Source organism: Telmatherina bonti (genome assembly GCF_933228915.1).
Source record: "Telmatherina bonti genome assembly, chromosome: 5".
Classification (NCBI taxonomy): Eukaryota; Metazoa; Chordata; class Actinopteri; order Atheriniformes; family Telmatherinidae; genus Telmatherina; species Telmatherina bonti.
The window spans coordinates 30,302,727-30,374,815 of record NC_136623.1 but is presented as its reverse complement, the minus strand read 5'-3'; the positions used below and the strand labels follow the sequence as shown (position 1 = coordinate 30,374,815).

General features: G+C 40.1%; 1 protein-coding gene across 1 annotated transcript; it reads left to right on the top strand.

The window, feature by feature from the left end:
- Positions 1 to 33,089: 33,089 nt before the first annotated feature.
- LOC306756050 (zinc finger protein 516-like) lies at positions 33,090 to 50,771 on the top strand (the record flags this gene model as incomplete). The annotated part of the gene is made up of 5 exons (XM_079240688.1): positions 33,090 to 34,860; positions 39,443 to 40,774; positions 44,117 to 44,221; positions 47,032 to 47,102; positions 50,712 to 50,771. The coding sequence occupies 5 exons, from the start codon at positions 33,090 to 33,092 to the stop codon at positions 50,769 to 50,771; spliced, it is 3,339 nt and encodes a 1,112-aa protein (XP_079096814.1).
- Positions 50,772 to 72,089: the final 21,318 nt, after the last annotated feature.

Here is a 72,089-nt window from a genome sequence, read left to right as displayed (position 1 = left end):
TACTGCTGTATGTTTGTGAGGAAGTCCACATGCAAGCATATTGGTGTGGATGACTATTATATTTGCAAGAAGATCACATTTCAATAACTCTATTGTTCGAGCATGTATGTGCAAGTGTGTGCACTTGAGGGCTCTCAGCGTGTTCTTGAGTAGGTCAGATTTCATCAAGGATATAATGATTTGATTGGCTTGGTGAGTGAACTCTGCGTGTTTAGGTGTGCATGCATACGGATCAGTTTGGATTGTCAAGAAGCAACAATTCATTTCAGATCATGGGTCAATGTGTAGGGTGCGTGCAGCCCAATGTGTAGTTCAGGGCTCCACATACATAAAGAACTGAGTCTGCCGTTACAATTCAAGGGCTCCTCGCTGATAAGATGTCCGTGTGTCTTGAGTCACTGGTACAGCAGCAGTCAACAACATGGCTCCTTCTCACTCGCTGAGCAAACAACCCTGACCTCTGTGTAACACCCACAACAACACAGAGGAGTGACAGTTATTACACATGACTTCAGTGCACATAAAGCTGGAGCTCATTTTGTCAACATTACAAGTTGATCTGTGCAGCATTGCAGCCTTGAAGACTTAAGAATGTACACAATTTGGTGATAAGTGCTGAGTAACTAAGCATGTCATCAGGCTTTGATCGAAAACAATTCCGTGCACGATCATCTTTTTTTGTAAACAAAATGACCATACTTGCACACACATTTGTACAGTTGGTGGTTATCGCATTCATTTTGCATTCTTTTCCAGACTTTCCAGTCCTGCAAGTGGAGACAATGTTAGCCAATGTTTGACGTTTCCCTGGGTGTGTCAAAAATGACCAAATCAATCGAAATCATTTTTTGTAATTTGATTCTTATTTAGCATTAAGTTCGGCTGAAAGATATAAGTTCATCTAAGAGTCATTTAGTGTTTTGGAGAATCACAGTAGTTATGTAATATACATTGAAAGGTTGATTTGTTTCTTTTCTTACTTAATGTTTGTCATTTCAACTTCAATCCATTTGTAGAACGGGATTAAAAACCTGCTTGGCAGAAAAATGAATGGGGCTTAACCTGAGCTATTTGCTTTTAAAATGACGTGGACCTGAATTCTTGAATCATTCTTGCTATTTAAAAGGTTTAAACCCCTGAATTTTTCCCCAGGAAAAGGAAAACAAATGTGAGAGAACAAAAAATTCAGACTGACTCATTATGCCAGATACAATGCTGCTTTTCTTCATTTTTTTTTTGCCTATAGTTTTGTGCGAATGAGATGAATAATTTTCTGTTTCTTGTATGATTTAATTAAAATCTCCTCAGAGAAAGTAGGCTGGGTGTAACAACAGGGTGGATCAAGGACTCCAACTGTCAATATAAAGTTACACGACTGCCAAAGCGTGCTATTGTATTAGACACGATGATTTAGTATCCTTAATGCGCCATAACATCATTTATGATCTTAATACGTATATAAACAAGTCTGTACATTGAAATAGTCGCACTCTCGGTGCACTTTTTGAGTCCTTCCAGCGGTATCAACAACTTTTCGCTGATGAGACAATAGCAGATAGTTCCATTTAATGCGGGAGCGTCCACTGAGCCGATGAAAAGGGGTGTCAGGAAATATGTTGAACTCTTACTGCCTCTTCATGTCCGCTTGTTTTTCAACAGAAGCTAACAATATTTGACTCTCAAAGTAAGGATATGTATAACTAACAGAAAAAACGCAACATAAACGTGACACTGGAACGATAGCGGCGAGGGTTCCCCGGTCTGACCCCCACTGGATAAAATGGACTCGACCTACTCAATCATGCACTTCAGCATACACTGCAAAGAGCATGCTTTCACCTTTAGGATTGTCTGTGCTTCTTGAAGTCACCCTGGATTATTCTCGTGGCTAAAGCAGGTAGGCTGATCTACTCTTTCCGTCTTTCTTACACACACGTAAACACACAGTCGGGCTGTCCGCGTGTTTTCTGTGAGATGTAGGTGGAAGGCGACTGTCTGATCTTGATTTATAAATAGGTTACATGCAGACAGTGGTGTAGTGGTTGATTAAAAATGATATCATGCATGACCTGCTGTCGGTAATAATCTCACGGGAAACAGAATAGGGAGAATATGCAAATTAATTTAACACCCCCCCCCCCCCCCCCCCCCCCCCCCTACTTTTAATGAACCCGTAATGACTTATACCAGTTTTGATCTTGACTTAAAGATCAATATGTTTTCATAGTTACACACCAGTCCTTGAAAATCAGCCTGAACTCGGCTGTTCGAGCTCGAAATGTTGGAATAAAGGGAGCATCGGTGGAACAGTACGCTCCACTGACATCCTTGAGGTTAAAGCAAACTTTCCACCATACTCTCATCTCTTCTCTGAGTGATTTTATTTTAATCTTCTGATATCTCACCATATAGAAAGATGGGATAAAGATCTTGTAGTGATTAAATAAAGAACATCAAAAGAGGATGAACAATCTTTTTCTTTTTTCTTCCAAAAAAAGATTGTTTTATTCAGTCGGAGACAGGGACTCGGGGTGGAGGTGGACGTTAGGGAGGGGTAAAGGAGGAGGAGGAGGAGGAGGAGGGGGGGGTGGGGGGGTGGGGGGGTATATCCATATTAGGAAGTGGTGTCCTACATAATAGACACGGCACAACTGCCACTGAGCAAGGCACAGGTGCCACCAGTCGGTGTGCTGCTTGTTTTTAGTTGTCAGTATGAGGATCTGAAACCGCTGGAAGCTTTCTGGTGGCTCCCATTTCTTCTTCTTTCAATCTCTGCACTGAAGCTCGAACAATGTGCATGTCGTGCGCGTGTGTATGTGTGTGTGTGTGTGTGTGTGTGTGTGTGTGTGTGTGTGCGTGTGTTTATGCGCGCGTTGGAGGAGTGTGCGGAAACATGTGGCAGAGGAAGAGTGAGGGGAGGGGGTTTGTGTGTATAACCTATATGTGTATGTGTGATGTGGACTCTGCTAGGAACTTTTTCCCTGTTGATGATGATGATGATGATGATGATGATGATGATGCAGCTCTAGGTTAGGATGTGAACCCATTTTACTCCGAAAATACTCAAAGTAAGCAGCATAAAAAAACCCAGTTGAAGTTTTCTAACCAACTGGACACACAGGTGACTGACTTTGAGTTAATGTGTAAAAGCAGTGGAACCTGATTACAGATGGAGGTCTGATGCCAGAACCAGCACGTCAACCATTTGCGCATACTGGAGCCTGCTGGTGAGCTGGGCGACAACTGTTCAATCCCCCCTTTCTCTTGTCTGGACACTTTATAATTAAATGGACACGCACGTGCACGCGCCAGCTGATCCTCCTCCCGAGGAGGCGCTGGAGACATAAATGAAACAAAGACACAGTGGATCGTGCGTGTGCGTGCATGTCCGTGTGTGTGTGTGCGTGTGTGTGTCCTCTGCGCGGGGGGACTCAAAGTGTGGTGACAAGGACTAACACCGCGGGGATAAACTTTTTCTGCTTCTCCCCCACTTTTTTTTCTCGCCCTCGATCTTGTCCTCAGTGTTTCACACAAACACACACTTATACACATACACACTTCTCCACACACACACACACACACACACACACACACACACACACACACACACACACACACAATCACACACACAATCACACACACACACACACACACACACACACACACACACACACACACACACACACACAGGGCTTACACACACACACATACACAGGGCTTCTTTCCATTCATGAAGGGCGTTCAGGTGCTCCTAAAAACTCGGTAATTCCGAAGCCACAATATGTGACGAGAAAGTTATGTAAACAAAAAACAAAACAAAAACAAAAACATACAACATTTATTCATGTTTTGTTTTAATCTTCCAGTGAGCAGTCAAATATTTAGTTTGTGAAATTTACCACTAGTAAGTTGATTAATCCAAAATAATATATTATGGTTAAAAAGAATTCATAATTGCATTCTCAAACATGTGTGACCTTAGTTTGGACTTTTTGATACATGTTGCATATATATGTATATATATATATATATATATATATATATATATATATATATATATATATATATATATATATATATATATATAATATAGCATATAATTGCTTCTAGCTATATATAGCCTTTAATTGGCCCTTAAATCTGCCACCAGATCTGAACAATGCGGTATAGAGACGCCTAAAACACTTGTGTTGAACACATTTTAAAGACTTACTGTTTTGCACGTGTATATACAGGAAACATAGCCATATTAGACTAGGACAGGAAAAAAAAGAAAAAGCACATCCTCTTTCTGCTTCTTTACATCGCTCCTAATCAGTATATCTCTAACGCACGACATGTCCGACAACCCATGAAGGCAGCACGAGTGAAACGACGTGAGAAGAGAAACGGAGAGGAGGGAGGTGGGGGGGCTGTGAGACAGAGGAACCTGTACTGTTGTACAGCACAAGGAGACAGGAATTCGCAAGAGATAATAATTATTTCTCACGATTTCTGCAAAGTTTATTCACGGGTTGCTGCTGTCACGGCGCTGCTGTGGAAGAATAACCGTGGATCTCCTGTGGATCTCTGCGGCATCTACACTGAACATTTTAGCTATATTTCTTTTTTTTTATTTTTGGAAAGCTGCACCGGTTTCTGTCTCTCTCCTTTTTCTAGTGGAGTGTTTAAGACAAGCAGCGTTTTACTGGTAAGTTATTATTGTTTGTCACGTTGAGCTCGCGCTCGTCGCTTTTGCTGTTTCTATAATCCCGGACTATTACTGACTTTTTTTTTTTTTAGTTTGAACCTTGTCATTTCCTTAAAACAGCGAAGAGCGAGAGAGAGAGAGAGAGAGAGAAAAAGAAAACCAGATTGAGTAACGGGCTGCAAAAAGTACATGTGCTTCCATGGAGATAAGGGTCATTTGGTGGAATGTTTGCCTGATAAGAGGGTTGAACTTTAGTAATCCCGTGATACATTTAGGGTTCTTTACTATAAAAGGCAAGAGGAAACTCCTAGAGGAATTTCATACTTTGAGCTATATTAAAAGGAGATTAACAATGTCATAAAGTAGCACAGGAGCACTATAAACTTTCTACCCAACAGGGTTAGGTCCTAATTAAAAAATAATCATAGCTAGCATTGCTGATAAAGGATAAAAAGCCATTAAGCATCAACGATTCCCAATTTATTGTCCCATTGCAGGAAGCATTACAGAATAGCCACAATGACCCTCCTTCAGGACCAGGCTGGAGTGGCTATGACAAGAGATAGTCATGTAAAAGCATAGAGAAGTAGCGCGTGTGTGCCAACACATGCTGAATTTCATTTTCTTTTTGTAGTTTGGGGAAAGAATAGGGAGAACATGAGCTGGGCGTCTTATCTGTTGATGTTGGGAGTTTTGACTTCCAGTTGCTGATGCACTGACACTAACAAAATACTCACTTGTACGCGGTGCCTGACTAAGTTTTCCTCTTCATTGTCTTTCTCCTTCTTCTCTGCGTGTCACAGCCGTATAATAGTAGGCTTGTGTTGGGTATTCCTTAACTATTCCAGTAATTATCTGTCACAAATTGACAGGGTGTGTGGGGTCCTTGGCTGTGAGTTTTCTCTATTTGCTGGCATTTTTTTTTTTCCTGCACCCCACCATCCCTACCCCAACCCATCTTTGTTCCTTTGAGGTTTACTGTCTGTGGTGTACTGTTGTTGAAATACACAACATTTTCTTCATTGTGAGGTCACACAAAAACACACGCTTACAGAAAGAGAAAGAAATAGATAGCAGCGGGAGGGGAGAATAGGGGAGGGAGGGAGGTTGGAGAGAGAGAGAGAGAGAGAGAGAGAGAGAGAGGAAAGACAGAGTGTTGTTTTGCAGACAGGATTACATTGTCTCCTGAATGTCAGATTTCAGACATTATGTTTAAACATTTCTCCTGCAGACTGCTGTTCTCATGCCGTGGTTGCAGCAGTAAACAAAACAACACACTCAGACAAGAAACTGATTATTAGCTGCTTGATTCATTGATAATATTGAGTCAAAGGTTTAAGCTATAAGTGAATAATTGTTTCTCTGAATTAATGTTTTTAAAAAAGATTTCACCAGTGGATCAAACTTTAGTTTTTTTCTTTCAACATGTCTCTCCGAGAGGATGGGAATCCACAAACAGGATTAACTCTTCGGGAAGATGTCACTGTTAAGAGTTATGTCATAAGAGTATGAGATAACTTGTTGACCACAGTAAATTACGGGAAAAAAAAACACAAAAAAAACAGGTGCATGGCCTGTGATTGCATGTTCCTTTTTGTTGACAAACACAGTTAGGCTTCATGTTTATGCTTTTTGAGAAGTTACTATGTTAAAAAAAAAAAGAAATAAATGAGATTTCTTTCAGTCTGTCACAGATGCCTCGCTTTGACTATCGGATCCCCGGAGAGCTTCCACATGACTGGAGTGGACTTTTTACTTCTGTATTTGAAAACTTACCACCATTGTGTCTTTATACACACTGAATAACTGCTGCATACATTTGGCTTTTGTCAGAAGGACTGTTTGTCTTTTGTATGCAGCTTGTGTGCTCACTTCTCCACCCACGTGCCTGTCGTCATTAAACTTTCTCATTACTCTTTTTTTTTTTTTTTTTAAAGTTTTTGCAAATTTCAGCCACTTCCTTCTCCCGTCTTTTCATCCTTTATATGTAGTAAAATTAGCAAATACATTTTTTTTTTTTGTCTTGTCCCTTCAGAACGTGGAAGTGTTTTATTGGTGTGGTGAGAAACAATGAGGACAAGGCAGGGCTTTGTGGTGGCAGAAATGCATTTTTAACCCATGTGAATGAATAGCGCCTCACATTCCACAGCAGCAGGCCCTTCACTGAATGGCAGTACTAACGCGGCTGTTTTCATTACTCATTACTGCCTTGTGCCTTTTCACCATGGTCATAGTCATATACCTTCACTAACTTAGAGTAGGGGGCTGAACACTGTAATGTTTAGGTGCTTCACCTTTTTACTATTTTTTTTAAAAAACAATTTGACAGTTTTGCTCACTTGTTTTCTTGCTCTTATTGCACTTGATATTAAATACTTGTACTCCTCAAACCCCATCATGCTGGGTTTATTTCAGGGCTCTGAAAAAAAGCTTTTAAACTATCAAACCAGCTGCTGGGACTGAAGTCTTATAAAGAATAAAATGGCAGCCAGCCCATCACATTCGCACTCCCTCCCAGCTCATTAAATATACGGATGCTTGCTCAGAAGTCTGATGTGACGGTTTCGAATGTAGCGGTATCTCTGAAGCATCTCTTCTAGGCATGCAGGGTGCCGTGCCGGCCTCTCTGGGATGTTTCCTTAAATTAAGGAAAGATCTTGAAAGGTTTAACCTTAACCAGGTTATTTTAATGTGGATGGAAGAATTAGAGTGAAAGAAGTAAAAAAAAACCCAAAAAAAACCAGGAAGTGAAAATTGCCCAAATTTGACTTGAAACACGCCTCTAGCTCAGGTTTCAGATGTCATTCCTTTACAACCAGTGCAATTTGCTGCAAAGCCAACACAATGCCACCTTTCCTGTTGCTGCATCACTTATCATGTCAGACAGATAACAGCTAACGTTACTAGGGCTGTGACGATACGCTTTTGTCCCGATTCGACTCTGATTTTTTAGTGCCGATTCTATTTAAATTGCGATTCTGACAATTCGTTGATATTCCTGATTTTTGTAGGTTAAAAACAAAAATAATACATAAAACTTCTTTTATTTTGCGTGTAATATTTCTTGATTTCAATTCAGAAAAAACAACACAGTAGCCAGACCATCATTTTGCTGCTACAATGCCCAAAAAGACAAGTAAAAAGATCAATAAAAACAATAAATGTGACAAAAATTTTATACTGGATTATTTATATTTATTTGAGAAAAAAAAAGATTTTTTACCCAAAAATTTATTTTATAATTGTGAAGCAAAAAAATCCAGATTTTCAATATTTCGATTCGATTTTCCCACCCCTAAACAATACCCTGCGCGTCGGAAAGTAAGTGTAAAGGGTGCATCATTTTCTTTACCTGCTTCTTCTGTTGCAGGGTTGTAGCAGCTGCTTGGTGAGAGGCAGGGTACCTTCAGGACAGGTTGCCAGTCCGACTCTGGGCTGTAATGTGCATCCTGTCCATTGAAAATTAGTATCAAGGGTCCAAACCTTTGCCAAAAACTGCTGTAAATGTTGGACTTAGATGGACACACATTGATAGCGATGGCCTCCACACTGCTTGTCTTCAATAGAAGAAAAGAAAGCCCAACTATCCTCACAGAAACCCTTTTTTTCATCGGATACTTTTGAGCATTATCATGTACCGAGGTCTCTGTGGGTGGCATCCAGCACCTTGTAGAAATCACAGTGAGGTTCCACAGCTGGGTATTTTCTTTGTACATATGCGTACTTTAGTTGTAAATGGAATCCATTCAGTCTTTTCTTGACTTTAATTGCTGCCCTGTCTCAATTGTACTCCCTCATCTTTGTCACAAACGCTCATTTAAATCTGACACAGCTTTAAACTGCGAGTTAAGACATCAAGCCACAACACAGGTACGTTTTCCTACCGAGTCAGCACACCTGAAGTCCTTTGTGTTCATCCTTTTCGACTCTTCCCTGCCATGCTTGAGATTGTATCAATCCTTTCCTACATGAAAACAAATATGGATTTGCTTTTGGAGGCTTAAATAACTTTCTGTAGCATGTTGAGGTTGGATTAGGACAGAGGCACAGAAACTTTTTAACTGCAGTTCCTTTTTGTAATGAAACATTAATGAAAATAGAAAAACCAGAAGAAGAAGAGAACTTCTCTTTGCTGGTGGTCCAGACAGCTCCATCTATTTTAATAAAGGCTCTGGTGTCTATTCTGTGGCGATGGCATTGATTCCCTGCTGCATCGTGGGGGTTTCCACTCAGAAAGGGCAATCTCTCTGCGTTCGCCTGGAAACACCACGCTCTTGGATTAAATTATAAATGAGCCCTCCATGGGAAATGTATTACTTACTCCTTTGGATAATGAGATGGAATTTTCTTTTCTCAGGACTGTCATCCTCCAACAGATTCTACTCTTTATTATTTACGTCTTCCATACCCATTTTCGGAAAACTTTGGCAACAGGTGGGTGTTTAATCCCTGTATTTGGGTCACCCCTGCACCCACTACACCCATATGGATCAATGCAGTCCCTGCCAAGCCGAGCAGGACTTGTGCAGGTACTAAACTGGGAAGCCTGATAGCTGTCTAATTTAGAGCCGAAGAAAATGATTTGGTAATCAGAGGATTAGGATCGGAGAGGGGTCAGGGGGTTAGAGTTGGTGGGGGCAGGGGAGTTGCAGAGGATTTAGGCTGAGGGTCGTTTTAGCCTTCACCTATTCTGAGAGGAAGGTGGCCTGATATAAAGTTGTACATCTTGATTATGTTTCCTAAAATAGGCAAATACGTAATAAAAATAAGGAAACTTTAATGTTGCTCATGTGTGAGGACTTTTTTTTTCCTGTTTGTTTGACTTGCGTTTCTGCTGGGTTGGAAAACCCCCACTGACACTCAAAAATACCCGCTGAAACTGTAAAAAAGCCTTTTTCCCTTGTCGCTGTGTGCATGTTTATATAAGTGCTCCAACTGATTTTACTCATACTCTCTTCTTGTTTCTGCTTGATCTGTCTTTATCAGTTCCTGATTTAAAAAAAAAAAAGACAGTTGCTCACTTTATCCGAAAATGATTGAGCAGCTTAATCATCTGTAGTGACTCTGGAGTTCCCATTTTTTCTAATAAGGGCCACAAAAGTTGCCTGAAACGGCATGTATTGCTAAAAGAAATCTTTTGAAACAAGAAAACAAAGGGCACATCTGCTTCCCAAGTGCAGTAATAGATACTACACACAGCATATTTATATGAAATTGTATTTTTCAGTTTCTGAGCACATTTTTCAAAATTATTTGGAATTTCCTTTTCTTGAATGCAGATATATGAATATATCTGCATTTTTAAAAAAAAAAATCTGCAACGCATGTCTAAAGTGATACTAAATTGCAGGAATTTTGTGCCGTAGTGTTAATTTAGTGCCTTTTATGACACATGAAGGTGTGTGTGATATCTGCAGTTTGCACGTTTCCACTCTGTAGGTTGCTGGATAGACTACAGCTGTCAGTTATACATGCTAATGATAACTTCATCAGTCCTTTCAAGGCCAGAAGCATAATTTAAATCTGGGTAAGATCACACTGAGAAGCTGATAGCCAAGGTTGGAAATGGGGCACATTCATCAGTGCCACCCTGTATCGGCTGTGAGCGCGCCCAGCAGCGCTTTGACGGACTGAAGCGACGCAGGTAGTTTTCGTCAATGCAAGGATTCCATCAGCTGCTCTGAGCTGGATTTGTTGGGAGTTTTGCAGAAAACTGACTTTAGGTTCAGTTCGAACGGAAGCTCGTTGACTACATTACGAGTGACAAAATCCATCACCGTGGCTCGTGTTGATTTTCCGCCTTCCACGTTATTGATGATCCAATGAAATAACGGCCAGTGAGCTGGCAGCGCTGAGCTGAATGCGCCCGGATTCATTAGCAGCGCTTATCAGGCTGGAGCTGACGTAGTGATCATAGTTAATAGATTTGGGCCCGCTTCTATGAACCCACGCTCGGCATTGTTGCTGTGATTGCTGCAGGATTAAAGAAGAGGAATAAGCTTAGCTGGGAGAAATAGCCCGGAGAAGCACGTGGCTGTGATCAGGGATTGAGAGAGGGAGAGGGCTGCCGCGGGAAGGAGCAGCACTCTTTGTCCAGCCCAGATGTCAATGTAGTAGACTACCATTATCGATCTGCTGCTTTTCCACACGTGCATCCTGCACACAGCACACACACACACACACATGCACTCATGCTTTAATAAGCTGGCATTGCAAAGGGGATTTGAGAAAAGATGCTGTCACTTTGATGACATAAACACCTTGTTCTGCATTTTCATTCTGCACATTCTTTTGGTATCATCACTCATTATTGATTATTCTTTTAACCAAAATGGAAATTGCGATACTACACTCTGTAAAGCATTCACCAATGAGTTTGACAGGTCATGTAGATCCATTTAAGCATATTTGACATATTCTGCGCAGTGCATCATGTCTTGGAACTGCCTAATCATGTGTGAAACCAGCTTTTCTTCTATTCTTTCTCCCCTTGTTTGTCAACTATAGACAAGATGGACTTGATTCCCTTCTTTATAGTTGATAGGCAGATGACACACAAACTTCAGCCTGTAGGTGTCTGTGTGCATGTTTGTTGGCCCGGCAGGGAGGGGACACGGCACCCAAACTTAATCCAAACTCACAGCAGCCCAGAGGGCATTAAGGGTGAGTGGGGGTTGGGTGATCTGCTTCCTAAGCAGAGAGGCTCCTTTTTAGCATTCTGTTCCAGTCAATAAACACCCCCCAAACGGGGATAGAAATGTGAAACAAAAAAACCCGACTTTAATTGTGCAACTTATGCTTTTGTTTCCATTTTTCATTCTTTGCTTTTGTCTGGGGAAATATGAAGCACAAAGAAAAGGGATACCACTCACCGGAAGTTTCATTTAAAGGAAGAAGAATAGTGGATTTCAGGGAAGCGGAAGGAGCAGAAGTTTACAACAGTTGACATGAAGAACTTCGGCTGGAAAGTGAAAATAAAATGAAAACAAACAACAAAAGGAAGTTATAAAGTACACTTTAAAGAATTCTGACACTCCCACTTTAGTTTCCTTTTGATGCAAATGCACAACTGCCCCACGTCACCCCCCCTTCTCTCTCTCTCACACACACACACACACACACACACACACACACACACACACACACACGGACACACTAACAATATTAATCTCCCAATCTCCCTTAAGGAGCTACCGATGTTAAACAACAAACTTTTCTTCTTCCTCCGTCTCAGCTGCCCCACATTCACAGCACTCTTATCACCATCTATTACTGCCGAACTGTCCGTCCTCGTAAGTGTGCCAAAGCAGAGAGAGATTGGACGTAGTTAGCTCTGACTGAAGGCCAGTGATGTTGCATGTCTGACTAACTCAGGGAAACAAGCTGGAAATGTCTCCAGGCTACTGCAGCTAATCATTCAGCCCACAGAGGAACTGATCGTTAGCCAGGCCGCCGCTGTCAGCCCAACCTTGCTACTGTGTGTTTCAGTCCGATATGTGCACATGGAAGAAAGGGGCGGATAGTTATGGATGGAAATTTGGACTGCGTTGTTTAAAAACTGTTTCCTGATCATTATATGGGAGAAATGCACGATGTACTCCTTCAATTAAGGGGATATAACTTAGATCTACAAAAGCTATGGCAATGACTCACTGCTGAAGTATGGGATTGTATCGCTTTTTAAAAGAACAGCACTATTATTGATTTGTTATGTCCTTTTTTTTTTTGCTGTGGGGAAAAGAAAAACAGCTCCCCATTGCTATGGTAGACTCACTCATATGGAAATATGGAGGACAGTTTGACTTCTACTTCCCAGAAGCTCCTGGCAGTCGGAAAATTAAACAAAAAGATTAAACACTAGAAAGGTTAAACACTTAAAAAAAAAGGAAAAAAAAGGAAAATCTAAATTTAAATTAAGGCATCACAAAGATCTTTGTGGATTAAAGCTGCCATGAGCCAGATCTCCTTTGTTTTATTCTTGTACTGCTGGGAATGAACAAGAGTTGAAGAAGCAGCAACAGGAGGGACCCCGACGGGGTCATGCAGGCTGCAGGGTCACTGAGGACAGAGGTGAGGAGGAGGCGGGTCGCCCAGGGGCACCTCAGCTCACCTAAAATAAACATGTATATCAGGGACACAGTTCAACCACAAGCATGCATGTATAAGGTGCACTGAGGATGAAGGAGCAGATTATCATTCATTCTGCTGGATTTTACACGCAAAGTCATTTATTATTTTTTTTCTTTTTCACCGTTTCATGCATTTATATGTTCATTTAATATGTCTGCATGAGCACAGTCTACGGACAAAAGTAGTGATGGAAGGTAGGAAACCTTATCTAACATATTGTCACTCAGCATCTAAATGACTGTTTATTGCTAAACTCTAAAGAGAAAGCTCTCTTAAAAGTCTGTAGAGATTTTGGGGAGGAGTGAACATATTGCTGTGTTTGGATGTGCAGAGTAAAGCATGAGGTGTTATGAGATGGATTTGCTAATAATCTATAAGGGCAAGTCTGGCCAGTGAGCAGAAGCTACTGAATTCCAGCTTGTAGCTGGAAAAAGGCCAGCTTGGGTGGGACATCTTTCCCAGCTCAGCGTTTCTACCTCCTTTTGCACATTTGTGGTATTAAAAAAAAAAAAAAGAAAAAAAAAAGATGTATTGGATTCTTTTTGTTTAAAATCTCTCAATTAACCTCGGTTAACTAAACTTAATACGTTGTAGTCTAAACATGGAGGGAATTTCGAGTGAAATCTGGGATACGAACTGTGTTTTAGAAGCAGAAAAAGCGGTTTTATTATTTATCTGGATATTTTGCTCCCTCATTGTGTTTCCTGGGCTGCTGCCGGCTGCTCACCTCAGCTCCCAGCTGCCCATCAGTCTGTCTGTTGCTTGGGGGCCTTCGAGTCAACTACACAGAAAAGAACAGACCAAAGATAGGAGCTTTGTAGCCCCCCCCCAACCACCACTACCACATTTCCACCTTCCCACTTCCACAACACACTGAACCCTACCGCCCCAGCATCCACTACCTCTTGCAGCAGTAGCACTCTTGATGTTTTGTGAAGAATCCCCTGGCACACTAACGCTTTCCCTTCAGCTATCCTCTTGGCCTTGGTGCCTTGTCTCTACATTGCATCCAGATGTGAGGAGGATAGTTCAGGGGAGGAAGGTGGGGGCCCCTGGTGCTGCCCACCTCCAAACCTAATGAGACCAAATCAGCCAAACACACCTAAAAACGGAACTTTTCCGGTCTTCTGAACCCCTCACTATTAACAAATATGTCAGCTATCCCACTTCAAATCTAATCTCTGCTCTTAAAAATGCCATTTTATTACCTTATCATGTATCAAGCAACAAGCATCTTGGGTTACAGTGACTGCTTCCATGTTTTCCCCTAAAAACTAAAACCATATAGATGAAAATCTGTTGCTCTTAAGTGCGATTAGCTGCAATCCCTGGCTGCACAACTCTATTTAAAGAGCATAGATGCTAATCCCATCAGATTATACCTGACCACCTCCACAAAATTACCCAATAATTGGTCTTAAGAATTGCTACAAAAGCCTGTCTTTCTGGGGAAAAAAAACCCCCAAATTGTGTTGAAAACTCTGACCTATTTCTGGAGTCCTAATCTCACGCTTAATCTCACACAGGGAAGCAGACAGATCAATAGTTGTGCATTTGGAATGAGAGCAGGCAATCGGAGAAGAATCGTATTTGCATTTCTGTGCAGGAATATGTGTACTTTACACTAAATTACATCTGATTTTAAGCTAAAGTGTGCATGAGTTTGCTGTACATGTTCATTACTTTTTGTAGATGTATATTGATTTTGAAGATTCAGCTTGAGTCCCAGGAGCAGTTGGGATGCTTAGATTTAAGTACCTGGGCAGCAGGCTCTGCAGGCATCCTTGTGCCAGATAGATCTGTGTGATATCTTTGCATGATTTGGATTTGTAAAAGCTGGTACTGCCAGCAGCTAGCACTAGATCAGTCTGTGCCAAATATGAGTTTATTTCTTTTTGTTTATTTATTTATTTATTTATTTTTTTAGAAATGCCTGTTTCCATATTTTCTTTATCTTTTATGAAATTCCAAGCAGGCAGTGAGGAAAATCCTGCAATGCCAACTTTGGTATAAAGAAGTACTGCCTCTAAATTTGTGGAACCATTTGAGAATACCACATTAGCATCAGTTCAGTGCATAAAGTACTGATTAACACTTCAATGAACATGTAATCAATTTAGCTGTAGCATATTAACATATCACTTTCATGTTTGTGAATGTTTCCAGGCTGCTTGGTTAAGTTTCATTAAATTAATCTTTTGTTTACAGTATGACATCTTCATTTTATCATGTGCACTAAATACAAACTGCATTTAATAATTGCTGCAAAACTAATGTCTCTGTTTCAACTGGAGTCCAGTATTTGCCTTTGTTCAAACTCACAGCTCAGTATGATTTGCTTATCTAAGAGTCATACAAATACATGCAAGTTAACCAGCAGACATTGTCTCTCTCGTGTGTATATGTGTCATTGGAGTTGACTTCAGCTTTCGTGACCCATCTAGCACTCTGGTTACAGTGTGCTGTGTAAAGCTGTCCACTGGTGCGATATGGGTGGAATAACTGCACGTAAACCTGTCGCTGCTTTCTTGTGGAACAGGCCTGTTGATTTTGAGCTTTAGCATATGCAGGTAACTCCTACTGGAAGTTCTGACCTCTCCAGAGAGAGCTGCAAAAACATGACTGCTTGATGCAACCTTTGCCTTCCTCTATATTAGCCTCAGCTGCTTATTTGAGTGAGCAGCGAGTGGAGTGAACAGGCAAGCTCATGTTTCCAGCCAGTGGGTCTTTTCCTCACACTTTTGTTGTTGAAATGCTAAATCTTCTGATGAGTCCACTGAAGATTAAACTGGACAAATAGATCTCAACTACACAAATATGGCTGTCTTTGAAAAGTTTCTTTTGTGTTTCAAAGCTTAAACACTGATGATCAGTGAGTCATGACCAAGCTGCTTAACAAAATGTTTTTACAAAACAGACTTGTCTTCATTTCTTTCAATTATATAATGATAATTTATGATTATTTTTTTTGTGGGGGGTTCTTTCCCCTCTGTTATGGGTTTTAGTTGCCTATGTTTACTAGGGATGTGTATCTAACAACAACTCACGATTGAATTCGATTCCAATTTTTGGGGTGACGATTCGATTCCGAATCAATTCTTGATTCAAACAGATTTTCAATTCATAATCATAACACCTAAGTAAGAAAAGGTGCTAATTTCCCAAGTAATTTCATTCTTCTATAAGCTAGAAAGAACTTAGAAATTATTAGGTTTGATTCAAATTAAATTGTGACAAAACTTTTTTTACAGGTCAGCCCTACTACAGTGAGGATTTTACTCTACATAGGGCAACCACTCAACTACTTTGTGTCCCTGCAGAGATAAAAAATTAGTATGGCATGCAGCATAGGTTCCTTAGATCTGTACTTAAGCTGCCTAAGTAATGAAGTGCTCATGAGCTGTTAATGCTATGTATTATTTCAAAGTAGTACTGTCATGAGATGGTGAATGTTGCGTCAAGCAGTCCTGATAGAGCAACTCCTCAGTATCTTATAATTACTAAAGTACAATGCTAAATCACCATGTACATACTGTTGGAGCTAAAAGAAAAGGATAAAATTTACTCCAGGAAAATTTTGCCATACAAAGCCAGTGCTGTTTAAAACCAAAAGCTGACAGAAGCATCCATTACTGTATTAATGGTTACAAATAAAAAAGATTTTGGCAGTTTTATTCATAAGGCATCAGTTAAATTTGGCATTGTAGCATGCTAAAATTGCCCACTTAGCAACAAATTAGTGAAAATATCTCAAAATTATACAATAATTATCTGAGTTGTGGTTGAAATGTTTAATTTAGTGCACACATATTAGCCGTATTGTAGAGAGAAAAAAACACTTAGGCTATATTAACAACAGCAACACAATGTTAATACTAAAATGTTATTTACTTATACTTAAAGAGCAGAAAAGAAGTGCACTGAAGAAATATAGCAGCATTGATAGTCTTGATTAGTTATATAAATCAAAAAGTGCAGCTCACAAATGATAACAAATTGGAAAAAAAAATCTAGTGCCTGTAAACCTTTACCAAAGTTAGTGCATAGCAAAATAATAAAGACAGACACCATGTTTGCAAAATTACATATTCATTGATACAAACACTAATATTAACTCACACAAAGTATCAAAAAGTATAAAAAACTTTTGTAATTTAATGTTTTCAAGAAAAAAAAAACAGTTCACATATCAACAAAATGCTTCGCATAATTTTAGATTATTTCAGTTTTTGACTAATATTGTCCCTTTTAAAAGTCAATGGGGGAATACAGGCATAACGTTTAGCATCTTAGCATGCTAAAAGGCGCTAGTTGGCAAAAAGCCTCAAAGTCTTGAAGTACTGTAACTCTGTCAACTGATGTTGAATTATTTAGCCACAAGTATGCATGGTAAACATGCAAATGTAGAGCTATGAATGTTAGCTGAATGGCTTCACATGAGAAAAAGCTAATCTGTAAACAACAACAAAGCCATAGTGAGATAAAATATGCTAGCTTGTAAAGAACAACAAAAGTGTGATGAGAAAACATAGCAGTCATGCTAGTCCTGCACATGTTATAACAACTTCAAAGTGAATGGCTAAAAATCATACTTAATTTGTATAAATTTAACATAAAGTACCAAATCTGGCCATCCTTTCCCATTAGATTAAATGGAAAAGAGTGTCCAAACTTATCATTGATAGTATAAAGCATTACAGTTAATATAAAGACAGTCACCATGTTTGTAAGCTTACATATTAGCTTACACAGAACTTTTTGTGTAAGTTTGTGTACAACTTCAGTATAAAGATAGATTACGACTTGGAAATTGGACTCTTGAGAACACTTTAACATTGATTTCTCAGTGGTTTTACAGTATTCAGCCTAATGCCAGACCGGTTGTTAGCCTGACTGCTAACGATTGTGCTATATACCTGCTTCTCTTTAAACTCAGCTACTGCTGCAGATCAGTTTTTTTTTTTTTTTTTTTTTTGCATATGGCAGTTTGAGGAATGCTGGTTGTTCACCAACAGGATGCTGTGATCTGGTTTACTAAAGCCCACCTGCAGGTAGTGGAAGAGTGAATTAAAGCAGACGCTTCAGCAGCATATGTACACACTGAAAATTCACCTTTTTCATAATGCCTCTCTGGTGTACTTCACTTACAAAGTAGTCATTCCACTAATGTTTTTTCTCCTTTGAGCTGAATGCAAGTTATCTGTGTAGGAGTTGTTTTTCTTCAAGCTTTGTCATATTCTTCAAAGAAATGTTTCACCCCACAGCATGTGTCATTTTAGCTACATAGCTAGAGATTAACCCTTTATAGGGGACTTAATGAAATACCTTGAAATTAGAAATTTAACCTAAAACTGTCCTTCTGGTATTTACCAAGACCATCATTCTGTTGTTACATTAACAAAAAAAAAATAGTTTCATGCTGAATATGAAAGAAAACAAAGTGATCAAAAATAGTCACTTGCCCCATAAAGGGTTAAGATCTTTGTGTTTTCCATATGAAAACTTCTATCAAGACAGACAAGTCTCAAACTTCTTGTAAGCCTACCACAGCTCCTCCAAGAAAGACATCCGTGTTAAACCTGAATAAAACAAAAAACAAAACAAAAAACATGCATTTTGCAAACATGCACATTTCTACTTATACAGACTCAGGAATGGTGTGAACGTCAGAGTCCTACCTATCTAAACAGATCGTCTCTGCAGGAATATTGGATGAGTGAGGGTTGAAAGAGGTGATCACGGCCAGTTTCCTGTGCTGTGGTTACACTGCAAAAACAGCCCGTTATTATCTTCTGGTATCGATTGTTACAACCATGTTTTCTCAAAGATTATTGGAGTTGGAACACTTAAAAGAAAGCAGACACAGCTCTTCAGACCCACTTAATTTTTTTTTTTTTAGTTTTTTTTTTTTTTTATCAATCTTCTCATCAGACAGTATTGATCAAGTGATTGTCACATCAAATACCTTAAAAGTGAGAATACTTCTGTCAGGTGATACACAATCCAGACTGTAGTTTATGATTTGCATCTTTCTTTTTTCTTTTTACTTTATCTGCCTCATTCTCCCACATCACGCTGTCTTTGTCCCTCCCTGTCAGTACCTATTGTCCCCATCCATCTCCTGCCAACTTTACATCACTATTTACCACTTATCATCCCCCTGCTGCCCTCCCTCTCATTACTTGCACAGTCTTTTCTACTCTCCTTGACATGCATCTGTTCCCCTCGCTCTTCTGATGCGGCCTTGTTTCGCTCGGTATTAGTTTAAGGTTCTTCCACTGGGTGGGTTAACAAGCCGGCATGATTTCATCAATGTGAATCAGTCAGCCTGATAAGATGTGACCCAGATGGGATCCCCAGCTCTTTTTATCCATCCATCCATCACGACCACCTAGCTACATAAGCTGTCGCTTGCAGTATTGCCTGTCAGCCTTCACTTGAAAGAAATGTGTCATGTAGCTTCCGTGTACTGTCCCACATAAAGAGCTAATGGCGTTTGTTATTCTCGTGTAGCAGCCCTACTTTCTATATGGTGCTGAATTTGTATTATTTTTGGCTTTAAAAGTCTGGGCAGATGTTGCAGCAGAAGCATAAGCAGACATCTGCTTGCACACACAAACTCCTTAAATATTTCTTTAGGAACTAATGGGCAATAATAAGTTATCTTAACCTCGGTGAACTCTGTGGTATTTTGCATTTTCACAATTCTCGCTTCCATTTTCCCACAATGATAATTCTGTAGGGACTAAAACTATGTTTGTAGCACATGAAACGGATTTTCCAGGCACACTACTACATTGGATGCCAAACATGTTTTTGATGTATAACCGTATATGTTGTCTTTGTTGCCAAAATACACAAAGAATGCAAAAAAAACCAACACCCTGCTTTTAGAAATGGAGACAGAGACTGTGATGTAGAGATCTCACCATTATATTTTGTCTAATTTGGCTTCTTTAATATATTCTTTAAAATGTAAAGATGCTGTGAGTACCAAGGGAGATTGTTCTAACCTGCCTCAAAAATATAAACCTCAGTCCATTTATGCGCCGCATAATTCTGTTTTTTTTTTTTTTTTTTAAGTTATAAATCTTTCCTAACAATATAGTGTTAAAACACCTGCTGACTACAACACCATACAATAAACAGCTGAATGCATCTGAATGAAAATTTTGTTGTGTGCCAAAAAGAGGCTTTGCAGAGTTTTTCCAGAGTTTTTGGCATTCATACACTCCAAAACTGTCTCTGGGTTTCCTTGGATTTGTCATTTTTAAACGCAAACAAAGTGCATCCGCTCATTTAGAAGAACATGATTTATAGTGAGCAGGAATCTGACTGAAAGTTGTTCATCTGGTTCATTCCAGTGTCTGGATTGTGTTGTTTATCTTGTTTCTTAGCAGCACAATTCAATGTTTCTTGGTAAATTTACATTTTTTCCTCTCTGTTTACATCTATATTTATTCCCTTCTTAAGCAGATTAGACCAATATGACTTCTCTTTTTCTTTCTTTCTTTCTTTCTTATAGCAAAATGAAACCAAACAACAATGGCGGCGAACTCATAATGCCAGGCACATGATTTCTGTACATCTGATTTGTCCCCGCTGGCACTTCTATTTATACTACCTTTTGAGCTGTGTTACATCTTCCCCATTCATGGGCATATAATTGATCTACAGTAAATTTGTAAAGGTGTGGATAATGGCAGTTTTCTGTAGTCTCCTTGAAACAAGCATCCGTTTTGTTCTTGTGCTTCTCATCTTCTTTGTAGTCAGCAAGCTCAGAGGTTAGAGATATTTAGACTGCATGCAGCTGGTCACACTGGACCTTCACAGACTGCTGAGAGTGATGAAATGAACATCACAGAGACACTGTACATGAGAGGATGTGGAATTCATGAATTCACTGAACACGTAACCTCGCATGATATAACACCATGGTGTTGACACTAGGAATACAAACAGAAAAAGAACTACGTTTAACCTGCTGTATTCAGCAAATGCAATGTCAGTCGGTCATTTTCTTAACCACTTAGTCCAGTTAAGGGTCGCGGTGAAGCTGGAGCCTATCCCAGCATTCATTGGACGAGAGGCGGGGTACACCCTGGACAGGTCGCCAGTTCATGACAGGAAATGCAATGTTTAAAGGTATTTTATGCAAATTTGTCTTAGCTTTTCTAATTTTTTTCCCAAAAACAGTCAGAATGTAGTAGCTGCATGTTAACTAGCTCTGTCTCCAGTGATATTTTGTGTTTCTGGCCTCTGAGGCTTCCAGAGATTCAAAGATTGATAAAATTTCCTTTGTAGGGCTGAACTCTATATTATTATGACCAGTTCGAAACCAGTTCATAGTTGGTACTTCTAACATTTCCAAACATTTTTCTGTTTGTGTGTGTCTTTTTTAATTCACTCTACTTCTTTTTCTCTCTTTTTTCCGTTCCCATTTGTTTTGCACTTTAGATCACTGTGTGTGAGTACCTTGCAATAACTCAAAAAAACAGCCTGTTTGAGCCCACACAGTCTTTCTGTAGAACAAGCATTAGGAGAATTCAGTGGAAACCCTCCCATCCTGCCTGGCACTGTGGCTTTATGTGCATGTGAGTGTTTGTGTGTGTAAAAGACTCAGATTTGTTGCCCTGCCATGTTCTCGTATCTGATTTTGACAACTCTTACACTGTAAGTTCTTCAGATTTTGCCTCGAGTTAAAGTCAGGTTTGAAAACAACACACACAGCAAGTTTACCAAGTCGATGAGTAGGCAAAGAACATTTTAGCACATAGTCTTTTTTTTTTCTTCTCTTCTCCATGCAAAGAAATAAAAAGACAGTGGGGGTGTCAATGCAATGCTTTAGCATGGGTATTTTCCTTCAAGCATACATTGAAGGCCTGTTTAGCCATGAAGAAGCTAGTTAGATGGTAGTCAGCAAAATCTATTTTGGTTCTCCAGCAGAACATTTGACTTAAAACTTCATCTCAACACTTTTTGACTCAACAGTGTGGAACTTATATTTGAGATCGTTCTTGTAGTGAATGTGATATTTTTCCACTATTTCATGCTCTTTAACATTTTGCAATGGTGAAAACTCACTTCCTTTTATTATTCTTGTTGCCAAAGCGCTGGATGAGTTCTCATGTTGGTTTCTCTGTAAAATAACAAAGGAGAGAACACAGAAGATTTTAACAGCTGTAGTTTATTAGTGTTAACTCCAGGAATCAACCAAATTACATCAATTGATCTGCCTGTGAGGATGAGGAGCTTCGATGTGCAAACTCTTGTAACAGTTGGGGCATTTCGGCTTCGCGAGCAACAAAATAAAGCAGTTGCATCGGAGAGGGTGACAGTTTGAAAGACTGGTGGCCGGCGTTGAGGTCATTGGTCTAATTACACTTCAGAAAGACTGATCTAGGCTCAGCTGCAGAGGTTGTTCAGGGTTGTTCAGACCCATGAAGACGATGGAAAGCTCAGAGGAAGAGGAGGAAGGCTGTGAGAGTTGTGAGAAAGGGGGAGTTATGAGAAAATACATGAGCTTTAGTTTAGATTTAAATGGAACACTATTAGCAAGACTGGCTGCTCTGCTCTCTGCGTCATTACACTGCCATGTTGCCCTCGCTTAATTTTACTCGGATCCGTCCTGGCTTGGTTTGCAGTCATCTCTGTTGTGGGGGAAAAATAGAGGAAAACTCATCTTGTAGCCGTTTGATTGGATTTGAAGTTAAACTATGAACCCTTAAAACTCCAAGCCATTTTTAATGTAAAAAACATTTAAAACCTCAAATTTTTTAAGCATAGTCAGCATACAGACACATACACACTCTGCGTTAAACATGTCTTCTTCATGGTGCGCAGACAACTGCCTACAAGACAACTGCTTTTAACTTTGTTTGGAAAAAGAGACAAATGCTCAGAAATTGTTTATCAATTTTTCAGTTTTTTTAAAATCTGTAATGAACTGGTGACTTGTCCAGGGTGTACCCTGCTTCTCGCCCAATTGATTGCTGGGATAGGCTCCAGCTCCCCTGCGACCCTTAACTGGACTGAGTGGTTAAGAAAATAGATGGATGGACGGAATTTTTAAAAAGAAAAAGATAAATGATTAATGCTAACAAATTTAACTTTAAATTAAATGCTCTCAAATTTAATAGTTTTTATTTTTCTTTAAAAAAACATATTATCTGTCTATTTCAGTCTCTATTCAAGGTTTTGTTTGGAAGCTACCTCAAGATGGGCTAAATGTAAATGTGTGTGTGTGTGTGTGTGTGGCACATTGTTTAGATACGGGTTATTGAACCAGTAAGTGCTCTGGTGATGAACAAGTCTTCTTTTGTCGCTAGTAAAACAGGACAACCAGACAGCATTGTGGGGAAGTGGATGAGGATAAGTCCACCACAAAACACAGTTCAGTGTAACAATGATTTTTTTCTTAGTTTTACAGCAGATTTTTCTAGTTTTCCAGTTTATCCGACATCACCTTATAAAAGCAGCATGTATAAAGATCATTCAACTTTGTCTTTCCCGTGTGAAATAAAGTGTGAAGTTAGGTGTGATATAAGTACAAAAGAAATTTATCTTATATACACATATTTTTGCAATGCATTTTGTTTTGAAAGAATTTGTACATAATTTTCAGAATTATTTATAAACAATATGTAAACATATTTCATATTTTGTGCTTTTCAGACAGACATATTACATTATTGTCACATGTTGATGTTTGGCTGCTCCTGGTTGAACAGTACCACATTTTAAGCTTCTAAATTGGTTAAAAATTTGACAAAAACTAATTTACTAGGTCTCTTATGAAAACTGTATTGAAAAAAAAATCTTGTTTTAATAAAAAAATGTGATAAATAATTGTGTTTTCATGGATTAATCATTGATCGTTACCATATAGAATCTCTGAATAAAGACCACATTTTGCAGCTTGATTGTAAACCTGGTTGGGATATAAATACCTGGAAAACTTCAATCGATCATCTAATGGAAATGCTATTGCTGACAATCTAGCAGAGTTTTTAGAGTTAAACTTCTTCAATCAAATGAAGCTTTTTCTGTTTTTGTGCACTGAACACTTACATTCATCTGGTTTTAAAATGTCCATCCATGAAAAGAATAATAGTTATAAAAAAAAGACATAAGTCTTATTTTACATAAGACCATTTTGATCATCTTTACATCCAGTGTGTGGGATTAAGATGTGGATTTAGGAGCTTGGTTTTAGATTAACATTGAGATTACAGTAAGGTTAAAGGTTAGTTTTGGAGGTTTTGAACATGAGTAGTTCATGCTGTTAACTTATCTGCTGGATGTAAATGCTGAAACAATTTAGTTGCACAGTAGATCTTAGGGTGCGCTTATGTGTGTGAGGAATGCTGCTGTGTACTCAGGTTTGAGGTGGGTGTAGTGAGCTCTTTGGGCAGGAGCACCCAGGGGTTAATGAGCGGTGTGAGAAAAACAGGCAGGGTTTTGGGTAAGCGAGGGGGGAGGGAAGCACACACATACACAAACACAAAGTGGATCCCAGAGGAAGCTGAAGATGGTTTGGCTCCTTAGAGAGGGCAGTGCTTGTTGGCTTTAAACGCAGCTAAATTATACCAGCAGGTGTCACTCCACTCTGAGCAGATGATTAAGAAGAACAATGGAAAGATTAAATACTCGTGGTATTTCCGAGATTAATAATCACAAGATAATAAGATGTGGAAATTGTGGCAGAATGTGTGTGGCCTTCATTTGTGTTTTTTTAAGTGTAAATCAGATTTTTTTTTTTTTTCCAATTTATGTCCCTCATTTGTTGTGTTTTTTGTTTGTTTCTGTTGGTTGGTGGTACACTCAACTCACCCCCTGACTCACCCAGTAGTCCTATTAGTATTAATAGGACTAATTAGTAGTCCTATTAGTATTAATAGGACTACTACTGTTTGGGTCACTAGAAGCTAACTTGACAGCATTGACCCAAACACCTGTCATTTCCTTACCACATACACAGGCATGGTGGACATTTTTTCTACTCAAAAAGCCCTTCTTACGCAAATATGGTGGTGGGGGTCAGTGTGAGGAGAGACAGACTGCATGGACTCCCTCCATTGTTCTGCTGGATTTAAGTGATGGGCGAGGGGGGCGGCTGCAGGGATGGAACCTGGATAGGATGGGAAATGGAGACCTAAACAATGCCGTAAAACCTCCCCACTGCTCTTCCTGCTTATGAGAATGACCTGCTCTAACAGAGCCAACACTAAAGGAAAAACCAGATTACCACTCAGCTCAGGCTGAAGTTTTTTTTTTCCAAACTTTAAGTTCAGCCCCCATGTGATTCAGTGTTAAATATAAATATCATAGGGTTTAGAATTAAAAGTGAGATCAGGTTAAACATGGCTGGCTGATTGCTTTGTACGTTTTCATAAATAGCGCCATTATAATAATAATAATCAGGCTTCCATTTACGTCTGGTTAAATTTGAGGTGACCTTTTTAGACGGTGTGGTAGAAAAACAAACAAAAAAAAAAAAGAATTAGAAATGTTTTTGCATGACTTGTTTGAAGTGAGTAATCTAAATTGAGGTGGAATTATTGCTAAATTTAATCTCTGGAAATATCTGCACTGTCATATCATATCTGAGAAGACATCAGTCATTCATGCAAGGTTGTCATTTTACTTTAAATGGAAGCAGCTGTTGAATCATATCATTTATACTCTGACAATTTGAAACGTAAAAGTTGTTTCCATGTGCATCAAAAAACCTTTGGCTTCGAAGGTTTTGCAGATTTTTTCATTCACCTTTTTATATTCCCATCTTTTAAATTCTAAGGAGAAGCAGTTAAAACAAGCTAATAATTTGGTAACGGCCAGAATAACAACAAAAGTCAGAATCTGTACCAAAATCCTTTGTGACAATGATTATCACCCCTAAACACGAATCTTTAATTGAATACAACTTGACAGAAGTTTTTGCAATCAAACTAGGATCAAGTTACAGTCAAATTAGGTTAAACTTCCTGATTGACTTCATAGTGCTGTTTGGAAAAACATGTGCACTCTGATATAAAGTGTCCTTTTGTGTTAGTTTGTCCACTTTTTCCGCTAAAGCAGAGTCTATCGCTAATGTTCATCAATGTAGCTAGCATAACATAAAAAAAGCTATACATTAGCCAAACTTAGTTAAAGTCACTTCCAGCTTCTGCACAGGCTGAACAACTAAAGTAAACATTTTCAGAGTTTAATTCTTCAAAGCCTCTAAAATGAGGGACCCTTTAAAGACAAAATTATGCTAAAAATGACTTAAACATGCAGCTGCACTAACATCCATGTGAATTCAGTCTCTCAGGGATTGTAGCTCAAACACATAAGAAGTTGCATATCCAGATGTGGTTATGTGTAAGTATGTGGGAATTTTGGCACAGAGCATGTACGGTGTACTTTATCATGGTTTATAATGTTTTAAATCCATTGTTCCTTATAGTATAAACTAGACACATGACTGACACAGTTGTAGAGAAAATGAACTGAGTGAAGCAAAACCTTATCTGGCAGCCAAAACATTTCCAAAAAGCTTCCTCTTTTTGTGTTGATTCATAGTTAGCATATTTTTCATCCTATTCAGCATGTGTGTGTGTGTGTGTGTGTGTGTGTGTTTGCGAACAGCATGTAGGTGTGTGTGCGTGTGTTTGCGTGTGTGGTGTCACTCCAGCTGTTCTTTACTTTTCTGTCTTCATTATGAAGCATACAGCAGACCTCTTTGTCTGCCGGTTTAGAGCAGGGTGGGAGGTGAAGAGCAGTTTGTTCATAATGGATTATTGATTGGTCTGAGAATACACTGGCTCTGCACTGTATATTGCTGTGTGTGTGTATGTGTATATCTAAGACTTCATGCCATCCCTTCTGTCTCTCCTTAAGCACCAAATGTCTCCACTTTGTGTGCAACTGTACAGAGGATAGCCAGGGTTTTTTTTTTTTTTTTTTTTTTTTTTTGTAAAGTGCTCTCTGTATGTTATGCTCCATGAAGCAATGAATGTGTATGTTGAGTGTGTGTGTGTGAGAGCACCTCTATGTATGGGCCGTTAAGCTTTCAATGCTGCCTGTATGAAACAGTGTTAAAAGCCCACAGTGTGCGTATACAGACTTTTCAAAAGATATGTGTGGACAACATTAAAAGCCCCCTCTGTTTTCCTTCTTGATTCCTCAGTTCCTCCTGCATGTATGCATGCACTTGTGTGTTCATTCCAACACAAGCTCCACTCTTTATATTTTTCCCCCCGCTGTGTGTTTTCTCCTTAACCTCGAACGCTTGCCTCTGCGCCACTGTGTGGGAGGGAGGCAGATCCCATCGCGGCTGAAGGATGTCCCACACGAGAACGACCTAGAGTCATTACCAGTGATAAGGTGACAGCGTGAGTGAGTCAGTGCGTTATGAAAGCCAAGCTCCGCACCCTTGGGTGCAGGAGATTTGTGTCATGGCAGCTGCTGAGATGATTGCCACGATGAAGGTGCTCCCTGGCCAGATGACAGTGTTTTTGTCAAAAAGGAACAAAACAGTAAGGCCTGTCATCTCTCTAGAAACGTCAGGACTGCAGTTGTCTGTTTTGTGTCCAAATGCGAACATCCCTCTTGAACCACGCTGCTCCAGATGTCTCGTAAGCAGAATTAAGCCTCCAGAGGGGGCTATCGAGCCAACACACCCAGTGTGTAGCTCTTTCTAATTCAAATTTTTGTGTTGGTGTTGCATTTACGCCATTCTGAGCTTTGTTTTGAGGTTTGGTTTTTGTGAGACACTTGTGTGTGAAAACAAACACAAAGTGAACTGTGCAAACAGGTCCTCTGCTGGCCTTCGTGTGCACTTTAACTAGGTTTGTTTCAAAGATCCTCTCCAGATGTGGACCTCATGTGTCTCTGGAACAGAAATAACCAGGCTGCTTCGTAAAGGTTACATATGGATGGGAAAATAAAAACGGATTTCCTGCCCTTGCTCATACTCTCGCTGCTTCAGAGTTCAGAAAGCAAAACAGAAGAGGTTGAGCATGTTCAGATGTAAGTGGTGGGTGAAGGGGTGGGAGGGGGCACTTGTTTTTGTTTCGAACAGCAAGTCGTCAGGCCTTCATTCATCCCCAGTAACTCATGCTAGGATCGCATAACTGGCAACATTGTCAGCTAAGGTTAGAGAGGTCATAGTTCATAAAGGATGATCCTACTCCTGCAAGTTTAAAAGGGTAAAAGGAGCATTAAATGTTTTCATCAGATTTTAGCTTTTAAAACAGTTTCAGCTGCAGCTCTAGTTGGATATCACCATTTGCTGCAGTTTTATCAATTCTTACTCATTATGTGTCTGTGCGTGTGTGTGTGTGTGTGTGTGTGTGTGTGTGTGTGTGTGTGTGTGCGTGTGTACATGAGGTTAATTAGCTGCGAGGATGTCAAAGACATTCAAGGTTTACAAAGAGGAAATAGTGGTAGATGAATCTTTTATGGAGCTTTGAGACCTCTTCCTCTTTTTTTGATGGCTTTGATGATTGTTAATCTTCTTCTCTGGACAGTTTCTTCATCCCTAAGCCAATTTGTCTTTTTTCTTTCTTTACATCTTTAGCCTCAGTGTTTGAGGAGACTGCATTGTTTCCCTTCTGGTGTTTAATCTCATTACATTTCAATTTGCACATGTGACTGTCTGGTGGATGACAGGCTTACTGTTGAATTGTCTCAAACCCCTCCTTGCCCTCTTGACCCCTGGTTAGTGAGTCCATGTAATAGGAAATAAGACAATTATCTCCTGTTTTTTTGCACCACAACTAGAAGGTGATGAGAACAGTAACAGTCGCTGTTCTCCCATATTGCTCCTAAATTCATACCATAGCCAGTTTTATTTAGGTCTGTGGATATATACCAGAAGGTAAAGGTGTCTTGTAGTCTGTCTTTTTAGGATATTTAGGGTGTATCCCATATAGGGACTTTTTAGTTCTTTCAGGAGAAATTCCACTCAACTTTTGCCAACCACTTTTTTTTAGGCAGAAAGTTTCTCTTTCAGTGAAATTCCCACTGAAATTTTCTCAAATGTCTTACCCTTTCAGGTTAGTGTAGGACAAAAAGTCCTCCACACCAAAACTGCCATAAAACATGACAGAATGGTGTTTGTTTCCTTTTTTGTTGAAATACCTAAATCAACTCCAGTCATAATATAAATGAACAAATGTGAATTTTCTCTAATTGTAATTAAATATATGAAAAAATAGATTGTTCTTTGTGGATTTCTTTTCTGAAAACAGAGAGATTATTTCACCAAACTGCCATTAAAGCGTTGAAATAATTTGAATAATTACCCCTTTGGTCATTTGATTAGGACTAAAGTTGATTTGAAGTATCAGTCTTTAATTTCTTTTTTATTTTTAACGTTTAGGAAAGCACTTTTTGTTCAGTGTTTTGTTCAACAAAAAAAGGAGCAATGTGTCAAAATCAGTCTTGTCACTAACCTGCAGCATATTTAAGGCTGATCTATGAATTAAATCCCGAGCTGACCAGAATCTGCATGAAAAACAACAGATTTTATAGTTTTTTTTCTCATAATAATGTAACACCACATGATCAAACTTGCATTTAAAGGTTTAAAACAATTTGAACAATTACATTTTCGGTCATTCTGATTAGGACTGAAGCTGATTGAACGATTTAAGTGAAAAAGGTTTTTTTTTAAATAAGAAGTCAACTTTTTAAAAGTATTTGTTAGGAGGACTTTCTGTTCTTTGGTGTCCTACAGGGCTGGTGAAATAAAGCAACCCACCAGGGGTAATGCCTTATGCAGTGTAGATCATATGCAGATATCTCATTTTAATTGCCTAAAAACAACATGAGAAAGTACAGGACAAGATAGATGTCCACACTGACAGTGCAGAATTCAGGAGATATAATGTAATGTGGCATATATTTCCCTCCAGTTACTCATAGAATATAATACAAGCTGTTGTTCGCCTGGTTTGACTGAAAGCTGTTGAAACTGTGCAGACCGGTAGTGCCACCTTTAACCCTCTAGCTTCATTGTCTGTTACACGGTCATTCATATAGTTAACTGAATGCATTATTGAAGATAACATAAAATGACTACTTAGACATTAAAATTTTACTTATTTAAATTATCGGCTAGGAATTAATGTAAATTTCCCTTCAACTGTATAGACTGATATCCCTTTGTAACCACAGGACTTTCGCTCTGCAGACACTTCCTCATTGGCTTCATTTACAGACCCAAGATTACATCAATTCTTTATAACCAGTTCAAGGTTGTGCGTAGTTTCCATTAGTAGCCGTGTCTTTACCTGCAACTGATTTTAGCCAGAGTGCTCTCATTTTGGAAAATCACCTGTTTTCTTTTCTAGTTACTCAATCTGCTTTGAAAGTTTTGAGGTTGGAGTTGTTTAACATGGATAGAAATTCCCTTTACTCCCTGCCCCTTCTGAGTAATATTGTTTTGTTCATCTGCTAGTGAGCCATGCATTTTTCCAAACTGAGAGCACTCTGATAGCTCGTCACACAAGGTAAGACATTGAATACTTATGAGTTCTACTTCAAAAAGACAAAATTATACAGGGCATAGCTAAAGTCCAGTAATCATCAGAGTTCTTACAATCAATCCTGATGGATGGCATGGCGTGTTGAGACAAGCAAAAAAATAAATAAAAAAAGTGAAGCTTAAAAACTCAGTGAATATAAAAAAAAAAACATTAAGATTTATACATGAAACACCAGGAGTCTTAGCTTAACTTGTCAGTGTTGAGATATTTTATAGGTCAAACAAGTAAAACTCCAAAGTGATCGGAAGGAATCTTTTAGGATCCAAATAAGTAGGAAGTATGAATCATCAACCAGCTGAATGCCATTTGTCTCCATAGAGCTGTTTTCTTAGGAATGCTGGTAATTTTAAAGGAAGACATTTTTAAAATGCTTAACAGAATAGCAAGTCGGCCTTACATTTTAGTGTACTTTGTTTAGTACACTTTGTTTCAAAGGAATGCCAGTCCCAGCTGTACTCTTTACTGAAGCGGGTCTTATTTCCTAAAAGCCGGATCATAGTAATCAGTCCAGGAAGAAGCAGTGAACCAACACACCCCGTTTTTATAACCTTATTCATTCTGGAAAGATAGGGGTCTCTTGTGCCGGGTAGTCATTTTCAGCACAAAAGTTTAAGACATGTTATTGTTCTTGCTCTAACTTCCCTCCTCCACCACTTTATCCTTTTATGATTATGATCAATTACCCACTTGTAATTAGAGCCTTGCAGTTTCTCAGACTCTGGGCTCTGACACTCCACATAATAGCCTGTAATAATGTTGTCAGTCACATTTCATGTAGTCCACAAGCTCAGGCAAACTGCATGGAAATTTCTGTTCATGGTTCACAAGTTTTGCACATACAGTGAAATATGTCATTTTGACCAATAAAGCTGCTCTAAGTAATAGTGTTTTTAGCTGATTGGCAGATAAGAAGAAAAAAAAAAAGTGATTCACTTTTATTCAGAGAAACTGAAGAACACAATATTTATGACACATTGCATAAATAGTGAAATCACTGCATAATTTTGAGGTTTCGAAACAAAAGCAGTCGTGCAGAAACTGTTTGCAGAAGTTTTCCAGCTGCCGAATATGATAAATGTAGTGTGAAATTAGTAAACGCTGTCAAAGCATATGCGTCCCTGCTTATCTCAATCTCTCTTTCTCTTTCTATCTGACTCGCTCCTCGACCCCATTCAACTCCAGTTTGAGAAACAGAGCAAAGCAAACTGTCTGAAGAGCCACTTCCTGTTGTGTACTTAAGATCCCGGTCATGTGATTGTGTCAGTTGAGGCGGGTGTGTGAGGCCAGTAGGGGGAGGGAATATGGTGGCACTGCTGATCTAGCTGATGGAAATGCGACCACCCCCCCTCAGCTACCATGCTGATTGTCTAAAATGCCGACTCAGCCACTGTGGCATCACAGCCCCCGAGTCCTGCTGCAATGCTCAGGCACAGCTCAAGCTCAAACACACATGCATGAACATGAATAGTATTGGTGCAAAGTGCAAGTTAGTGAGATGTCACAGTCTATGCATTTGGTGATAATCCACCTAAATATATATCCTAAACCTTAAAATAACGTGAATCATCATAACATGAATCATGTATCATATATCTATCTTTTATTACATATATATATGTATGTGTATGTATATATATATATATATATATATATATATATATATATATATATATATATATATATATATATATATATATATATATCTTTATATATATATATATATATATATATCTTTTTATATATATATATATATATATATATATATATATATATATATATATATATATATATGTATATATATATATATATATATATATATATACATATATATATATATATATATATATATATATATATATATATATATATATATATATATATATATATATATATATATATATGTATATAGATGATAGATAAAAAGATAGATATATGATATGTGTTTCATGTTATGATTATACATGATTCACATTATTTTAAGGATGAAAGTTTTTCATTTGATCAGACTATTTTATTCTAACTTACCAAACGTTGGTTTACTTGGTTTTCTTTAGCTTTAACTAGAACACTGACATTTTTATGTCTGAAAATTCCCAACATTGTTCACTAGATTCAGTTTGTTATTTACCTAACTCTCAAATGACATTAACATGATCAGAAAAACTTGCACATTACCCTGTGTCACATTCAATTCACCAACTTCAGTCTTAAAAATTCAAGTACTTATGAAATATTGCAGATTTTCTAACATGTTCCCTGTTTGTTTTTTTGTTTTTTGTCATTCTCCAGGTCCATGTATTGCTCATCTGGAAGCCGCTAAGATGCATAAAAACCAAAGATGAAGAAGCTCGGAAAAAGAGGACCAGAACTGTTGTGGAATAGCAACTGACACAAGTGACATGATGATGACTTGACGCTGAGTGTTTAACTTATTCTGGCAAAGAGATTTACTCTCAATATATTTATTGGACCTGAAGCACATTCTTGTCTGACAAAGCAGTTGATACGTTGCTCCTTATGATAAGAGTTACTGAATCATCCTGTGAGTTGACTTTGCTAAACCAGTTATTCTATTAGTGGCCTGTTTGCTGGATGACTTGAGGTAAAACAAATTTCAAGTGACCAGCTAAGGCACAGCAGACATCCCTAGATGTACAGCTGGAGATAGCAGAAGTTTCAAGTGTTAATAAGCTTGTAAACGTTGTGGTACAAAGGGTGGTTTCATTTATACCATGAATCCCAGAGAGAGTGTGGAAGTAATGGAGACTCAGACAGGAGGCCAGAAGGAGAAGCTGATTGGAGGGAAGGCCAAACCTGATAATGGGAATGAGATTGAGGGCGAGGACGACAAAATCCCTGGGGCTTACAACTGCAACATCTGTGGACGCAGCTTCCCTTTCCTTAGCTCTTTGTCGCAGCACATGAGACGCCACACGGGTGCTCGTCCATACAAATGTCCCTACTGCGACCACAGAGCCTCTCAAAAGGGCAACCTTAAAGTCCACATTCGCAGCCACAAACTGGACACGTTGTCTTGTCACCACTCCAATGATGATGAAGAGGTTGGGGCCGAGGAAGAGGAGATGAGGGTTTCAGAGGGTCTCGATGGAGGCACCAGTCCAACTAAGAGCAGCTCTGCCTGTAACAAGATGGTCAATGGGGATAATGGTGAGGAAAGTCGGAGGAAAGTGCCTGCACGGAGCATGAAAAGGGAAAAATCCGTAACCACCCAGAGGCCTTACTGCTGTCGTCTTTGTGGCTACGAGGCCCAGCGGGAAGACCAACTCCTCAGTCACATTGAAAAGGTCCACATAACAGCAGATGCAGAAGAAGAAACTGTTCCTGTCAAAGAAGAGGTTGTACCTGAGTCCGATCCCATCCAGCCTCAGAACGATGGCACATTCCCATGTGAGACCTGTGGCCAGGTCTTCACCCAAGCCTGGTTTTTGAAGTCTCACATGAAAAAACATGCAGGGATCCTGGACCACTGCTGTCGAATTTGCGGGAGACGGTTCCGTGAAGCCTGGTTTCTCAAATCTCACATGAAAACACACAACACCAAATCCAGGTCTCGGTCAAAAGCAGAATCAGCTGAGCATCCAGCCACCATCAATGATGTAGCTCAGGATCCTGACCTAGTTTCTGCCTCTGTTACATCTATCTATCAGATGTGTTCAAAGTGTGGGAACCTTTTCCACAGCAGAGAAAGCCTGAGAGCCCATGAAAAAGCTCACAGTCTCAATTATGGCAGGAAATCCCCAATCCAGTCCAGACCTAGTGATGACGAGGACTCACCAGCTGCTAAGAGACGTTTCCTTGACTACTTAAACCTCCAGTTTGTTGAGGGCAAGAGCCTGGATGAAGTGGAGGACAATGAGAAAATTATTCTGGGTCAGAGAATCCCTGAGCTGGACCCAGTTTGCAGCTACCAGGCCTGGCAATTAGCCACTAAAGGAAGGGTGGTGGAGCCCGTTGAGCCGAGTTACAAAGCTACCTATGGTGGAGGAAGTCTCGGGGAAGAGGCCCTTGCTGGAGCCACTGTGGTTTTTGAGGAGAGCAGCAGTTATGTCTTGCAAAGTCAAGAGAAGCGCAGCTCAGGTAGACGTAGCAGCTCTGGGTTGGGGAGCCATACCTCTTCAGGGGACTGGACACCAGAGAGCCTCAGCGACTCTGAGTACCGACCCTCATCTCGTCAGGACCGACGGCGATCATCCCAGTCACAAGCTTCCTCCAAAAGCAATGAGTGCTTTGAGTGTGGAAAGATGTTTCGCAGTCGTCACCAGATGATTGTCCACCAGCGGGTCCACAGGAAGGATGGAGGCAGGGCATCGGTGGGAGAGAAGGAAAGAACTTCAAGAGATGACCGATGGGGCTCCACCAGTGATCCAGACTCCGGCTCTCCCAGCCGACCCAGCACTCCAGGGTACGGAGACTCTCCACCTGCCTCCACCCTTGGACACCAAGCTTCAGAGATGTCTTCTTCAAACTCTGGTGAGCTTGCAGGTTAGTAAACAGCTTTTTGCATTTTAAAGACAAAACATATGAAGAACTCATATGAACTTTGGTTTGGGATCATATTTAAGGATTTGGAAATCAGGGCTTATCTTTGTATATTAATCATTCAGACAGACATACTGTACAGCTGTGAAAAAAATCATTCCTAACCAGGTTTTTAAATGAGGTAACTATAATATCATATGAGCAACAAGCTTACATTATTTAACACAAGGCCAAAACTTAGAAACAGTATGTGAAAAATTAAGTACCGTATTTTCACGACCATAAGGCGCACATAAAAGTCTTAGATTTTCTTCAAAATGGGCGGCGCACCCTATAGTGCAGAGCGCCCTTTGTGTGCGTGTTGTTGTTGTTGTTGTTGTAATCGGACGTAGTAGAGAACACCATGAGAACGTTAAAGGGTGAAGCGTGGACGTTGATCGCATATAAAAGAACAGGTATGTGCGTTATGCAGAACACCTTTTTCTAACAACCCTGAAAATGGCAAAAAGACACGCTTATGAAGCACAGTTTAAACTGAAGGCCATCAACTACGCCAAGCAACATGGAAATTGAGCAGCCGAGAGAGAATTTAAGATTAATGAATCGATGGTTTGGAAGTGGAGGAAGATGGAAAACGAGCTCCGACAGGTAAAGAAGACAGCTGAGTTTCCGTGGACAAGGCAAGGTGGCCCGAGTTGGAGGGAAGACGCTTGGGCTAACGTGTCTGCTGGCAATGTTGTCCGCGCTTTCGCAAAAGCCGGCATCATTTCAGAGGAGCCGCACGGCATGGAAAGTGACTCTGACAGTGAAGAAAGTGAACCTCCCATGTTTGCTGGAGATTTAGCGCAGCTGTTCAATTCAGAAACAGAGGATGAGGACTTTGATGGGTTTGACTGATGACGATTACCGGTAAAGAAAAAAATGTGAGTACCAAACTCAGTTTTTGTCCTGGTCTATTTTTAAATACGCACACTTGTGTGCTTGTTTTATCCGTGTGTTTTACCATGCCCGCGCCTATTGATGAGTGATTGATGATTAAAAAATGTTAGTACTTTGTAATCAATACTTAAATAAAGCACAACCAAACTCCCGCTCTGTTTTTAAAAAGGCACACTTGTATGCTTGTGTGCATTGAGAATGTTAAAGGGGGAAGTGTGGGCGTGGATTGTACCAAAAACCCGCGCCCTATGGTCAGGTATGCCTTATGTATGTGTTAAATACAGAAAGGGCGCACATAACTGAGACTGCGCCTTTTAGTACGGTGCGCCTTATGGTCGTGAAAATACGGTATACTCTTACTGAGTGAGGTCAAATGCATTTATATTAATATGTCATTAAAGAAGGTTAGCATAACACTTTTAGATGCAGCATTTGTCCTGTTAAAGTTATTTTAAAAGTTAAAAGTATAATTTTTTCTCAGTGTGTGGGTCTTGACCATTCAGATGTGCACTAACACAATGTCAAAGAGAAAAGACAGAAATTACTTTAGAAATCCAATTTCTGCTGTCTATCAAACATTGAAGAACAATTAAACCATTTCTAAACATTTTGGAGCCAGCTTTTCTGTAGTGAGACACAAATATTAAAGACTTTTGTCAGTCCCGTCTGGTGTGGACATCCCACCTAAGAGAAACTACAAAGACAAAAGAAAAATCTCAGATGGTGTCTTTTTTTCAAGCTGTGGAAAACTGGGATGCACTTCATGACACACTACCTAACAAGTTTGCTTAACTTCTTTTGAATAAAATTTTAATAGATCATATCAATGGTCATATAAAGTTACATTCCCCTATGTCTTAAGACATGAAAAGCATTGGATTAGTTGTATTACATTGTCCATAAGGCTGATAAAATGGCTGGACTTATTGTCTGTAATTGATTCGCATTGGCTATCGCTTTTGTAATGGTTTGATTTAGGCATCAGTTCTGCATATAGTCAGAATTTGTGCTGATATTCTTGCTTCTCCTATTTTTACTTGTCTTTTAGAGTAATGAGTCAATTTTGTAGTGTACAACAGCAGAGAAAATGTAACCACACGAGTCCTTGTATTCAGGATTTCCAGTAGCGTAAAAAATTGTAGCCTTTCTCAGGCCTCCAACTGGATACTGCTGTCACCCTGTACTAAACATCTGTTGATGAACTGAGCTTTGTGAAGGAGCAGCTTCTCATTTAATCAGCTGCTGTGGAGTGGGAAGTGGAGCCACCATGTGGCAAAATGTCCAAGTGCCAATAGTGGGAGTAGCGTTCTGTTTACAAACGCAATAAAATTAAGTGGCTAAACTTCCACTGTCATTGGCAAATTTTTTTGATTCCACTGTCATCATAAAATATGAAACAGCATTCGATTAGACTGTTAAATGAAACGTTAATCCTTTCAAAGGAATGTCAACAGTGCACAAGGGCATTGTTGGAATGCCTATCATTTTTTTCACCTCCACAACCAATAAACACCGCTGAGAGAGCGAGCCAAAACAGAACTAACCATGCAAAAGCAAAACACTCGTGATCATGAGTGAAATATATCAAAGGAGGAATCCCTAAAGAGCAGCCCATTGTTCTTGCAAACTATCTGAAGGCACAGGTTGGGATAGAGGAAAGCATAGAAATATAGTGATTGTTTCCATTCTTCCTGGTTTGCACAGATTCGAAAATTGCAGCAACATTTTTTTTTTCAGGCCTGATCGAGCTGTGTGCTATTTCAGGTCTTCCTGTCTTGGGAAACTCCCCTCACCCCCCATATCTGAGAGTGAATATATTTTTATTTTCTTCGCTCTTTTTATGTTAGCCACAATACATGTGTTTCCTTGAACTCCTTAATGTTGTTTATGGTTTGACAGCCAGTTATTGTAATGAGGGTCGTAATCAAAGGGCTGTGCTGAGCTTCTTTTCTTGTCACAACCTGCGTAAAGAGAACACTATCTTCACCAAGGACACTCTGGTGTCTGCGTTCTGTAATTGTATTTGGGGCTTTTTATATCTGATAAGACTATGGAGTGTATTAGAAATACTCAGAATTGATGAAATATATTGATTTCAATGGAAAAAGTAACTTCAAAAATAGCAATTCAGCATTTACCCAAAGGATAATCTTGTCAAGAAGAAAAGGCCTTTATCATCCATCCATTACCCTTTCTTGTTACCTTTCTTCCTCGCCCCTCCCCTATTGCTCGCTCTCTCTGCTGACTCTTTCCTAATCTCTGAGGTTGCCTCCTGTGACACTTCCACTGTCACTCATCCACTCTTCTTACCACTGAGGCAGCCAGGCTGCCTGATATCTGAGGGACTGGTTATTTATAGTGTCACCGCCCAGTGGAGTGGGGGTGCATGCAGTGGGAAAAGACACACTCAGAGGACACTCCCTAAGTCTCTGATGTAGCTAAGCTTCTTTAGGGGGCTGTGAAGGAAATAAATGGCTTTAAAATTGGTCTTTTATTTTTCAAATAGAAGGACAGTGGTGTTTTCTGTGGTTCCCAGTTACAAACTTTAAGTCAAATAAAAGGAACTAGCTTGTGACTGAATATCAAAATGGTCAGGTTGATTAGCAGAATTTATCAGTTTACCACCCTGCCTGCTCAAACGGCTTTTGCTCTGGAAGGGATTCACCTTGGCATTGTCTGAGCTATCAGAGTTGGCTGGTGTTGCCAACAGGAAGCCAAATGAAAAAACAGATGGTATGTTATTGGTGTTGCTGTGAAAACAAGGAAGTGTTGTGGGAAGCGTAAAAATTTGCAACTCACTCCACAGTTAAAAAAAAACAACCCAAAAAACAGTTTAACCAATATGTTAAATAGAAAGTAAGAAAACAGAATAATTTGTATAGTAAACTAAAATTAAGATAAATAAGGAGTTAGTTGTGAGTAAGATATTGTTATAGACATTACTACTTGTTACTTTATTCTTCCTGTTAAAAAATGGACACATGGGAAATAAGTTTTCAAGTGGTCATGCAGTAAACTTTCATAGATAGGACATTACCGCCACCTTGTGGAAAGTTCCAAGAACTACACCTCAGACGATCATCATTGGCATAAATATGAAAAATCTGCACGTGTATAATTATATAAACAATTTTAAAAATATTTAGCATTCATGATATACATTTGAACATCTGTGTTTCTTATCCAACTCAATTTTTTTTTAGATCGTAGTGTAGTTCAATATTTAACACAAAGATAATCAATAGTCACAGATGAAATCATCTTATTTTATGTAAAGAAAATACATAATGCATGTGTGTTATTTAATGAAGAATTTATAAAATGATCTTTAATCCAAGTTGGCTGTAAATAATTTATGTTTTTGGTTATAATTATTTATTATTTTAGTAAGCAGAAAACACATTATGATTCAATGTTTTTAATATATTTTTTAATGTTTTGAATTAATTGAATTTTGTTTGACATCTGAACACAGTAAGATATACTAACTTAGGTTGCAGTTAAATCTACGATAGACGTAGAATAAATAGGAATATGGGTAAATACTGCCACCTGGTGGTCGTGCTCCAAATTAACGTGAACCTTGTAAAGTATGCTGAAGATTAAGACTCTGACTTTTGTGTTGTCTCTCTTTTTTTCTCTGTAGATGTGAAACCCTACATCTGCAGCCTGTGTGACTTTGCCACCACAGAGTCGCAGGCCTACCTGACTCACGTTCGTGTCCAACACCCGGCAGCCTCCAAAGACAGATCCAGCCCCATTCCAAGCCCCAGTTCCAGCTTGGACAGAGGAACCCCTGGTGGTTATCCCAAGCTTAAGAAAACTTTCATGCAGAACAACACTGTATCCCCTCATGCTCATCTCCCTGCTCGTTCCTCTCCATGTGATCCCACCATGATCCCTATGGATCTGTGTGTGAGGGCTGAGGGCAACAGGGGTATATCCTACCCTGCTCTTGATAGAAAAAGCCTTCCTAGCCATAAGTGCTCCTTCTGCTCCCACTCTACTCGCTACCCCGAGGTGCTCTGGATGCACCAGACTGTGGCTCACCGCATCAATGGCAGTAGCTCCAATCTTGCTCCTAAATGGGCTCCTAAAAACAGCACAAAGGGCTCCAAAGACAGTTTATTGTTCTCCAGGAGACGCACTGGACCTCCACCTGTCCTGGAAGGAAGGGAGTGTCAGCCCCTGCCTCCATTGATGCGCATTCAACGTACACAACCTCCAGCCGGCTCCGGCGAGGTTCCGAAAAAGATAAAGCCAGCCAGTCATGCAGCCGCTGCATCGTCGTCTTCATCTTCTACCCCAAGCACCTCTTCTTCTAGGGGTTCCTCATCCACATCTAGCAACCAAACTGGGAGAGTCCCTGCACGGCCAGTTAGCTGCATGAGCCGCAGTATCACCAAACACACAGAGGACCAGAGTCATCGCTTCAGACCCAAAGTGGATATGTACCCTCGGGGTAGCTCCATGACACCTTCAAACTCCTTGGAAAAAAGCACTGGAAGCCTTATGCGTTCCTCGGCGCCAACCTCCAGCTCTGCTTCAGCTTCCAGGCTGACTGACCGCTACTTGATGCCTCAGGAGGGTCTGGGCTTCATGCTGTCCAGCAAACATGGCCTCGCACAGTACAGCCGAGCTCGGAGCTCATCTCATCAGCCACTCCCCAACTCCCACATCCACGGCCGGGCTAACACTTCCCGGCCCAGCACCATCACCCACAGTTCAACCTCAACACACAGCTATGGTACCTCCCAGACTCAGGGAGTCCCTCTGCCAAATTCCTCCTCCCCTTCCTCCTCCTCTTCCTCTTCTTCAATACCTTTAGAAGGCCGAGGAGATGTGAAAAAGGAACCAATCGCGGAGACACCAGAGATGCCAACCGACGTCCTCAGCTTTCTTAAAAACTACAGCCCGCACGAGATAGCTGCCCTCTACCACCGCTGGGGGGCGGCCAACGCCCTGTTGGACCCAACAGGTAGGGTGAAGTTTGCGTTCACGGTCTTAAAACATGTATTTTTGATTATTTTTTACTTGTTTGAGTTCAAAAAGTTTCCTCATAATCAAGAAGCTCATAGGATCTGAGAAAAAGGATTCGTAAGGATGTTTTCGAGTGTATCTGATTAACACTGATGATACAGGACAAGTTACAGAATAAAAAGATATAAGTAATCTCTTTCATCAGCACTTATTGTTTGATGTATTCATGAACCTGTGTGTGCCCTCTCTTTTACACGCTCACCATCTGGTGGACAGTGATTGATATATAAATATAGCTCTCCATACCAATGAGGGTTTTAACAATTAAGAGGAGATCCAATGAGTGAGCATGCATGTGTTTTTATGTTTCTGAGGTTATGTTCGGGGTGTGTGCTTGTCCATATGTGCCTGATTTATTTATTTTTTTTGCAAAAAGGAGTGTGTGTATGTGGTTATTTATTTCTTTACTGTGAAAGATGTGAGAGAACCTTTGCTGCTCTCAGGTCTGCGAGGCATGCCTTGGTCTCCAACTCCACTCTCCCAGAAAGCTGTCACAAACTGTTTAGGTCACGGCTCTGCCTGACGAGAGACTCGCACAGATGCGAATGCAGGAAGGCAAAACAGAGAGAGAGAGAGAGAGATGGAGGGAAGGAAAAAAAGAAACAAAGAGAGAGATGAGACAGAATAATTACCCCACCAGCTGCTTTGGAAATGGTCATTACCGAACATCCATATTATTTGCCCATTTTCAGTCGTGTCTCTGAGGTCAAGTGGGGCTGTATGCAGCCAGGGGTCAAAGACAACAGCCTCAGAGCAGACGCATGACATCGCTGTCACCCGTCCAGGCGCATATCGTCACGATCTGCCTTAGCCCTTTGAGTCACATGCTATAAAGTGACCTTTTTTGAGCAACTGAGTCTTTCTCCCGTTTCCCCCTGTAAATATGTGTGCGAGTGTGTGTTGGTCTGCTTGTGTTTTCCATCCAGCTCTGTCTTGTCTTTCATTAGTGCATCAGTGAGAAGGGCTGGCGGCCCAGAGTGGAAGTAGAGTATCCAGAGGCCAGCAGTCGGGCTGCCAGAGACACTCTCTGTCACCTCTTCTGCCTCCCTTGTCGTCCTATTTCCTGCTGTGCTGCCCCCCACCCCCCAAATTCACACAAACTTGTACACAAACAACTCACAGTCGCCATCCAGGTATATGCCAGCCTTTATGCAGGGGGTGTTCATGTGTCTGCTGGGCTTTTTGGGCAGTAACCCCCCCCTCCAGCATGTTATTTGTCAGAATGCGAGGTCAGAGAAGTGCATGTGCGTGTTTGTGTGCCTGTAATAGTCAGAATGTCATTAAATGGATCCATTCAGCTTGAAATTTCGTGTTGTCATGCTGCGTCTGTACATCTGGAAAAAGACTCCAATCGAACACGAGTGACGTGTCTCACGGTTATCTGAATATCCGATCGTTGTAGCTTTTACATAACGCATGTGTGTTCCCTCCGTCCTGCAACCAACAGGTTGCATTGTGTCAAACAGCTGTTCATGCAGCGGCTTGGTTTGCATTTATCTCTTCTCTTTTCCTGATTGTTACATTTTGTGTGTAACACCGCTGGAGTAAAAACTAGCTGCGTTAAACTGCATAGACAGTTTTTTTTTTCCCTTTTGGTTCATGCTGCTGATCAAGACATACTCTTGTTTTAAGCCTTTTTAGAGAGTAGTGACTTTGAAATGAGCAGGATTTCCATTTCTTCTTTCTTGCCATTTAAGGTCATGAACATTTAGAGGTCCATGCACTGTCATTCAGTGTTTTTTTTTTTTTTTTTCTGTGAGTGTGTGTAAATGCGTGCTTTGCTTTTGTCCCTCAGACCAAGTGTGCACACATAGATTCATTCCCTGTAACGCATACGCATGCCGACACACACACACCTGACATGTGACACACGGGCAGCGGAGCGGGCACATCACAGCCGGGGCGTTTTAATTGCCTGTAATTTATGCAGTGTGTGTGTGTGCTGTGTGTGTCTTGCTGTCAGCTTCTGAGATGATGCTGTGTGACAGCTGCAGTCCAGCCCCTGGAGCGAGCCGCTCATAATGACACATTAGACATACTAATGATGCCTGTGCGAGTCCACTGCTGATGCTACCTAGTTCCACCGCTCCAGCCAGGCTCTGTGCTTACCTACATACACACATGCACCCTCAATTACTGACCTTTATGTCTTCACTTTGTCTCTGCAAACCCTGCAATGAAAGGACGTCTTTTTATTTCATACTGATGTCAAAGAAAAAAAAACTAAACCGAAGAAATCAAAGAAATGAAAGAGGGTGGGATTTACATGCAAATATGTGTTGCTTTAAGATTTTTATTTTCAAAAGCTTTGCAAAAAAGTTCATGGAAAGGCCTAAATTCAACTCTGAAGTGATATTGTCAAACAACTGCAGCTTGCACCCAACAGCTGGCTGAGAGCAAATTTTAGCAAAATATTTTAACATAAAATTTTGGGGTGGGAAAATCGAATCGAAAAATTGAAAATCAGAATTTTTTTTGCTTCACAATTTTTAAAATTTTGTTTTTTTGGTTAAAAAAAAATCGATATTTTTTTTCAAATAAATAAAAATAATCCATTACAAATGTTTTGTCATTGTTATTGATTTTATTGATCTTTTTACTTGTCCTCTTGGGCATCATAGCAGCAGAATGATGATCTGGCTTATTGTGTTGTTTTTTTTCTCATTGAAATTAAGAAAAATGACGAGCAAACTAAAAGTTTTCTCTATTTTTTTGTTGTTAATATATAAAAAACAGCAATATTGAAGAATTGTGAGAATCGCAATTTAAATAGAATCAGCACACAAAAAATCAAATCAAATCGAATTGGGACAAAAGCATTTCGTCACAGCACCAGTAAAACTGCTGAAAACTGTGCCGTCCTAATGAAATGACGATATCACTGCAACCACATGGTCTGTTTGCGCACTTTGGGAGTCAAAGCAAACACTTGTGGGATTTTTTTTTAAAGCTTTGTAAATATCAGTATTTAAAAAAAATAATTTCACTAATACGAACTGGGACACCTTATGTATGAAAGGTTAACATATTTTATATTCTGCAGTATCAACAACATGTCTTGTTGGGCTTCTTGCTGCTACAGGACCTGTTGATTTCAACTAGATTCGTCGGCCCAGGCGTCATACCATCACATGTCTGACCATCATCTGACTTCTCTTTTGACCTCTGGATTACACAAAAACTGAACCTGTCATTTTCAGAAGATTTCCTTTTTTTAAACTGGTTTTTCTTTTGTTTGTCCTTCCTTCTTCTGTGTGTGTGTGTGTGTGTGTGTGATCAGGTATGTTGAGGTCTGTCATGCGGCAGGGGCAGTATTTCTGCCAGGAGTGTGGGAAGAGTTTCAGTCAGCCCAGCCACCTGCGAACTCACATGAGATCCCATACAGGTAAATACAGCTGGTACATGCATCCGCAACATAAGTAGTCAAAGAAATACAAACTTCATTCATCCACTTTCATCGACCAGCCGTCAAAGAATCATTTACAAACCAGATGAATTACATGTTACAGACTCATTTCCTTATGTATTGTAAAATAAAACACGTAAAAATTTCTCCATTTGATGAATCAAACTATAAAACTGGCCAGAACACAAAAAACATCAGAACATACTTTATCCTTATAAATGGGCCACATATGATAAGATATTATTGCATTTGACAAAAGGTATTTTTGCATTCAAAGTGATGTATAGTTTATAATCCGGCAGAATGAAAATACCTCTTTTTGTTACAGGTAATGAGTCATTTTCTGAGTGTTATGAAGCAAGTTCAATTTAATGCATATAATTATATTCATGATGAATTATTAGGAAGATGTATGAGGTACGTCCACGCTCAGTGAGCTCAGATCTGAAATGTTTCTTGAACATTGTTGCATCCAGAAAAGTGTCCCAGAAGTTGGCCTTGGTGATCATCTGGCAGGAAATTTTTTCTTTGTAAATGTAGCAATACTCTTTAGCCGGATGTTTCAGTTCCCTGTAACAGTTTCTGAAAGTTTTTCCAACATGTTTTTATCTGAAAAACGTCCCAGTTGGTTGCACTAAAGTTCTCCTTACATTTACATTGCAATCTACCCGGGAAAAGGCAAAAAAGGCTCGAGTGTTACACAAGATTCTCCCAGTGTTAAGAATTTTCATGTTGCCATCACAGTCTGTGCAGTCAGACTGATTCAAGTCTGAATACACTGATCGTGCACCGAAACTGCTCAATCTGTGCAATGTTCAAGCAACATTTTATTACTTTTTGTCAAAAAATAACCAAAACACATCCAGTAGAGCTCAATGCCAGGTGTAGATAATCTTGGAGTTTTCAGTTTGTTAAATGTCTTATTTTGTGTAACCTTGTGCAAAACTTCTTTAAACTCTGTGGACGTTCTCAGTCTGATCATATGAGAACGTAAGTTAAATGGTCCCTGCTTGTTCAGCAAGTTTGTCTTTATTTATTGAGTACAATCCCTGAATCAGAAACCTAAGTAGGAACATTTAGATTAAAGGAAACTCTGGTATCAAATCACCTAATCTGAGTTTTTGAAGTCACACACAGCAGGGTTTTGGAGGAATAAATGGTTTAAGAAACTCATGGAAAACTTCTAACAGATACTGTAGATTGAACAGCACCAACAGTATCTGTTAGAAGTTCAGCATCCTGCTTTAGAATTATGAGCTTCTTATTATTCATGTACTCTTAAAAGTTCCCGGCTTTTTGACTGACTTCAGCGGTCTCTCATTTCCGTACACACACACAAACACACACACTCACACACATCACCATCCTCCCAGCTCCCTCCACCCACCAGCAATGACATGAAATATAGAGAATATATGCACAGAGATTCACATTCACAACAATTTGTCATCGTCTGACTCCCCACACGACTGCTACTACGTCCCTGCTTTCTGTAAAATAAATCAAAACCAATCTTTTTTTTTTTTTTTTTTGTTCAGTTGAGTGTGACAGCCGATCTGTGTGTCCTGCCTGCCCTGGGCTGGGCAGCTGTCTCTATTTTTTAAACTGAGACATGATTTGCTGCAGATACTGACCTGTGACAAATCGTATACATTATTAATCGCATGTCAATTAGAGAGATGGAATTGTGCATTCTAATGAACCGGAACAGCATTTGTCCATGCCAACCTCGCGAATCCATTTGCATGCATCTGGGTGCCACTCACTAAACAGCTTGATCCAGACACGCTGGCTTTTTCTCCACTTTCTCTATTTTCCCCTTTTACTCTTCATTTTCACCTCCTATGTGTCCCTTCTGTCATCTTTATGTCCATTTCTCATTGTTTCCACCTCCTTGTCTTATCTTTCTTCGGGATGTTTACTCAGGTTCTGTCGCGTCTCAGTTCCCTGTCTTTTGATCCCACCCATCATTCCTCTTCTGCCTTTTTTTTATGACCTCTTCTCCTTTTTTGCTGTCTTTAGTTTCCTTCCATTTCTTTTCACTTCTCTATTCTGTCCTCATCTTGCTTCCATTTGTCTCTCCTGATCCTGTCTTCTTTTCTCTGTCCATGTCCTCCTTTTGTTCTCTCTCCTCTATTCTCCTCTCTTCCCCACCTCCTTACGTCTCCCTCCGCTTCCTCCTCTTCTCCTCCGCTCTCCTGTCCTGTCATGTCCATCACCCGGGCTGGCAGTGATCACAGTAGACACCGAGATAAGTAGCTTCTTTATAGAGAGTGTGAATGATATGTGGCACAGCCAGTGATTCTAAGTGACAGAGGCCAAATGGTAAGTGATGCAGTGCTCAGCTTCCCCCCCAGCCTTATTGTAAACACACACTCTGCATCAACACACACACTCGCACTTGGCCATGCACAGGGTCTGTAAACACTCGCAGAGGCTGTAATTAATGTTGTCACCCACACTTGTCTTTGGCATGGACGTGTGCACGCAGAAAAGGCCAGCCACCCCGAGGCCTCCATTAACATGCGTCATATTAAATCACTGACTTGCCTCCACCAGGTTCCATCACCATCATCACCACCATCATCACCATCATCATCACTGCCAGCTCCCCTCGATTAAAGAGGGCGCTGGTGGCAAAGGCTATTGTGTGTGAGTGGTGGTGGAAGAGAGACGGAAAATGCTTGTGTGGATCTGGTAGAGCGTTTAACCAAATGCCCTCCTCCTTCCCCCTTCCTCCTCCTCCTCCTCCTCCCCCTATCCTCCTCCTCCTCCTTCTCCCCCCACAGTTGGGTTTGATTATAACGGACTCCACAGAGGCACTGACGCTCACACCACCGCTTCTGAAGCTCCCAAACAAGTATGTGGCACAATGGCTGATAACTGGGAACCCTCGTTGCTTCTGCATGTCTCTTTATTATTGCCGTCTCACCTCTGCACGTGCATGTGTGCATGTGTGTGTGCGTGTGTCTGTGTCAGTCACGCAGCCTCTCATCCTCTGCGAGCTTTTTCTTCTTTGTTCATGTGTGACAGTCACACGCGCACGTGGCGCCCTCCACACCTGGCATTAACACCTGTCATTTTCAAAACGCAGCTGGATCACACCTGAGTGTGTGTGTGTGTGTGTGTGTGTGTGTGTGTGTGTGTGTGTGTTCAGCATGAAAAGTGCCTCACTGAGCGGCTTCAGCTTCGCTAGGAAAGAGTTAGCGTTTGCGAACCGGGCGTGCTGATTGCTCTTAAGAGAGTTGTGGCGTTTAAATGAACACAACAAAGCTCTGATTTAAGCACGTTGACTTGTCATAGATCTGATTTACCCAACTTGCTCAGGCTTTTGACTCTGAAGAAACACATTCAAAAGGTGTTTACAGGTAAATCTGCTCCCATGTTCATGATGTTGGTGGCTATGTGTCTCGCTTCAGCAGCTTCCATCCCTGATAGATTTGCTTCTGACATTAAAGATGGTTATATTTTAACAGAAACTAAATCAGCTGTTAATGATTATAGCTAAGTAGAATAGATTTAGTTTTTATATGCTATATAAAAGCATACGGTGGCATAGTGGTTAGCACTGTGGCCTCACAGTAAGAAGGTTGGAGGTTCTGTGTGGAGTTTGCATGTTCTCTCCGGGTACTCCGGCTTCCTCCCACTGTCCAAAGACATGCATGTTAGGTTAATTGGTTACTCTAAATTGCTCATAGGTGTGAGTGGTTGTTTGTCTCTGCAATGGCAATCTGTCCAGGGTGTACCCCATGTCTTGCCCAAAGACTGCTGGATAGGCACCAGCTTCACTGCAACCCTTCATTTGACTTAGCGGTAAGGGTAATGAATGTATAAAAGCACATAATAATCCTTATTTATTCTAAAACAAACATTCTAGATACTTACTATCCTCCCTTTTTTTTTTTTTTACAGTTTTTTACGTCTGATCCCCACCAGGTTTGTAAATTAGGTAAAACCAACCTCAACATGAAGACATAACATGTTATCTTATTTGACAAAACCTAAGCCAATACATAGAAATAGTGAAATAAATCCATCCTCACTGCTTTAATGGGGATTATTTACAAAGGTTAAGTAGCAGCCAGGTGCTGCTGATTGAATGCGACCGATTAACTCATCATCTGTACGTGTGATCACCTCTTTAGAGGAAAAAGTTTCCTGGTTTGCAGTTAACACTGTACCAAGCAGCAAAGATGTCAGAAATAATTATAGAGATGCAGCTGCTGTTGTCGTCACTTATAAAGCCATTTCTAAATATTTTAGATAATTGTTTTACAGTCAGACAGATTATTTACAAGATAGAAGCCAGTCTTTCCTGTGTGCAAACTCAGGCCTCTTTCCTCAGGCCTGAGTTTGCATGTTTACAACTGTGCAATTTATAAAAGATCGAACAAGTGTTGTTTGAAAAGTTCTCCTCTGTAAAAAGAACTAAGCTGCACAACGTTGGTTTGCAAAGTTGCATCCTAACAAAGATCAACGCTGCTAAAACAATGTCCTTTGCAGAGACAAGACCAGAGTGGATATGTTTGGCCTTGATGAAAAATAATGCATTGCATCTTGCTTGAGGAAACCTAGCACAATATATCAGCACATACATCATAGCAGCTGCCAGGCACGGTGGTGGAGGAGTGATGATTGGGATGTTTTATGTCTTTCACAGTCACAGGATCTGGATATCTCACTGCCATTGATTTAATAATGAACTCCTATATATAACAATGTACTGTAGAGTCAAAGGGGGAGCTTTAGTTGAAATTAGGTCATAAAAACAGGACAATAAACCTAAAAAGCAGCAAATTTACAACGTGATGGCTGAACAGTTGTAAAAATCACTTTTAAAATCCAGATAAGCTGTTGAATCAGGGTAAACTGGGTTTAGTCTTAGTTTTTGGTTCAATAAATTTCTTCAATTGTGCATTTCTCTGAGGTCATTTATATGTGATTTTTGACCAGATTCCCCCCCCCCCCCCCCCCCCCCCCCTTATTATGTTTTGATACATTGAAATATTAGATTGAAAGGGATGTTCTGCCTCTGATTGCACAAGTGTAGAACTTGTTCAACCTGTTTGTCCAGTGGAAATAAAATGCTTCACTAACTCAGTTTTATTATAAACTTTACTCCCTGGTGCAAACTTTGTAAAACGTCCAAATGAGCCCACATGTGAACTCAGCACGTAGTTCTCCAGAGAAGTTATGAGACTTAATTGCAGTAAATCTGCAATTTGGCTTCTGAATTTGTTACCATGATTCTTTTTTTCGTTATGTGTTTTTTTTGGATGCAGTCATGCAGACGGCGATGAGACATACAGGGACCGGAGGACTAAATCTGCTCTGCTTTGACATTCGTAAGGAGCCATGTTCTAAACTCTGCGCCTCCATCATAATTAATCACGCGCACAGACCAGCACGGGCTCAGATTTAACCGTACGCTATGAGTGATGGGAGCAGGAGCAGCAGAGGGGTCCAATTAGATGCAGTGTTGACGCTGCTTTACGGCGACGATAACCTTTAGTGTAATGCAGTGCAGCGGTCCCGTCTGCGATGTTTTCTCTCAGGACGATGTCGTGAGAGGTTCCCGCTTTTCTCTCACGTCTCCGCCTTGCCACCTTTCCAGCTGCTTCTCTCTTCTTTAATCTGTGTGATTTTTCTGTGATTAATTGCACCTTTTTTTGTTTTTATCTGTTTCTTTCTCCCCCCTCCCTCCCTCTCTCCCTCCCTTTCATCTATTACTTTTCTTTCTGTTGCGTTTCTGATGATGTATGGTAACAGCTATATTTTCCTGTTTCTTCTTCTGGGAGAAAGGTGCGGGAGGGGCAGGGGGAGTCATTTGTTTTCCTGCTTTGATATTCTTCCATTTATCAAAATGATAATTAGGTGCAATTAAATGGCACTCTCATCTGTTTTGTTCACGTGCGTTGCTTTTTTTTTCTTCTTTCTTTGTGTTTTTTTTTTTTCCCACAGAGGTGTCTGTGCCATTGTAGGTCAGTCTAATTAGAAGAGAGGATATCGGGTGCATGAGTGTGTGTGTGTGTGTGTGTGTGTGTGTGTGTGTGTGTGTGTGTGTGTGTGTGTGGTATGTTTGTGGGTGTGAGGTGTGTCAGGTGGCCCAGGTGATTGAGAGAAATAAGCCGAGAAAAAAGTAGGACTGTACAGGGGGACAGACAAGGGGATGTGGCGCTCTTCTCCAGATGGCAGGATCGAGGGAGGGAGAGTTACTCCATCTGGGTCAGAAAACTTTTTAAGTGAACTCAGGTGTAAAAAATTCAATATGAATGCTTCACTTGACCTGCATAATGCTGACTTCTAGCTGAATGCCTTCATGTGTATCTGTTTATGTGTCTGTCTTGGTGCTTTTTTCCCCTCTTTTTTCCCCCACTGCAGCAAGTCTCAGCCCCGATTTTGTCTTTGTTTAAATGCTTTAAATCCAGTTTATGATGCCGAATTAATCTTTCATTATTATGCTCTACAGGGGAAAGGCCATTCTGCTGCCAGCTCTGCCCATACCGAGCTTCTCAGAAAGGGAACCTAAAGACGCATGTCCAGAGTGTCCACCACATGCCCTTTGACAACAGCCAGTTTCCAGACACGAGGAGTTCGTTACTGGGTCAGGAGGAACGAGGAGCGCTGGCTGCCAAACAGCAAACTAAACCACAATGACAAGAGTCATAGCTTCTCTTTGAATGATAAAAACCACAACATGGACCCGAGGACCAGCCTAGTCAGGGACTGCAGCAAACTCCAGAAACTTTGTTGCTACTTGTGAAAGTTTGAGCTTTGAAAGAATGACCCAAGACTCATCCTTAAATGACTAAAGAAGACATTTTCTATGATCTAGGTTCATGTAGTTTTTTTCTTTTCTTATTTTTTTTGTGAATCTTCCTGAATCTGTTTTCAAAGGAAGATGGAAAAAAAAAAGGTTCCAACCACAAAATGGTAATATGCTTTGAAAAAAGGTGAAGATATGAAGAGGAACTGTGCGTTCACCAAGATGAAGTCCTCTTTAATATAAAGACTTTCATCACCTTAGAGGATTTCTGGATCCAGAAGTACTCACAAACATGAATAGATTTGCCTCTTGCTGCCATTTTGGAGGTACCAACATGTAAAGCTGCCAAGTGTAGCCTTACAGTAAACGTAGAATTTCTATAAAAGCAGAAAATTGAACTAATATGCAGCTGCTAGCTTTTCTAACCCAGAACTGGTATTGCATGGTTACTCTAGTGGTCCCTTCAGTGCTTTTTATTTCTTTTTAAGCTTTATCGTGCGTGCGAGTTTGTGCATTTCTCAGGACAACAATCATAAAGCCACAGCAAGTGAAGATGCCCTGCAATTCAGCAACAGACGGTGCAAGTCTGGATTCCTGTTCAGGAGATGAAGAAAGGCACCTTTCTGTTTGCTTGTGCATGACTGTGTGCTATACCGGCTTCCCTCACCTCCACCGTGGAAGTGCAGTGGTGGCTCAGTGGCTGGGTAGCTGATGACTAGAAGCAGAGAAGTAGGATTAGGAAGGAGAGAACGCTAATGGCAATGTCTACTTAAGTGCTCATTAAATATAAGCGTATGTTTTTAATAGCCAGTATAAATGAGCGCCCCGTTTTCAAGGTCATTCAATTATTGTCCATTTAAGAGGAAAGCGCTGAGTTGAGTTTTCCGCCATAACTCGTCCATGTTGAAGTGTTTCTCAATCAGACGGTTTGGACTGACTCGGCAACATGGGAGTGGCAGGAAGATGCTCGCCACCCGTTCAAGAGATTATATTACAGCTTGCGTACTTGCAGAGTAGAACAGGGTACTACAAGATTGTGTTTCGTTGCAAAAGCCAACATTGAATTTTTGACTTCATAATCTGTTAAAAAAAACCCCAACAAACTTTGACATTTAATGCTGGGTTCAATCTGAACGCCTTAAACAACCCCCCAACTAATCACCACCAAAAAAAAAAGATTTAAAAAAAAATCCCTCCCAAAAATATCAGAACTTGTTTTGGGATTGCACCCATGTAAAATTCTGATTGTTTATCTTTTTGTAAATGTTTCACCAAAGCCTTTTTTAACACTTTGAACAATGAATAAGCAAAAAGAAATAAAAGCCACCAACATCAGGCTTTAACTTTTGCAGGGTTGAGATTAATTTACATTCATTCCTCCCTCCAATGAAGTTGCAGTGCTTTCAGGTTTTTATTGGCTTTGACTTTATAGAAACACAATATCTGGGTGCAAACTGGATTTAACTCATCAAGCACACAGTTTCTTTACAGTAACATGTTTATCAGCATTAAGGCTTCAGCAAAGCAGCTTCAGTCCCGCTTTGTAAGGCTGATGTCTGTAATGCAATGAAAAATAATAAGACAACTAAATTATCCAAGAAAGTTGTCAATGGGAATTTATTGTCCTCCCATTTTGTCTTAGCTTACAGGCCTGCCTTAGTTTTGGGCTTAAAAAAAAACCAAAACATTGTAGTCACAAGAGTGGCGAGGACATACCAGCTACTACTTTTAGTAGAAATGGATTTGGTCTGCTTGTTTTTATTAAAAAAAAAATGCTAACGGTTAATATTATCACAATCTTCCATGTGAGAATTTTTGCTATTTTTGTATTTGAACCCAGCATTTTTAATTTTGGTAAAAAAAAGACAAAGTTGTTGACAGAATTCTTCTCAGCTGTTTACAGAAGCCAAGACCAGCCATATTTTTAATGCTATTATCTTGAGATCACCAGTTAATTGTTCCCTTTTCTCAAGATCACCAAGCTCAGTTTTCCCATTGTCTCAAAGAATCAACCTTGTGTTTTCTCTAAAAGACCATTTAGTAGAATTGGATTTCCTGTCACCTGCTAATTGCTGGGATAGACTGAATGCTTCCCGTTTGGATTTCCTGGACAATGAGGATATATTTGTTTTTATCTAAGTTTTTATCAATAATTAAAAGATTATAGTAAGATAACAAGCATTATTTTTTTGTGATAAGAAAATAATGATGTTGGCTTGGCTTCCATAGATGTTTTGTTGTCATGGTACAGATAATATAATCTAAAAAAAAAAAGAGTTTTTCAGTCTAAAATTGAGATTATCTTCCTTTGTTTTTTTAAACAGTGGAGAAGAAAATCCAAGCCTGACTTATTTGTCCTTTTCTCCACTCTTTGTGCCATCCTAAGTCAGCCACAATGATATTTTCATCCAAATTGAAGCAGCAAGTACATTTCTTACAACCGAAACCTATTGTTATGATGCTGACTGACTTGTTCGACATAACATCACGTCCACTATATATTAAAATGCTCATCAGCGACTGAAAGCAGCGATGCAGGGCTGGTTTCGCTGTTTGAACATTTAAGCAGACTAATGAGCCGGTTTCCCTCGCTGTCAGTCCTGCTTTGTGAACAGTGATGTGCAGATTTGCATTCTCAGTCGCCTGATTGACGAGCGCCTCCAGAGAGCAGCCATGAGGTCAGAAAGATCAGGCTTCCAGGGAGTTCAGGGATAAAAACATCAGGTGGAGACCTTTGAGCCGTAGAGCTGTCACAGCCTTAACACAGGTGTGTGTGAGTGTATGTTTATGTGTCGTTTTAAAGTTTCTCCACACCGACTACATCTCTGTGTTCTGCTGCCTCCGTCTAGATGCTTTGCCTACTATCCTACCTCCTTTGCAACAAAAGCCTGTTTTATTTTATTGATAACTGAAACAAAGTGGGACTATTTTGCTTGTTTTTTCACTCTTAAGTGGCTAAAATCAAGTTGTTGGCCATCAGAAGAGGAGACAGCACACTGAAGCAGCTCTAAACTTTACGAGCAGGAACAGAAAGTCCACAGTATGAAGTACCGTGACGTGCTCTCTAACTGTTTTGAGACCTCAGTACTTTTTACATGAACTTAATTAAATGGTTGCTGTACCAGCGGGTCGTTTAATGCATACAACACTGTGTGCTTGAATATGTCTAAATTATACACACGTGTGTATATTGCAGGTGTGGGTAGTAAAAATTACTTGAAATGGATACTTTAGCCTTTGAGGTAGTTTAGTACTAATACCAATGTTGTACAGAATTCCCTTTAAGATTAACTCCTCAGAATTTGTACTCCAAAGTGTGACTTAGAAAACTATGAAGCAGGAGTGAGTGTATGTAAAATAAAGTGTATATGTGTAATCCACTCTCACCAGACCCTTTACAGACAGTGGTAGAAACCAAATGGCATAATGAGTGCACTTAGACTAGGTTAGTGCTTTAACCATGCCCATATTTGTCCAGTTTTAGCTAAGATTTCTTTGAGAATGTCTTTTTAATGGTGCCGGCTAACAAACTTTATTCTTGATTTAGATGCTTTTATGTTCTTTTTTTTTTTTTTTTTGCTTTGTTAATTTTGTTTGATTATTTTTAGAATAATTCTATAGATTGAAACGAGAGATTATTTGTCCCATTAAAGGCTGTGCGCGACGCAGCTTTCCAGCCACATTTTCCGAATGGAAAAGTTTGATAATGTTAGGTGCCGCAGTGCTTTTTTTTCAGAGTTTTTAGTCTTTTTCTTTGCAGAACTGTTGGATTTGTTTAGTAGATAGTCATGACTGCCCTCTCAGAGGGACTGGCAAGTGTTTCACTTTTAGTTTGCTTTTTTTTTTTCTTTCATTCCTCTTAAACTGTATTATTTGTGTCTGTATGAGACATCATTATTACAAATGTATTTGGTTGATATCTGTATTTATTATCACTTTTAAAAAAAAGGATGAGAGGACTGTGGCAGGCAGGCATGCTTGTTTTTAATTAGATGTTTTTGACTCTGGCTTGTTTTGTTTTTTTTGTTTTTGTTTTTCTACTGTGTAGTTTTCAAGCCAGCAAGCCGATGTGAAAGCTCTACCTCGTCTGAGCCATTCTCAGTTCTGTTACACTTTTGTACATCATTCCACAAGGATGTAATGTCATGTCCACAATAAAGACACACAAAAAAAGGCACCTGGTGAAGCGGTTTTGTTTGGTTACGCTTGTTTGTTTTCACATTTGTCTCGGATACTGTGACTGAATACGTCCGAGTTTAGATGAAAAAGCTTTTCACAGATTTGAAAGTTTGGGAGATTTTTATATTTCTGGTTTCGTCGTGCTGCCAGTGTGAAATTTACAAAGACCCATGCAGCGCACCGTCTCTGAGTGATGACAGGATTGACAAACCCAGTAGTGCAATGTCTTACGGCTCACTCACAACTTATTATACAGCGTATATACCAGCGTATTACAATGTTGTTGAGATAGAAAGACGTATAATAATGTCATTAATATAAAATAAATGATATTTCACAAAGCACTGATTGGATAAATGTCAAAGTTGTTTGGTTTGCAGTGCAGACATAAAAAAATACATGCAGCCAAATCTTCAGAATGAATTTTTTTATGTCGTGTATAAGGCTTGTTTTGTGACTGGTAGTAATAACACTATAACTAATAAACTCTCATTAATCACAATTCTTTTATAAAAGCAAAAATTTGCCTTTGCTTTTATTCTTAAAGAGAAGCTGCAAAAGTTATAAAAATCCTGCCAACTGAATCCTGTTGTAGGGGTAATCTTGAAGGACTGCTGAACTTTGGCAGGTTTTTTTGGTGATGCATCCCGTAACGACAGCTAGTTTGGCGGCTGTCTTGCATCCTACCTGACCTTTTAGCTCTTTCCATTTAGAAAAAGTAAGTCTGTTTTTTACTGTTTTATCTCTTTCTCTCTTTTCCTCGCTTGCTTCTTGAATGTTTTTGTGCTGAATCAATCATGAGGCATGTTCAAAACAGCCAGTGTTGATATCCAGTTGATGCAGTGCATGTAGCGTAGTAGGATGATGCTCCAGGCTGGAACACTACATCACACAATGCGGTTTCTCAGCCTTAAGATGCTGCAGCAGCAACAACATAATGTACATAATTAAGTCAGAAATACATATTTGTAAGGTCAGAAAGTTGCTACTTTAAGTGTTTTAATCAAGCTTTGGGCAGTTCTTTGTGTCTTGAAGTCAAAGAGCTCTCAGTTTGGGGAATCAGTAGGTTTCTTTATGTGCAAGCTACAGCTTAAAGCCAAGCAAAGTGGCAACCACCAGAAGGGTTATATTTATATTTAACATCGTCATGTCTCCATTTGGCTGTTACGTTGGGTCTCTGTAACAGCATCCTGTTTTGCAACAAGGTGTGACAACAGAAACCACTTTACATGAACCATGGGTGATGATGAAACTGTCCGTTGTAACCATAGTGATAAGAAAAACTGCCTGATGCCAGAGTGATGTTGTGTAAAAATGCATAATTAAAATGTGCTTAATTTTTTACCCCTTTGACTCCCTTTGATATGGAAAAATGACTTCTTTTGTTTCTGTTCTGAGAACTTATCATTTCTAAACTTCTGTCTCCTTACAAAATTCACCATCATGTACGGTCCAATAGAGGCTGGAGACCTGCAGAGCACTCAGCAGGCCATCATATGAACTATTCCCATGGAAGAATATTGAGTCTTCTGGAGGAAGGGGGATTAGTGGATACCACCCTAATGTGGGACAATGAGGAAAAATGACATTTTGAGCGAGTGGAAATGTAACATGAGGACTGGAAGCGAGCAGTGATGGGATAACTGGGACAGAGTGGGGAGCAGGAGGAGGGTTGAGGAGTGGGGGAATGAAATGACAAGGCTCAGTCTCATTTTTTAAACCGCATTCGGCAGAAGCAGATTTTATTTGTTTGCCAGTTTTTATACAAAACTGAATGCACCACAACACGTTTTACAAAACTTTGTTTGGGGAAAAGTGGAAGTCGCTGCTTGTGTTAGAAGCGTTGTTACACTGCAGCTTACACACTGCTGAGTCGCCAGTTTTGACTGGGTTGACTCCTAACCTGCTTGCATTGGCTGGCAGCCTGTCCAGGATGCACCCTTCCTCTCATCTACTAATTGCTGGCAATGGCTCAAGCTTCACTATGACCCTGAATTGTACTGGTTGGTTTAGAAACTGCATGAATAAATGACCTGCTGCAAACAGACTGGAGTTGACTGAATACAGTGCTGGCCCAGCATCCTTACATTGTAAAGCAAAACCTGATAAAAAGCTAAACAAGCACCTAACCCGTGCAGAATAGGCCAAACGGACTTCAACTCAGTTTATATATGACCTATTACTTTATGTTTTTCATCTTGTAGGAGCTGAAGAAAACAAGGCTTAAGGTAGAAGTTGCTTGAAGTTTCTTTAATAGAACTCTTGAGTTCTGCACAAACTTCTCCAAGTACAAAGAAAGATGTTCATGATTCATGGCGAGGAGGTGAAAACAGTTCCCACCTCGGCCACACTGCAAGCTGCTTCCTTTCATGTCATGTGACACATTTGATGGATGGAGACTTTGATGTTGGTCCAGGTCTCGTTAACACCTTGATGTCCATGTGCGGCCAGGCAGCTGAAGCCGAGCTGCCAGGCGACAGAGATGAGAAACCCACAGCCTTCAACTAGGGGCGACCACCTAGGGATGCGTTGCCACTTTGCCAGTCTCTTTCATGTTCAGTGTCTATGTACACCATCTGTCTGTCGGTTTGAGTGACAGCTGAATGACAGGTTCCCTCTGAGAACATGGCACATAACGTTAATGCCAAGCAGGCCCGCGGGCTGAGAGGAGACTGCAGCTGCCCGTCACTTTTCCCAACCTCATCAGTCACTGCGGAGGCAGACGTGACGGCCCTGAGCTCCCTGAAAAACATGTTCGCTGACATCTCTTCTTTCTGACACGCAGCAGAGAGAAAATGACTGAGTGAGTGACTGAATGACTGACTGAGGCGGAAAATACGCCAAACTCCAGGCTGAGTCAGAACTGATGGATAGGTACGATGGAGAACACAATAGGCTGTAATGTGATTTTTTTATTTCACATCTCTATGTGTCATGAAGTAAAGCTGCAGCTCGTGTTGGAAGTCTTCAGATTGACACAGGTATAACCACAGGGGGGATCTATAGATCATGTTTTCCCACAGCAGAGACAACACAAGTTTTGTTCTGCTTTTTTGTTTCAAACCTTTTAAAAATACATGTTTATAGTTTATTGAGATTTTAGCCACTATAAGTCTGCACAGCGTTTTCCCATTTAAATAATCACAATGAGAGGCTTCTGGATTGTAGAAGAGGATATAATAAATCTCTTCCTTAAGGGCCTTTTTTGTGTCGTTTTTCCGACAAGTTGTTTCTTCTCAAACTTGACAATCTGACATATAATCTTTTTTCACACGACAGAAAGTAGAAAATGATACCTTATCTCTGTACGTACATATTTTCTTCTACTTTTCCTTCCACATTATGGTTTTAATCACCTTTTGTTCAATTCAATTCAAGTATACAGTGATGTCCATCCTTTGTCCAAACTGCTTAATCCGATCAAGGGTCGTGGGGCTGCTGGAGCCTATCCCAGCAGTCTCTGGGGAGAGGGTACACCCTGGACAGGTCACCAGTCCATCGCAGGGCCAACAGTGATGTCAAATTATGTCAAATGTTTTAACTCATGAATAGAAAAGACTCCAGTTTGTTTTAAATGCAAAGGACTCAAAATTCATCACTGACTTCTCACACCTCTTCCACATCTCTAATTATGAAGCACAAAGCACAAATACTATGAAATTTTGTGTTTATCTGATTATTTCTCCCCTTTAATAATAACAATTGGTATTATACATTGTTGGAGAGCATGAGTAGTCACCTTTTGTTCTGAGAGTCCAATGCTGCCAGATGTGTGCCAGCCTGGCACCTAAACAATGTTGTATCAGAATGATATCATGGAGCCAGTGGTGTTCCTATATTTCCACAGCGTGAGACCTGAAGGCCCATTTATCCTTCTGTACGTACGTAAATTCTAACATTGTCATACGTCGCTGCATACTGCCATGCTTTGTTTGTGCTGACTTGGTTGTTGAGTCAGTTCATCCAATACTGGGCAGTGCTGAGTTCAGAGGTCACGTCTGTGTTTTGGCTCCTGCATCTTCTTTGGTGCTTTTTATTTGGCTGTTTCTGTGTCGTTCTGTTCTTCTTCCCTTTTCTCTGGTTTGTTCCTTATATTGGCACAGTGTCAGCTCTACTTCTCAACTCTGCCCAGCCATTTCTGGTAGTGTTGCCGCATTTTCTGCATCAAGCGATGGATAGCTAAACCCCTTGAAAACCAAGATTACACACGCAACCAACGCAAGAAACAAACAAAACTGACCATCCATCTTTGTGTCTATCATCTGTGTCAAACATAAAGTCCATCCTCCAGGATGACAACGTTCTCCCCCACCAAACCAGGATCGTCAGAGTACCACCAGAATTTGGAAGTGGAGAAGATGACAATGATCTGGAAGTGATAGACTGGGCAATAAAAACCTGCTGGTTGCCCTTCAAGTGATGTAGGAATGGGATGCAATCCCACACCGAAATGAGACCAGGCTAATGATCAGCATGAGGAGTAGGTGCCTTGCTGTTGTGGCCGAGGATCTTCCACATGTTACTGAGGTCTCTGGCAGTGTAAAATACATACACTATTTTAAATGTCTAATATACATAGTTTTTTTTAAATGATCCAATCCACAGAGAATTTTAAGACAAGAGTGAAGGCCCAAAAGGATAACACCGCATGAGATCTTGGCACATTTTTGGGACACTACCTACACTTTCAGTTGTGTTACTCATCCCAGTAGTGGTGACTAACCAGACTTGCTGACAATGTACGATACAATGCCAGCAGCCCCCACCTTATTCTTTACGTTCTTTACTTGTGGAATTGCCTCCCCCAGGTAAACCCTGTTCTATAAGTTTAGGTTTTCCTGGTTAATAGCAGGAATTTCTCATCTTATTTTCTGCAATATTTTCCACAAATGCTGTTACCTAGTAATCCTTTCGCTCTCACGATTACAGGTCGTAGAGATCTTGTAGAAACAGAGCTGTTTACTGGCACATACCTCCAGATTTTTTTTTATTTTGCTTACGTTTCAGTGGCAGGGTTACAGGAACTGACAGGCCCAAAGTGGTAGCACTTCAAAGCAAGCTTTGTATCTGCAGTACATCAGTTCAGCTGTTGCATTTTTTTTGTACTGCATTACCAGTTCAGAGATAATCAACAAGTGGCATGAAAGCATGCAGAAAGCGTGACTTTCATCATGTGTCAGTTGAGTCCTGCTCCTGAAGCATGCAAGAAGCGATAATTCTGATTCAAAGTTAAAACTTGTTTATTTGTGCAGTTAGATCACATTAGACAAAAGATAAATATTGTGTTAGTATGACAACATCTGGACATTTAAAATATGTGTAAGTATATTTACTGTATTAAAATGAAACAATCAGGTGATGCTGCTGAAAATGAAGTTCTTTCTGAATGTTTATTGGTGCTTTTGCACAAAGCAAAATATGTTAAACTCAGTTCTTTAACTAGTACTAACTTGCTTGTTTTTCAGTTGTTTCGCTCAGCAACTAAAGAAATGGAATTAAACCCAACAATAACAAGCTGAAAGGGGGCTTATCACCGCTAACTGGAGTGAAATCAAATACACCAGTCTGTAAATCCATATCTGTCAACTCTCCTGTTTTGGCTGGGAAACTTTTACCTGTCTTTCTTGCATATTTCCCCCTTTGTTGTTTTTAGTAAAGTTATAAGAATAGTTTTACTATACTCTGTATGCCACTCTCTTTGTTCTTCTGTTTGCAGTAAACATTATCAATTCTTAATTTCCCCTTTTATATTTTTCTGAATCCATCTTGCCCATTTACTAGGAAAGATGTGTGTTTCTCTCAGGTGTTCCTCCCAGATGCTAATAGCTAGCTGTCTTGCTGGTATGTTGTCTTGGTTTTATTTTGTTAACTAGCGAGTTACTGTAGGAGTTGCTAATGTAGTTTTAAAATGTATGCCTTGAACTATGCACTTGAAATCCAAACATTTCTTACTGTGGTGTCATTTTACACCGTCAGAATTATCTGCTACATCTACACTTTTTTTCTTTTTTACTAAAGTGGAGATGAAGAAAAAAAATCATCATAACTCTTACTAAAATGGATGTTCATATGAATCTAAGTCTTGCTTCAGTAATGCATTTAAAGAAAAGAGGAAACCAAATGTATATCAAACCTCCGGTTTCCTGTCTGCCACATCGCACCTTAAACCTTTGCGGCTCTGCAGAGCACGGAACAAGTCAGAGGATCTGATCTATATCTGCCACCAGGGAGCACTATTTCTTTCTAATGTCTCCTAAACACCGCTCTTCAGCATGACTAGGGCCACATCAAAGACCAAATGGCACTAGCATGTGTAGGACGGCTGCAACGGTGAATGGTAAATATACAGAAAACACACTATGGCACATATCAGCTCGGCAGCCTTGACTACAGTTACCACCAGAGAGTCTGACTCCTCCGCATTTCTCAGGCAAAAGGCCAAACACATTTACAACACTTCAAGTGTCTGCGACACAAGAACGCCCTCTCCACTGTGAAATATGTAAATATTGCACTAATCAAAGGGTTGTGGAATCGCAAAATGCCACGGAAAGGTTATGACCTGGAGCCTGTGCTAATAGGGGGGGATGAGAGAGAGAGAGAGAGAGAGAGGAAGAAGAGGATGGAGGTGGTGGTGGAGGGAGGGCTGGGGATGGAGTTGTGGTGGAGGTGGGAGGGAAGAGGAGTGACAGCTACCACAGGCGTTACTCCTGCCTGAGGAGGACCTTCACATGTTGACCTCCGCCTCCTGCACTCCAACGCTCTGACAGTAATGAATAGGAAGAGGCTGTTTATGCATATCAAATGTTATTTACTCTCCCACAGTCAACTGTAGCCACAGAGGAAAGAAGGAGAGGAGTAAAAAAAAAAAAGAGAGAGAAGAAAAAACAGGATATTCCCTGAGACTGTGGGCTGCCATTAGAACAATGTGGACAGGAATGCAGAGGCCTCTGCGGAGCATTGAGGTTAATCTATCTATCGCAATGAATTACATGACATTGTTTATGTGGGGCTTTTAGCTCGACTCTTTTTTAAAATAAAATGCTGCCTTGTTCACTGCTGCGATTATCTTCCAGGATTTGAGGGCTTGACAGATACAGAGTACCTGCATGGGAACAAGCGCTTGCAAGTTTCGAAGCGAACCTGACAATGAATTCCTCTTGATATCTAGCCCACATGATTATTTATTTCAACCAAACTAAAGTCTATATCTGGCGACAGGATCGGGGGAATGTTAACATTCATTCTAGTCATGTAACATATTTTTTAAGCAGGATTAATCCCCCCCTCCACATTGACATGATTGGTCCTAAATAGCACAAACCTTAAAGCCAGAGGCAGGAAAAGCCTGAGCAGAATTATTCAAGGGAATGACGTTCGACGATGAGCTCAAGAAAATAACCTTGAGCATGAACAATGAAGAATCAGCCGCCAGAAAACGTTTGTGTTTTTCCTGAGCCTGCGTGTCATCGCCATCGGTTTACGGCTCGGCCTCATTTTTCCATCACCCCTTTTGAGAATTAAGTTGGATCTTAAGTATGTAAATGAGAACCTATTCCGTGGCCCCCACCCTCACTTATATGAATCCCAGGACAGACCATGACATTTAACATCGCCTTCACTAATTTGTGCTTAATAGCCAAAAAGTGATTAGAATTAACATTAATGACATTTCATATGTCTCCCTTTTCTACATTCACTGCCCCTCCTTTGCTGCTGATACTTAAGCAACTAATGCCGGTGGCTGCCTCTTGCAGCTTAAATTTCACGTTACACTTTTTGGCAGAAATCTTTCAGATGCCCTTTTTTTCAGCCGTCACTTTTTCACCGCTCCTTTGCAAGAAGACAACAAGCAAAGAGAATTAAAGTTGGGGAGGGAGGGGGGTGTCGGAAAGCTTTCTGAGCTGGAGATCTATTGTATCGGTCACACTCTCTTTACCAATTGACATAAGCATCGCGGCAGATTAAGAAGTTACGCGTGTGTGTGTGTGTGTATTTCTCGCCCATTGCCTGTCCTGTCGTCTTCAGGCCCTCCTCATTGAAGCAATTGCTGTCCGAGAAAAACATGCCCTCAAGAAATGCTGGCATTTCTATTTTCTCCTCAGATCTGTACGAAGTAGAGATTATTACGTGAAAAATGAGCATTGTGTTTCTATCAAACAACAGGCACTACCAGCCGCTTGCCCTCCTCTCTGGTAATTAGTGATGGTCTCTAACCTTGTTCAAGGGCACTGAGCTTTTCCCTTGTGTTTCTTTGGGGAGGTCACCCAATCCTATAGCAAGCATGTGACAACGGTGGTTCAACACCAGCCTCAGCCGCTACAAGCTTTTACAATGTGATGGTAATTTAATGACAGGAAATGTTTTTGAAGGGGGTAAGGAACAAAGGAGGGGGGGATGCACAATTATAAACACATGTAACATCCCTTTCATTTGTAAGCATTTCTTTAATATGTAAATTCATCGTACAGCATGTTTGCTGTGAAAACGGTTCATCTGAAAATAACTTTAACATTTTAGGTCCGTAAACCCCCAAGAGATGGAGTTTGAATTAAACTTAAACATGATTTCCCGTTAAATCCACTTTAACTTGAATCCTCTTTTTGAAAGAAGAAAAAAACAAAAGCACTCTTTAAAGTGAAAATAAAGGTAATATAAGGCCATTTGTCCATGCATTTGATGCACGAGTACATCTAAACTCAGAAAGGGTGAAGACATGAAGGTTCATTTATGGGAAGAAGAAACAATTCTTTTAACATTTTTAAAATAATTTTTATCCAATTTCAATGTTGCTGTTTATGTAAACAGAAATTGTCAAAGGCTGTGAACTTATTTTGCTGGAAAAAAGAAAAACTGGGAAAAACTTTTGTTCTTGATTTACTTAAATATTAAATGTGAGCCAACAGTGCTAAGCGAACTCAGGGCAATTTAAGTTTTGAAGGGAATGGCTCCTAAACACACAGAAAGCCCATTAATTAAAGCTTTTCTGCTTGTTTAACCGATCTTTAAGTCAGTTGTTTTGTCTCATTAAGATCATCGACTGGAGGGCAGAGTTTAACACCTTTTTTTTCTTTGTTTACCACTAAAACATGGTTGTAATACAAGGACGGAGAACAGTAAAAGAGGAAAGCGTGCAGGACAAAGAGAGAGGAGAAGTGGTGGAAGTGGATGGAGTGTGGAGGTGGTGGTGCTGGTGGTGGAGGGGGGGTTAAAAGGGAAGAAGAGCTGGGGGTGATCATGGGGTAATGGCAGTGGCCTGACCGCTGACAGACAGGCCAATCTTCCGTCTGGACAGGCTCAAGAGAGATGTGTCAGTCTCTGCCGGCACCCCGGGCCAGCCGCACCACCACATTGCTAAATGTGTATTGGCAAAGTGTCGGTGCCAATGCCATTAGCCAGCAGACTTAAATTCCCCTGTAATTTCCAGTGGCGCTCCTTGTTATTGGCACCTCTGATGGGTTGAGTATTTGAATCCTGGTTCACTTTTAATGGATGGCTGGTGGCGGTGGGCAGGATGGCGATTTGTTATCACTCTTTCTGGACAGCTCCAAACACACGCATTAACACACATGCACTGATTCTCTTGCCCTTCCACATGTACTATTCATTCCTGTTTACTAAGCCAACTTTTTTCTTATCAAATAACTTGAATCTCAGCCAACATTTGTTTTAACCTAAAATTAAAAACCAGAAGAGATCAACTTAAGACTTTAATTCAATTAACATCAACTTCGTTTTTAATATGAAGACTTTGTGTTTTTTTTTTATAAATCCTTCATTAAAATAATTAGAAAGATTCTGCTTTTTTTGTTTAGCAAATAAATAAAATAACCAGACATTTTACTCATCATGGTTGGAAATATATGACTGATGTGAAAATATTATGCTTTTGAAAAAGATGCATTATGCAAATGAAACATCCTGGTAGTGGACACACCGGGAAAAATGAACACAAAAGTTTAAAACCCACAAAGAAAGCAGTCAGTGGTTCGGACCGTTTCGGACCCTCACATTCTAATGCCGCCTTTATTAGATAAATTATAATTTAATGTTGCAGCAACCTTAATGTGGAAGAAACTAATAACACAATTAAAACAACAAAAATAACAAATACAAATAAATCAGATAGACTTCCAGTGACTGGCTTATGTGGTGTTACCAGAGGGTGGTGGTGTTGATTACAATGGAAGTGGTTGGATTTTAGTAGAAGAAGTAGTTGTCACAATTGGAAATAAATCTGCTGGAGGAATAAAAAAAAAACAAGAAATAACTTCAAGTGCACAAAGGAAAAATGGCAAAAGTTTTTTTTTTTTGGAAATGACGAAAATATCTAAGATATTTTATAGCATTTAGTCAAGATACTGGTCAGTTTGTTTATTGTTTGCTAGTTTAAACTGGAAACAGGAAGTGATTTTAATTTTCATTAATAATCCCAAATTATTTGCTTTTCTGTGTGTTTCGAGCACTTTGGTCAACTCTGCTGTTGTAAAAGTCCCACATTAATAAAGTGGAGTTGGAGTTTACCAGAACAGAGCTGTTTTACAGCTGTTTTTGCTTTACTAAAGTCTTTTTCAAATCAGAAGAAAACTACCTCAAGTAAGTACATAATTTGTATAGAATGTGTTTTTATTTCTTTGTAGTTATTTGCTAATTAGTTGAAACTTTCACTTCTCTTGAAAAGCATTTTCCTTTAACCTCTCCAGACTAAAATCTTCAAACTGACAAACATAGCAAAGAAACTGCATGGTCAGAACTGATTATGCAATAAAAATTGTTACAACTAGGAAATAAAAAGTGTTATAAGTTGTGCTTTTAATTTCACCTTACGGTAAAAAAAAACACTAAACATCTGAACATTAAGGCACTATTAGTCATGATTTTCATCAAATAACCAAAAGGTAGGCCAAAGAGAAAAATTATCTTCGTGTTTTTTAAAAAAAAGAAATTTATGCTTTATGCATCAAAATAATTTAGCATTTCAATAAACTGTATATAAAACAGGGAAACTGCTTTGCCACAGCATATCAAACATCACCATGTATCATGGCTACTTGAGCTAAATAAACCATATTCCTTTACTTCTTACTATTTATTAGAACTGGAAACATTTCAGCTTTAAGAGCTACAACATGATCAGTAGTGGATTTTTCTGCTGTAATACTTTAGAGGTTTTATTCCAGTGAAGAGAAGTTATACCTTCCTACTCCAGAAGTCAGAGTTGCTGCTAAAACTACAAGAAAAACACAACACTTACACACACCCTCTCCCTCTCTCTCTCTCTCACACACACACGTACATGAAAATATCCCCTACACACACTTTCAGCTCTCCTCATTACACCAGCAGGACTGCTCTAATGATGGAGAAAAGACAAGAGGCACACACTTTGGAGACATTTATTTGACTCTTTGTGCTGATCTGAGATCAGGCCTTCTCCGCTCCTCACTCATTAGCTTTATAGGGCAACAAGGACAAACTTGCTTGTGGTCTGGTTGTAATTAGCATTTAATTTAATTTTTAATTTTTCTGCTTAATTCATGATCATGATACAATGAGCGCCATAAAAAGGAGACTTTTTTTTCTTCTTTTTTTTTTAACTTCCTCTTACCATCTGTGACCTAAAAACACATTAAAACTGCTAGAATTTTCATGAGCTAACGATTGTGAAGTTGTTTTGGACTCATGTGGGATTTGTAGCTTCGTATGTCTCTTTTAAAATTTGACTGATCTCTCCCTCTCTGCTGCCCTCCCTTCTAGCGACTTTGCCCATCGTGTGTCCAGGGAATACGGCATTCATCAGGCCAAGACAAACACCCATGCAAAAAACACACACACAAATGTTAAATAACTATATACAGGAGCAATTTGGCTCCACTGTAATTTGTATATAGTGTTTGACAACCTTGCTAGAGAAGTTTTCAGCCCAGAAATGCTAAGTAGTCCCAGCAGGAGTCAGTCAGGAAGAGGAGAGGGGCTCTTTGCTTTTTAATGTATTCTTCTGCAGCCCAGAGGCCTCCAAAACGTTGCATGTCTTTACCACTCACTGTACACACACTCGCACTCAGACATATGCACACACACTTGCATATCTGTCGGCAGTCAGGCTCTGAAGGAACACTGCTAATGGGGCTGTTTTTAATGAGCCAGGAAGAGGAGAGTGACCCTTCGAAGGTGAATATCTCTATTTCTCTCTGTTTTTTATTTGTTTTTTCTTTTGCTGTGTGGGAATGAAGGAATGCATGCCACTCACATACACACACTTTTTGCACGTATATGCACACAAGTCCTTGTAAATTTGTACAACGTTGTAATATTTATCTCTAATTGTTTCTAACTGCCATAATTACTCTCAGCTCTGGGCTCGTTCATTCATCCCGTCCCTCTCATCAGGAGCAAGCATGTGAGACATCAGAAGGCAAAAATGTGTGTTTTTATGGCTGAAGAGCCTCCATAAATTGTAAGGGTTTGAGAAAAAAAAAAAAAAAAAAAGCCCTGCAGCAAAAGTCTTCTGCAAAGCTGCAGGAGATCCGTAGATTTCCTCAAGTTCCACTTCACGTTGCAAGGGACATATCCATCCCCAGACAACAATTTCACTTTATTTCACTGATTTTATGATCTTTTCCTGCAAAGAAAAAAAGGAAAAGAGGGAAGCAGTTCAGAGATTAGCCAAAAGATGGCACACTCTGTATGGTGGGAAGAGGATTGTGGTGAGCATTGTGGTGGCTGTGGTGTCTGTATTTAACCTAGAACCTGGAGAGCGTCTGCGTTTCCTCTGCTGGGAATCTTCTGCTTCTAGGATTCATAGACGAGGATGAAGAGAGAGGAGGAGGAGGAGGAGGAGGAGGAGGGAGAAGCAGGAGCTAGGTAGGTGAACGGATGTCATGCTTCTGCTCATGTTGCTCAACAAGCCGTACCGTAGCTGCTTTTTACACTAAAATGAGCCCGAGGATATATAGCTGTGACATTTTATCTCAGAGCCCCCTGGTTCATTTTGTCTGCAGAACATGTGGAGTTACAGAGCAATCTGTGAACACGGCTAAAAATAATGGTTATTCTGATGTTTAACGCCTTCGCAGGGAAAATAAATGCACTGACTAACCAGGTAGGACATATTTCAGTGTATGTGTTAATATTTTGGCCCTAAAAAAGAATGAGAGGAGTGAGGAGGATCGTTTCATACATCATCTTTAAACAGATTTGTCATCAAGCGTCCTCATTAATCCAAGAATTGTCTTTTTGTGGGTGTTGCTGATTTCATTTTATCATTCTTTCTTCCTCATGCCTGTGCAGCAGTTTTATGTCTGTACCAAGCCGTTTCTTTTTGCCAGACGTGAATGATTGGAGCACCCCCCACCCCTCCCTTCCTCCCTTTTCTTTTTTCCTTTTGGGAGGGTTAATTGGGAATTATTACATTATCATCACCACAAAAAAATAAGACATGTAAAAATGTGGGATCGGCTCTCTCGGAATAGATTATGATTCATGATGTGCCAATATTACAGTTTATATTCACACGTGTAATGAGCACAAGCTGATATGAATATTAAAAAAAAAAAAGGATGTTTTTTTTTTTTTTTTCCTTATTGCTTCATTTTATGGTCTCTCTTTAATCGAGCCGCCTCTAAAAGTGAATGCAACAGTGATCCTCCTGTGTGATTACATTTCCTGGTCACAAACACTTAACATTCCCGCTATGAACGTTACTTACACACTCTACACACTCCTCAGAGGCACGCAGCAGCCACAAGACCTCTGAAAATCAATGTGACAGGTTTCAGTCGTCCCTCAGTGTACACATCCCCTCTCAGACTCTCTCCTGACATCTGCTCGATTACCTCCTACAGCCAAAGACACACACACACACACATACACACACTCAGACGCCCTCCCCACGGCCGCCCTAAGCCCCTCTGAGCTATATGAAATGTAGTCGGTGCAGGAGAAACCAGATACTGCTGGCTGTGTCACATCGCGTTTGCCGCCACCCGTCAGGAGAGGGTCTGTTTGACTGCCAGACGTTATGACAGCGTCAGTCATCCTCCAGCCCAGCAGCGGGCTGCAGGACAGAGACGAGGAAGAAGAGGAGGGGAAAGGGGAGACTGCGATCACCACCGGCTGACTGGGAAGTGGCAAGGAGGAGAGCAGAACATGAGAGATGATGACATAAATGTGTGCCAACACATCATGTTTTCTATGTTACATTTCCCATGTCTAACATTTAGACAAAGAAAAAGGGGGAGAAAAAAAAGTGATATTTGCTCAGGTTTTGCCATGTCGAACAATCATACTCACTAAAAGACAAAAATACAGGAAGATGATGGAGATTTCCACCAATCGAAACATTTGAAGAGACCCTCTTGTGGTTCTCTAACCCCCCCTTGCATTATCTGTGTGTGACTGTGTGTTTCTGTCTGGTTTGGGGATTTGACAGCCAGAAAGTCGATGATTGAGCTGCTTATCCTGTCAGACCTGTCGGCCACACTTGCATTTTTATTTTCTTTCATGCTGCTTTATATATTTTTTAGTCGAAGCTGAGAAAAAAAAAAAGAGTGCAGAGTGTCAGGCCAGGAGAAGCGTAGATAAAAGCCCGCTACTAACACATATGACAGGCAAGGACACACACACACACACACACATGCAGGCACACAAAGAAGCAGAATCGTATACTTAAACAAACCTGCACCTCATGCCTCGCATATACACAGAAGAAGTGACGACAGCCCAGTTTGTCTGGTCATCTGACAGCTGCTGTGAGCTCCCGCATGGCCGAAGAGTTTCCAGACAGGAGGACAGCAGGCCTGGACAGGAGCGCCTCATGCCCACCCCCCACCTTAACTCTGCCCCACCCCTCTCCTCGCCTTCAGCCTCACCCACTGCTTCTCACCGCACAGGACAGCAACCCTCAGAAGAGCCCAGGATGAGAGGTGATGGACAGGCCGTCTCTGGTGTGAACTCCTGCTTTCTCAGGCTGACGTCATGGAAAGACAGCTCACTGTGAGTTACACCGAGAGAAAAGGAGGCAAAGTTGCAGTGATAATCCTGAAATTTAAAAAAAAAAAAAAAAAGGTTAATTTGGTGATGTTTTCAATACCTGCATTACTCAACATGACTTCTGTAAGTCGACTTGTGTTTTGACATGATCACATTTATGCTTAACCTTAGTGTGTCAAGTATAAAACTTTAAATGCATCACTTCTTGTGTACTCATGCACTGATTTAATTCACTTATCCACTCATTCGATTTAATTCACACTACATGGAGGCTAATGTGTGACTTTGTGTAGATTCCCAAACTAATTGACGAAGAAAGAGAAACTTATATCAGTATTTATTTTGAAGTATTTCTCAATATTTCCCCACTTTTATATCAAATTAGCATAAACTTGTGGTGATTTACCCTGAATCAGTAAAGAATGCATTTTTAAGAGACAGAAATGGAACACACACACACACACACACACACACACACACACACACACACACACACACACACACACATATATATATATATATATATATATATATATATATATATATATATATATATATATATATATATATATATATATATATATCAGAAAATGTGCATGTGTGAAAGTGAAGACAAACCGTGGTCATTGGAAGGTAAATCTTTGCTTTACCACTTTTTAGTGCTGCTGTCAGTCTCCCTTGTAGCCGTTGTGCATGTCACTACTTCGGAAATGAAGCCCCCCCCCCCTTTTCCTGCGAATGATAAATAAACAAACCTATTAACAATGCAGCACACATTCCACAAAAGGTTCATTTTCGGAAATACAATCTCCCTTTTGTTAATAATGTCCATAAATCATGTGAGGATGTCACTTAACGCAAGGTTAATGAAACACCGCTAATGCCTGGCTAATCTATCCTGAGTCAGAAAGCTGCTGTAACTGTAATTCCTGGTCCTCTAAACTCTTTTTTCCAGGGAATTCTCTCCGCATGATTGATGGACGCTGGACAGGGGATGTCCATTATTTTTAAGTGGAACACAGAGGCAGAATGTGGGGTCAGCTGTGGGCCGGACTCAGAAAGCTTTACCTGTCCAAATGGCTAATGAACCCCTGACAAGATATATGGGAACACTTTGGGAGAGAATTTAAGTATGACATAACAACTTGATAATGGATTTACTGTGACGCTCTGAACCATTCGTTCACGTTCACACTCCAACTAGTGCCGATCTTTACATGTTGGTTTCTGTTTGCGTACGTGCATCTTCGTCTTGACTTCCATTTTCCAGCTGTCAGGCCGCCCTATTAAGCAGAGTGTTATTTTTTTTATGTGTGTGCATTGTGTCTGTGTAAGCATGGCGTGGTGTAAGCACAACATTAGGGGAGATGTTTATTGTAATGTGAGTGTCTGGTGCCAGCTGAGCTGAGCTGCAAGCTGTTTGGAGAAGCGGATGACTGTTTGATTGTTTGATGACAATGTGAGCCTTGCATCTTTCTTCCTTTCGTCTGCGTCTCTGAAGAATGCTGACATTAAATGTTTGATGTTGGCATGCACAACTGATGTACAAATAAAAAACCTCACCGGTGAGAATTTTTCTTTTTTTTTTTCCCCTTCTTGCATTTTTACCATACATTTGTTGTTTCTATTGTTTTTCAGATTTAAGTTTAAACCCCACCTCTCCTCCCTACTTAGAAAAGTTTGCTTTTTCTTTCCTTTCAGAACCAGAACAGCCTCATAAAGGAGGCACAAAAAAAAGCTGAAAATTCACTCAAGGTTGCATATGGACGCAGGAATTACTGCTTTCCACTTGAACACCTCTTGATTTTTAATAGGGGGAGGTGTATACAGCAAAACGCTATAATGCCAGAGAGCAGTGCAGGTGCTGGTAGAGGAGACGCAGGTCAATATAAGTCCTAATAAAGCGTGAGT